General features: G+C 35.8%; 1 protein-coding gene and 2 long non-coding RNA genes across 3 annotated transcripts; all 3 read right to left on the reverse strand.

Annotated features, from left to right (window-relative positions):
- Nucleotides 1-6,647: 6,647 nt before the first annotated feature.
- On the reverse strand, nucleotides 6,648-36,518 carry LOC100861590 (thrombospondin type-1 domain-containing protein 4-like). The gene is given in 10 exon segments (NM_001256745.1): nucleotides 6,648-7,609; nucleotides 10,900-10,977; nucleotides 11,535-11,727; nucleotides 12,388-12,563; nucleotides 16,101-16,371; nucleotides 16,708-17,235; nucleotides 17,329-17,489; nucleotides 18,022-18,205; nucleotides 25,895-26,074; nucleotides 36,349-36,518. Coding segments are annotated over 9 exon segments (1,725 nt in total). The 5' UTR covers nucleotides 25,943-26,074; nucleotides 36,349-36,518; the 3' UTR covers nucleotides 6,648-7,523.
- On the reverse strand, nucleotides 22,706-25,857 carry LOC134200668 (uncharacterized). The gene is made up of 2 exons (XR_009975679.1): nucleotides 23,661-25,857; nucleotides 22,706-23,462 (listed from the first exon to the last, which is right to left on the reverse strand). It is a non-coding gene; the product is annotated as an uncharacterized LOC134200668 (long non-coding RNA).
- Nucleotides 36,519-48,265: 11,747 nt separating the features above from the next.
- Nucleotides 48,266-53,418, reverse strand: LOC134200673 (uncharacterized). The gene is made up of 2 exons (XR_009975685.1): nucleotides 53,295-53,418; nucleotides 48,266-48,495 (listed from the first exon to the last, which is right to left on the reverse strand). It is a non-coding gene; the product is annotated as an uncharacterized LOC134200673 (long non-coding RNA).
- Nucleotides 53,419-72,089: the final 18,671 nt, after the last annotated feature.

Consider the following 72,089-nt stretch of genomic DNA (forward strand, 5'->3'; position numbering starts at 1 on the left):
TACTCCGCTTACAGATCATGGGGTAGAGTCTACCGAGAATAAACGCGGCACGGTCACGGACTGATTTTATATGCGGGCGGAATGTCATCGATGCATCCAGGGTAACGCCCAGGTACTTGACCTTCCTGGCCCAGGGTATGGGTTGTCTAAAGAGAGTAATCGGGGGTGTGAGATTCCTCCTCCTAATCCGGGAGGAAATCCGTGTGGAGCTTCCCCTCTGAAATAGCACCGCAGTACTTTTCGCTGGGTTGATGTCTATGCGCCATTTTCGGAACCACTGTCCTAGGGCTAGGGCTGCGCTCTGAAGCTTCTTCGCGATTAGGGACTTATTTCTACTAGAATAGTAAACAGTCGTGTCGTCGGCGAATAAAGCTAAATGGGTCGGCGGCGACCGGGGAATATCGTTGACGAATAAGCTAAATAGGAGGGGTGAGAGGACAGAGCCTTGCGGGACTCCAGCTGTGAGAGGTCGTGGGGAGGAGCGGGTTCCCTCGACTCGATATCGAAAAGAGCGGTTCGACAAGAAGTCCCGTATGATGAGCACGAGACTATCCGGCACGCCCATGTTGAATAGTTTGAAAATCAAACCATTGTGCCAGACTTTGTCGAACGCTTTTGCGACGTCGAAGAAGAGAGCTCCCGTGTATAACGGTTTTGGTCGATTAAGCCCCACAAGAATGTGCTCCGTGAGGCGGTGCACCTGTTGAACGCATGAGTGATTTGTACGGAATCCGAATTGTTCATCGATAAGAATGCCCTTGGATGAGACGAAGTCTCTGAGGCGTTTGTAGAGCAGACGCTCATACAGTTTGCCTAGAGACATGAGGAGGCTAATCGGGCGGTAGCTCGTCGGATGATTTTTTGGTTTACCGGGTTTATGTATGCCGATAACGTCCGCTTCTTTCCACACCGCGGGAAAGATACAGTTCGCCATAGCGGCATTGAAAATAGATGCCAACATTACGATGAGTTGGACGGGTAGAAGTTTAATAACGCGGTTGGATATACCGTCGGAACCGGGAGCCTTGCGAGGACGTAGGTCTTTGATCAAGTCTTTAACTTCCATCGGGGTGACAGGTGGTAACGCATCAGAGGGTGGCAAGGAGGCTCTGCGTTCTACCTCACTGTCTACTAATTCTACATGAACAGGGTCCACGGATTGAGTGCTGGGCGTGCACTGGGTTTGCAATGTATCGGCCAGCAGCTCTGCTTTTTCGTCATCATCGAACGCCGCGAGTCGGCCTGAGGGGCCTACGAGGGGGGGCATAGTTACTACCGTATCCGATTTGAGAGTACGAGCTAAGCGGTAGTAAGACCTTTGAGAGGGCGCGAGTCCTTCTAAGAAATCAGACCATCTGGCATCTCGGATTTCGGTGATGCGAGACTTTACGTCGCGTTGTAGGGCACGCATTCGAATACGATTTTCCGCGGTAGGATACCTATCGTACGCACGGATCGAGGCGTTCTTAGCTCTAAGGAGTTCCCTAATATCGTCGGGCAATTTGAAGCGGTGAAGGAAGTCCTCCGCTACAACTTGCTTCGATGACCTATCTAATGTCGAGGTGATGTGTGACGTTACGATGTCTATGGCTTCAGCGGTATCCTGAGGAGACGGGATAGAGTCCGGACTAAACGGAAGCGATGGTGGATCAGATTCAGCCAGGCTGATGCCCAGCGTGTGCCAATCCACCACAGTCCTCGTGACGGGAACGGAATCGGGAGCGCGACCGAGCTTCATAACGACGGGACGGTGGTCTGAATCTAACTCTGAAACTACTTCGATCGAGTGTAAGCGCAGAGTTACGTTTTTTAATAACGCTATGTCGAGTATATCCGGGCGATGCGCGATATTTAGCGGGTAGTGAGTCGGGGTTAGCGGAGCGACGATATCGAAGGCGAGATCATCGACTAACGCGTCAAGCCGCCTGCCATTCGGGGTTGTGGTGTGTGAGTTCCACCTGATGTGTTTACAATTTAGGTCGCCCGCCAGAATGACAGAGCTCCCCATACCGAGCAGCGCCTCGATATCACTGCTTAGAACGATCTTATCCGGTGGAAGATAAACGGACGCGATAACGATCGGCGCGTGTCCCGTCAGTGAGATTCGGCACACTGATGCTTCGATATTAGCGAGCGCGGGAGGATCGAGCGGGACGCAATGCAGGGCTCTTCTATAGTAAATGACGGTACCACCACCACGGGCAGAGAGCCTGTCGTTCCTGACCATGTTATAATTCGCGATTTTAGGGTCACGGCGCGCGGGCTTAAGTAGGGTCTCCTGCACTAAAAAGATATCAATTTGGTGGTCACGCAAAAAGTCAGAAACCTGATCACGTTGATTTGCGAGACCGTAAGCGTTAAAAAATCCTATCGTTACGGATAGGGGCTTTATTCTACTTATATACGCCATTGATTACCGGCGGAGTGAGGGGAGGACGTACGTATTTAATGACGCGTATACGTCGGCGTATTCCTGCACAACGGCGATAAAGTGTTGTGCAGTGGAGGCAGCGCGAATGGCGTCGCCCAAAGCGTTAACGCGCTCAAAGTTGATCGACTGAAAGAAGTCGATCGCTAAAGCGAGATTGTCGGACGCGGTCGGAGGGCAAGTCGCGGGAGAGGGACGAGTCGCGGGGGCGGGACGAATCGCGGAGGAGGGAGTTGTAGCCGTGTTCGTGTACGGCAGCGGTTTTGCCCAGGCCGAGACACTGGGCACCGCCGCCGGAACGAACGCTGGCTTAGCCTGCGACGCAGAGGGTGCCGAGGCTTTGATGTCTGGGCCGGAAGCTCGGAGGCGGTTTTGGCGGGCGACGCGGCGATTTATTTTAGGGGCTCGGGGGCAACCACGGTAATTCGCGGGGTGACCCTGTGTTCGACACAGGACGCAGCTAGGCGGTTCCGTCGCGGTTTTTTGGTCGCGAGCGCAGAGGGCCGTGGCGTGATCGCCCAAACACTTAACACATCGGGGGCGCGCGTGACAGTTACGGGAAGAGTGCCCGTACAATTGACAGTTATGGCACTGGCTAGGAGTGCCTTTTTTATGGGGGGCTTCGACAGCGATACCAGAGAGCCTACAGACGGTCTGTGTGTTAAAGATTTTCTTACCCTCGGGGGTAGGCTGGAGAGCGACTAGAACCATATTATATGGCTCCCTACCGCGACCGGTGTGCATACGGTGCACAGAATTCACTGGTAGATCTTAGCTTGTATGCGTAAATCGCTAATATCCCGTTTAATAAGCCTATTAAACTGGCAATTAGCGCACATAAACCTGAAAATAAAACTGTACACGCGATTATATAAATGCTTCAGACAAAATTACATCGTAAAATAAAGTACTCATTTATGAGTAAATTTAACTTGACCCGATTCATAATAATACTTTATGTTCAGTATTTTTGAAAATTTATGCATTGTCGAGAAGTTTTATTTCGTTTTCACGTTTAAAACTCATTCTGTGTTACATATTATATACATACGTAACAAACTCAAATAAAAGAAATGGAAAATATAAAGGCGGTAAATCCTACGATCAAATTAGTTTTATCTGTGTTCGATTGCAAAAATAGCGTAAACAAGCGTTACAACAAATAAGACTTTGAAAGCCTGAATAATTAGAAAGGCCTGAATAGGAAGAAAAGAAAGAATCGTTTGGTCTATGGACTTTTTTGCCCAGTCGTCGCACACCGCGGGTACAAACAAACCCGAGGACTCTTCTTGCAATTTCATAGTATACACAATTTAGTTTCAAGGAATCATGAAATGCCCGTTATATACTGCTCGTATAACAGCAGATTTGTTTCATCTTCTGATCTTTTCAAGCAAAACATTTATAATTGCTTTAGAATTTAAGTAACACATAGCCCGTATCTCTACACTTATTAATGTAGATTTTTCAATAGTCATTCAGAATTTTTCATATTTTCCAAACACTCTCCTTGTCACATTCGCATTTTGATTATCTACGTGTAATAAAATCAAATCCGCAAAATTATAATTTGCGTAAATATTGCTGGTAGGACTTCTTGTGAGTCCGCACGGGTAGGTAACACCACCCTGCCTATTTTTGCCGTAAAGCAGTAATGCGTTTCGGTTTGAAGGGTGGGGCAGCCGTTGTAACCATACTGAGACCTTAGAACTTATATCTCAAGGTGGGTGGCGCATTTACGTTGTCGATGTCTATGGGCTCCAGTAACACCGGCTGTGAGGTCGTCCACCCACCTAAGCAATAAAAAAATTATAAAATGCGAGAGCATTTGCACTTATATACCGGTTACAATGAACATCTTTGTACTGTTCAAATTTTATCTAATGCTCCATGCAGACATTGAAATGAATAGTTTTTTCATTAATAATCAAAGCACTTCCAGATAGCACACAGACAAGACCCAAACATTGCATTATCCAGTGAATTTTAATTTTCTGCTGTCGTTGCAAATATATAAACCAGCGTTCCTTGATACATGAGAAATTGGTACTCGAATTCAATAGTTTTTGTTTCATAATTCACAAATGTACAGCCACCTTTTAAATGTTTTATTTATTGCTTAGATGTGTAGATGAGCTCACGGCCCACATGATGTTAAGTGGTCACCGGAGCCCATCATCAGATATCTACAACGTAAATGCCGTTACCCACCTTGACACATAAGTTGTAAGGTCTCACTTTAACTACAGCTGCTACTACTACTACTACAGCTGCTAACCCTTCAAACCGAAACGCATTACTGCTTCACGGCAGACGTAGGCAGGGTGGTGGTACCTACGCGTACGGACTCGCAAGATTTGTAGTTTTTTTTATTGTTTTTCGAATATGAAGTATATTTATGCAAAAAAAAAAATTTGATGCGAACATTTGTATAATATTACTACAACTGTAAACAACTTAACCCGATTACACAAAGTACAATATGTAACTGATAATACTTTATAATTATCAATTGAATGTGTATTACACGCGAACTGAATACAGACGAAAACAGAAAAACAAATCAAAACGGCCGTCTGGTGTAGTGGTAAGTGACATGGTCACTACACAAGGGGGTCGCGGGTTCGAATCCCGCCAAGGGAAGATATTTGTATGATAAATATAAATGTCTTTTCCAGGGTTATGGATGTATATTAAATATATGTATGTGTATAATAAAAATCTTACATTTATATCCGTTATCTGGTACCTGTAACACAAGTTCTTTACGAACTTATCACGGGACCAGTTAACGAGGCGTGATTGTTAGTAAAAAAAAAAAAAAACATTGATTATAAAAAAAAACATTGATTATAGCATTATTGGTTATTCTGAAAGTTTTATAAAAAATATCTTCGTTTGAATTAATTTTCCCGTTTACACGTTTGGGTTGAAAACTGCCTGTAACAGATTCAGACATTTCGAACCAATAATATAATAGTTGATTGGACGTGTGATTATTATGTGTTTATTTATATAGATTTCATCACGGAATAGATAAATAAGGTATTCCCTGGATTTCATAAACACTCGTGAAGATAGTAAGTACGTTTAGAACAAAGAGCTCTTCAGAATGTTAGTATGATAGAATGTTAGCTCAGTAATCTAGGCTTGTTTTAAAATTATGACTATTATTTTTTAAATATTAGTCGTTCTTAACGAATTTCCAACTAATTTAATAGTTTTATCTCCACTGTAGTTCTTAACGAATTTCTAACTAATTTAAAAGTTTCTCTGCTCTATTTACTGGATAATAACAGATTTTAAAATTGTAAAATGTTATTATTTTAAGCTAACGTAGTTTTGCTTCACATATTACTTTGTATGGGTCTAAATAGTGCAATAATTAATTACATTACTGGTCCATAAAAGATAAATAATAAAGCGATGGTACCCATGTACCCTACCCATGTTAGCAGGCTACTATTAGTAAATGCTCATTCGCGATTTAAGCTTGTATAATATATAGAAGTAACACCCACAGGGTACTCTAGGTCTGTAATAAGATTCCCGTTTCATTGCCGCATCAAAAATAGTCTATTTCTCTAACAAAAAAATCTTTGTTCTACGCTATGCATACGAGTTTTTTTTTACCTTCACATATTTCATATATGCTACAGTATTCTCTGACTAAAATTGTCATGCGGCCGGTACAGAAGGCCTTTTTGCCCAAGTGTATATTTTGTGTGCACGAATTCACAGCCCGTCTGGCATTCAATGGTTACCAGAGTGTGAAATCAAAACGGATGACTACTTCGCGACAAAAATAGAGAGGGCGATGGTACCCATGTACCCTACCCATGTTAGCAGGCTACTATTAGTAAATGCTCATTCGCGATTTAAGCTTGTATAATATATAGAAGTAACACCCACAGGGTACTCTAGGTCTGTAATAAGATTCCCGTTTCATTGCCGCATCAAAAAGAGTCTATTTCTCTAACAAAAAAATCTTTGTTCTACGCTATGCATACGAGTTTTTTTTTAGCTTAAGAGCTCTTTTAATTATTAGACCTAGAGATGAGATTAAAATACACTACTGAAAATAAATCGATTTTTTAAACTGAATACAAATTTATACATTTAATATCAAGCTTCATAACTCAGATATCGAAATAGGGATCTATTAAATCATAATAGGAACGCAAAGACGAGGTTTTGGATTAAATAAACGCAAACTATAGTGTTTAAAGCTTTTATTTTATTTTTGTACATTGTTATATGCATAATTAGTAATGTTTCTTTAATGATAATTTAAAAGGGTTTGATTACCCAAACCGATATTAATAAGTTACATATTGTGATGATATTTCACTTAAATACTCATTTAAATATTAAACAGCCGGTACGTAAATGCACTATACATGAAAAAAATAACTATTTACATATTTCAAAAGTTAATAATACAGAAAGGATCCGTGTTGGGATCGCCAAAATAAATTACGAAGAAAATATCTAAAATTATTAAAACTAAAATAGAAAACTCGAAAAAAGAATATTATAATTTCTCATACATTCATTAAAATACTATTTTGTTCTAGAACTAAATGCGTAGCCTAATTTTTAATTACGAACGATTACAACATACAATGTAGTTAGAATGTTGTTAATCTAAACACATAAGTTGTCATAATCATGAAAACATTGTTTTTTTTTTTGTCAACTTCAGGTAAGTTCCGACTATTCTACATTCCACAGATCAGCTCCAAACACAACTAAACCGGAGATCACGGTACTACATCTAATACTTAAAAGACAAGAATTTATATATAAAAATACACGCATTGAAGTCGATACGTTCCTTTAACATATTAGCAATTTTCTTTAAATATTTTAAAATTCAATAATTATTTATACGTAGTATGAAATATTCTCTATAAATCGAAAGATTGTGATCACACATATGAGTTATTTTGGCAAATAAACACATACACAATTGTCTGATAAACGCGTATACATTGGGACTGTGTTACGTGTCAATGTTATTTATTTCGTGCTGAAGCTACATGCAGTGTTTGTAAGAATTATAAATTTATGTAATTGTATCGCTTTTACATAATTATGTATTTATGTTACGTCTCACTATGCGTCCGTTTTGTATCGAAATACGTATCATAGCGCCTTTAGCAGTTCTCACGAGTTTTCCTGTAAAAAGAAAAGAAATGTTGATTAAATTTGGGTATTTTTTCGTTTTTTTCTTATATCCTGGACTAGCGAGAAGAATGAGAATAAATATGTATTCCGCCAAACACTTTGAGACATGAGGTCGATATCTCATTCCACGTGACGGGAATCTAACACTTTCAGGGTGTTTTAGGTGTACATGACGACCTTGGCAGCAATAGACGGCGTGGTACCTACTCGTGCGGGCCCACAATGTGATATTTCATATCTGGATCTATATTTGTTCTTGTCCGGCTTAGCGCATATATTTTCTTACTTATTCCTTATCTAAGGATTAACCGCAGGTGGCCCGTAAGCTCCACCATCTGGTTACCGGAGCCAATAACTATAACGTAAATGCCGCCACCTACTTTGAGACAAGACTTCTGAGTTCTCAGTTGTAACAGTACGACGGTTGCCCTACCTTTCAAGCCGAAACGCAATACTGCTTCACGGCAGAAATAGGCAGGCTGGTGGTACCTACCCGTGTGGACTCACAAGAGGCCCTACCACCGTTAAAAACAACTGATAAACAACAAGTAAACCATGCACGAATAGCACTGGAAATTACGCTCGTCAAAACGTGTAATAAAATAAAAGAAAACATGTCACCTTTCGAGATATCCATATTCAATTAAATTAAATATTATCGAAGCATAAAATGTATCGACCCGTATTTAATAGCTTTCGCTTGCGGTCTTTCATTTTTCGGGTGATTAGGTTTTAGAAGCTTCGTTGAAAATATTACTAAAATAACGTTGATAGCACTTTTCATACAAGAAACCTTGAACTCTAAAATTATTTTATAAGTAATATTTATTAGTAATAGCTGACCCGGGAGACTTCGTAGTGCCTCAATCAATTTTGTATAAAATAAACTTAAAAGAAACAAAAGGAATCCGTGCGACAGGGGACACATCAAAGAAAAAACAAAATTGTTTGTTTTTATATAATTCCAAGCATTTTCATATTTATTTACATTTTAAACCTTCTCTGACTTCCACGAATAAATCAAGACCAAAATTAGCCAAATCGGTCCAGCCGTTCTCGAGTTTTAGCGAGACTAACGAACAGCAATTCATTTATATATATATTGATATAGATAGATAGATCGATATAGATAGATATTGTATTTATATTTATGACAATCTGATAACAATATTTTTTTTTTGTTCATCTCAGTTAATCGTAAAATAATGTTACTGATGATACTTGGGTTCCCGCCAGTTCTATTTACGTCATCATCAGCAGATTATAATGTGCATTCGTAGTTATTGCTTTTTTTTATATTGCAATATTAACGAAACATGAATCATAACATTATTTTACAGATATTATATAGGTAATTAAATAAATAAAAATTCGTAGACAAATCACACTCGTTCATCTGGTCCCAAATTACGATATCTTGTAGTATGGAGACACATATATTTGTATTCATGTTATAAATGTAAATTATGCTATGTTATGTTAAATAATAAAACATAGGTATTAAATATCCTCACAAATATTCATTCCACGAATGTTCTATTATGCTACTACCGTACCTATTTTTGACTGTCGACTCAGTACTTACAATGTACTTTTTCGTTAAGTAAACTATGTCTGAATAAAAAGTAGTTTTTTTATTGCTTAGATGTGTGGACGAGCTCACAGCCCATCTGGTGTTACGTGGTTACTGGAGCCCATAGACATCTACAACGTAAATGCACCCCCACCTTGAGATGTAAGTTCTAAGGTCTCAGTATAGTTACAACGGCTGCCCCACCCTTCAAACCGAAACGCATTACTGCTTCACGGTAGAAATAGGCAGGGCGATGTTGCCTACTCGGGCGGACTCACAAGAGGTCCTACAGTAATTACGCAAATTACAATTTTGCGGATTTGATTTTTTTACTACACGAAATGATTTTATTACACGATGTTATTCCTTCACAGTGGAAGTTTATCGTGAGTATTTGTCAAGTACGTATTTTATTAGAAAAATTGGTACCCGCCTGCGGGATTCGAACACCGGTGCATCACTAGATACGAATGCACCGGACGTCTTATCTTTTAGACCACGACTACTTCAAATATCTATTTAATATATAAAAATGAATTGCTGTTTGTTAGTCTCGCTAATGGCTGGACCGATTTGGCTAATTTTGGTCTTGAATTATTTATGGAAATCCAGAGAAGGTTTAAAAGATAGATAAATATGAAAATGCTCGGAATAAAATAAAAATAACAATTTTGTTTTTCCTTTGATGTGTCCCCCGTCGGACGGATTCCTTTTGTTTGTTTTAAGTTTATTTTATACAAAAGTTTAGGTCTTTTGTTTGTCGATTGAGGCACTACGAAGTATGCCGTGTCAGCTAGTTCAAAATAATAGTAGTATACTGGTACTTGACCGAATAAGAAACAACATTATCTTACTATTAATACAGATATACTTAAAAACGTAAGCTTATCTAAATACAAAACAAGATTCCAAACAGCCAATTCTGAGATAAACGAAATAAATCGAATAATTACTCGTTTGAAAGAAAATATTAGATAGAATAGGTTAACGATAATGTTAATGATAAACGATAAGATAATGTTATTCTATTAATTATAGCACTTGTTTGGACAGATGAGTTTAGAGCCCATTTAGAGGTGACTTATTGTTATTATTGACTTGATACTGCCTTATTCACATGACTTTGAGAATATTACAGTTTTGGAATGTGAAAAATTTCAATAGCGTCGCTTAATTGTCAGTTTCTCGATAGATTCGTACATGCTCATCTCCGTACTGTACAGAGTTGTGTGTGAGTTTCAGTGACCTCTCGAGATTAGCTTGGGAGGAAGTTAATTTGTTTTCAGTCTGTTAGTTTTTAAACCGAATTAACATTTAAGAAAAAAAAACATTTTTACGGTTTAATCGCTAAAACTAAAGAAAGCATTACCATCTACATACAAATGAAAACCATTATGCAATAAAATTGAGAGGCCCATACACTTACCTGCTTATGTATAGTAAAAAAAACTGGGAATTTAATGGCAACTTACCGCATGACCTTTCTACCGTCCATGGCAAGAGTCGCAACAATTGTCTGCGTAGTAAGGGTAGTGGCACAGACGTGCCTGTACCGCTAATGCACATGTATTCAATTTGTCTACACATGCTCCTGTACGAAAACAATACAACAAAATCAATTGAGGGGATACGGAATAGTGAAACAAATAAAATAGTTGCAGAAAAAAATGCTAAGAAAAAAAAGCGTGATTTTTATAAAACAACTTACCGTCAGCATATGACCTATCCCTGATATGTGGAGGGGTATTGATTTGATGTCTCGTAACGCGCTGCTGAGGATCTGAAACTAAAAAAGGTAAATAGTATATTATGTAATTATATGTATTAATTACATACAGAAAATGAATTGAAAATAATTGGAAAATCTAAGATTTTACAGTTAGGTACATTTATATATAATTCTATATAAACATCGTGCCACATGGCGTCGCATCGCGAGAGCATCGGTATCGCAGGATCCGACTGATAGGAGGTTCGGCCCTCTACCCGAAAAAAAAAAAAAAAAAAACGAGGAATATATAATTCTAGCACAATAATGTTTGTTGTACTTGACAAAACTCGTGACCACGAAATACTTATTTTTCAATATAAATGTGATACAAAATCGTGAAGTGAAAGATCATGAAATAAATAAAAAACAGAATGATTAAAATGAAGCCCTTAACCCTTTTTTTTTTTTTTTTTTTTTTTTATTTTTTTTTTTTTTTTTTTTTAGCCCTTAACCCTTGTTGCCGGTTCTTTAGATTTCACTTCACTTTCTCAGATTACTTTATGTGTAAAGAATTAATTGTAACATGCATCAAAGAATTGTTGGAATATTGGATTGGATTATACTCTACCAACCTGCTGGAGGACTGATAACGTTTGGATTGATAACTGGTTTGCTGGTACATCGTGCTGGTACACACATTTTCTTTGCTGGAGGCCTCACTCCTGGACATTCTCCGTCTCGAGCGGCACCGTTTGCTCCTTCGATTCCGCCACGGGCACACCAGACAGTTCGGGACTGGACTCCAGCTTCACAGGGACCTTTGCACTATGAGAGAATGCATCTAAATTATTAACCAATTTAATAACATTAAAGAATCTAAAAAAAATGGCGTGGGACGTCGTGGGACACCGGATAGGAACGAATTTCCTTACTATAAAAATATTCATTTAAGGTTCTATTCGAGGTATAAAGAAAGTAAAACTGGAGGTTTCGCAACAACCCACGGTCATTCGGTAACGTGCGAACTTATTGTGGTACACTTCATTCACGGTTGTTTGCATAAGAGTTAGTGTATTGCGCAAACGAACGCTCTGAGATCGTGGTCAATAAATGATAAAAAAAATGTTATTTTTTGTACGTTATTACAAAGTTAAGTCGTACACTGTGTGCATTACTCAGAAAAATCTTACGTTACGGATGTTTTTTCCCGGTTAGGGCACCCCTCCGCATCGTCCCAAAAGGAAATTCGTTCCAAACACATTTCTTTAGGAAAGGTTTCTGATTAGTATCATGAAGGTGTTATTATTATTAATATATAAATAATTTTTATTTTATATCATATAATGTGTATTTAAGCAAGATAAAGTCGTAATTCGATTATTTGAAAAAAAAAATAATAATTTCGAAGCAATGTTCAAAACATATAAAAATGAGTAAACGCACCTATTACTAATGACCGAAAATGACGAAAGAATATAGACAAACCTCGCTCCAGTCACTCAAGTACCAAGAGGGAGAGCAGTCCCCACCACAGTCCCTTTCAGTTTCAGGTTTGGTTCCTCTACATGCCGAATCTCTTAATCTCCTGCCGTTCCCTCCAATACATATCACGCCTCGAACCTGTCGGCCACCGCATCCAGCGGAGCACTTTGACCATTCGCCTATTACCAAAAAAATGAAGCAGAACTGATAACACAGAATTGATAATCACAAAACGTTTTTTTTCTATTCTTACATGGGTGGACGAGCTCACAGCTCACCTGGTGTTAAGTGTTTACTGGAGCCTATAGACATCTACAATGTAAATGTGCCACCTAGATAAGAGATATAAGTTCTAAGGTCTCAAGTATAGTTACAACGACTGCCCCAGCCCTCAAACCGAAACGCATTACTGCTTCACGGCCGAATATAGGCAGAGTGGTGGTAACTACCCGTGCGGGCTCACAAGAGGTCCTACCACCAGTAAGTAAATTAAAATAATACTATTTTGGAGCGATTTGTGGTTTAGATAAATAAGCACTAATAGAATAATATCATTATAATTTAATGCCATCCGAAATGTGGTCCGTGGTGATAGTAAAATATAAGATAGCAATCTACTGTAAATATTATATTGTTTCTAAATATATAACAGCCGATGTATGTATGTATCGTGTAAAAATAAACGTTACTTTTTACGAGAAGCATAAAATTTATTGTCCTTGCTGAAGGGCCATGAAAAGCAGTGACGTATAAAATTAAGTTTCATTAATTAAAAGGTTTGTCTGCTTATCCGCCTTTGTAAGCCAGTTACGTGACGTAACTAACGTTTCTCTTTTTTTTTTTTTTATTGCTTAGATGGTCGGACGAGCTCACAGCTCACCTGGTGTTAAGTGGTTACTGGAGCCCATAGACATCTACGACGTAAATGCGCCACCCACCTTGAGATAAGTTCTAAGGTCTCAAGTATAGTTACAACGGCTGCCCCACCCTTCAAACCGAAACGCATTATTGCTTCACGGCAGAAATAGGTAGGGCGGTGGTACCCACCTGCGCGGACTCACAAGAGGTCCTACCACCAGTAAAAGTCTATTGTTTCTATATAATGGACCTACAGAATACAAATAAAGTATACAAGTATTGTTTTGTTTTTTTTATGGTAAGTAACGTTATTGGAATTGAGATTAGAAATCAAAAGTAAGCTTTTATTATATTTGGTTATGAATTAATTTGGAAAATGTTAGGGCCTGCCTATTTCTGCCGTGAAGTAGTTAATGCGTTTCGGTTTGAAGGGTTGGGCAGCCATTATGCTGTAAAAACTGTGAGACCTCAGAACTCATGTCTCAAGGTGGGTGGCGGCGTTTGCATCGCTTACCCATGTTTACGTCGCCTACCCATCTTTGCGATTAAAAAAAACGTATGACTATTCCGAATCTTTGAATTAACGTTGTGTTAACTTATTTTGTTTATTAAAATGTGGTGAAAATATTGAAACCGTCGTAGGAACCGAAATGGGAATAAACCAATCCAAATTATACAGACAACACTAATCATTTAGTAAATTAAGCATAAATATTCGTGTTTTAGTAAAATCCGTCAGCCACAAAACACGAAACAGTCTCCCTCCGATAATCCGAGACTATAGATTCCACACTACAATTAATTTATAGGTATTTAAAAATAACCATATAAATTTTAACATTCAATACGACCAGTTTGTTCTTAAACAAATACTCAAGACGACTTTAGGTTTTCTTGGCAAACCAACTTCTTTGAAGTGACAAGAAGACAATGTTTTTTGTTGGTTTTGTAGACTAGATAACAATGTTTACCAGATTCCGCGCATTCTATTCAAATTGCTCACAGTCTGTAGATAGCATAAAATTATATAACGCTTGAGACTATTTTTGATTAAATTTGTGTTGTCTTTTGATAATATCTAGATGTAGATGTTTTACTGGTGGTTGGACCTCTTGTGAGTCCGCACGGGTAGGTACCACCACCCTGCCTACTTCAGCCGTGAAGCAGTAATGCGTTTTGGTGTGAAGGGTGGGGCAGCCGTTATAACTATACTGAGACCTTAGAACTCATATCTCAAGGTGAGTGGCGGCCGTTGTAGATGTCGATGGCTTCGGTAACCACTAACACCAAGTGGGCTGTGAGCCCGTCCACCTATCTATGTAATAAAAAAATATAAAAAAGAAATGGTGTTCCACATCAATGATGATGAATGCTAGCAAGAAAAGTATACCCAGACGATTCTTAAATCAATTAAACTTTTGCACAGGTACTGTTGCGGCTCACGTTCGCGTTTGGTAAATTTTATTTATAATTTTAATTATATTTATAATTTAAGATACTTCATATATTGTAGTAGTTAGTATGTTACTTATCAAGATTTCAATCTTGCGCTTAGCCTGTAACATTACTTTTGAACATATCTACATACATATGTATGGGTTCGGAAATGATAATTTCTTTACCTTTTTGACCCTTTTGCTAGTTTGTTTTTGGTTTAAATATCTCTGTGCAACTGGTATTTCATCAGGATATAGAATTTTTACTTGTCTTACTTGTGAACCATTGAGAATCGCATTGGCTTCGCACGCTACAAGCTTGAGTAGGCAATGGTGCACGGTGCGATGAACATCCAGAAGGATCGGCGCATCTTACTCCTCTAGATTGTACACCGCCGCCCACACACCAACCAACACACTACAAAAATAACCAATTTGAACATTTTAAAAATCAAACTAAGTTAATTTTTTATTTATTTATTTACTTAATTATGTACACACAAAAAAGAAGACATAGTACAGAGTAATAGGAAAATTATGTACAAAGGCACTGCTTATTTCTTTAAGAAATCTCTTCCAGCAGACCCGCGAGGGGATTATGAGAATAATAATTAAAAGTGATAATTAAATGTTATATGTGTAATAGTTGGAACTGGGAAAGTAATAAGAATAATGTCTCATTACTATACTCTATTCCAATTACGAAGTCCCATGAGACAGATATTATTATTATGTGTGTGTGTAAATTAATTTGTATAATAATTTAGATTTATTGTGTATTTTTTAAATGACGTTTACGACCATGAGCAAAAATGATTATTATTTCAAATTATGCGAAACGTGAAGAGTTACGATCTAAGAAGTGTCAAAAGGGACTTTGTAATTGGAACAGAGTATAAGTTCCCTGATTTACTACTGAATTTTTCATATTCTCGAGAGTTTTATATCGAGGGGTGAAAGATTATTTGGTGACATTTATTTTTGCAATTTTACAGATGAACATTTAAAGGTATGCATTTAAAGTTTAATACCTGGAAAAAATATCATAACAAAAAACTTCTTCAGATATTTGAATGGGGTAAACTTAATTGAAGTTCAAACAAAAAACATCGAATTATTGATACGAATACTAAATAAAATGGACCTTTAAATACAAAGATAAATGTCGCGTATTAAGTGAAATCTGGCTTAAACGAAATAGCCTTTGTCTCCTCGTTATGCAGATTGCTAAACAATATTCACCAAATTTTCGTTTTAACGAGTACATTTTTGTTTTGACTCACACATGACGCCAGTTAGTGGGTAAATGATTGACGATGGAATTAGGAAAAGGAACTCCCCAAAAGTTAAAGCGTTATTTATTTGCTTAAAAATAAAATGTCTTTGCTTGTTCCTTAATTACAGACGGCTTTTTAATCATACTTGCCTCGGACCATTCCGTATATAACCAGCCTCCACCAGCACTGAAACTATACGAAGTGGGCGGAGTGGAAGTAATCTCATTGTCTGTTAAATTTGTTGCAAGAGTTATAACAGGGCCTTCTCGGAAATGATCCGTTCGATCTTTTGGTCGTACTTGGCGTCGTGAATCGAGACGTGGCAAAGCTGTGGTAGTTACTGAGCCATCGCAGTTTGGAACATTACAGCGCTCACTGCTTGGTGGCATTGGCAATGGGCACTTTTGATCGCTTATCTGAAATAAAGCAAAAATTTAGTATTCTTCGTTTGACAGCTCTGGACGTAATTGGAAATATTGTTATGAAATATATAGATAAAGTAGAACCTATATATTTAATAATGGGCATTAATTGTGTAGAAAAAGGGGCTGAATCTAAAAACAGTATTGTGACAACAACTTCGACAAAAACATTAGAGTCAGCAGCTTCTAACAGCGTCGAGAGTGGATCAGATTGTGGATCTATCAAGATTGCGGTGATTGTTGAAAGTTACTACTACAAGAGCTAGATGAAGAACATTTAGAAAATACAAGTTTTTATAAAGTTCTTTTTACGAAGGAATTTGTCCTTACCTTGATAATTCCTCGAGCATGATCCTGAACACATCCCACAATTCGAGTTCTGTGGGCTGGTCCGCAGACCGGACAAGGACCCCACGCTGCAGCCCTCCAACGGGGAGGACATGGAGCCCCAGAACACCTCCGTCGGCGGGAAGGTGGTGCCGCACCAGTACAATGCACTGGAGATACCTCTTTGTCTTCTTTTAAACCAACTTCTACACACTTGAACTTTCCGATTTGTAGTCCTCCGCCACAGGTACGAGAGCACGGGGTGAAAGACATAATTTTCCACATAAATTTCCTATCTCCGATCACGTTACTTTCCGCTTGTGATTGGCTTTCAAGGCTATAGAAATTTGATTCCTTCGATATAGAAGAATCTGTTCTGGGCAAGCTATGGGGTGGTGGGTGGTGACGGTGATGCCTCTGCATCTGGTGATGGGCGGGAGGCATTGAAGTCGGAATGTCGTTACTGGTTTCATCTTCCGTGTCAGTTAAATATTCGTACCTAATATTCGGGTTTGGTTGTGTGTATAATATCTGCAATTATACAATAGATTAGTATATCAAATGAAAAAATAGCATGGTTGCTTCTGTTTAATTAATTGTATTAAGTTGTTTTTTTTTAATTACCATTATGTCAATGGGTTTATGTATCGGACCCACAGCAAAAATGCCGTCAAGACTGGCCGTTCGGGTGTATAAAAATCGGGCTCCAGCAACATCGTAAGTTCCAGGCGCACTCACAGCAAACTCCCCATTTATAATGTACGTGCCATTGGATTCTTTTAATGCTGTAACAACAGTAAACGAAAGTTAAGGAAGCTTCAACGAATTGGTTCATCTAAATTGGTACAAGCTGCGTCATGCGAATAATTAACCACCAATTGTGCAGCCGGCTACCTCCATTTATCTCGCAATTTGTGGCGTAGGCGCCTCTATTGAAGAGCAATGCCGCGATTGGCGTGTGCAATTTCTATTAACCGATTCGACATCGATCTTTGCACCGACGAACACTTCATCTTTTAATTTAAGATCGTGTGTCCTAAATTTCATTCGTCATACCAATGTAAATCGATATTGACGCGGAGACAAATAGAAATGTGTTACAAGGCTGCCGAATAATGAAATTGGGTATTCGACGACAATTTCACGTTGTCCACATCAGGCAGTTGGGTGCTGTAATTATGTTTAACAGATATGAATAGTGGAAATATTTCTGACATTATTTTATCAGTTTCATGTTAATAAATGTTAAGTATTATATCTGGATAGCAATGACTAAACATTATAAAACAAATTTATTTCAACTATAATTGTACTAACCAATGTAGTTTTCGCTAGGAACTACTTCAGTTACATTGAGTCGGCATGCTCCACGAGGCACTGTCGTTACGTAAGAGTATCCGAGCGGGAGTCGTGGCTTCGAGAATAGTCCTGACACAAGACGACTTCCACATCTTAGTTCTCTCTCAGAAGACGAGGCTAGAACACCTTCGCGGCCAACTACCTGTGAACAATATGAAATGGTTTTGTTTCAGGATGCATAAAAAGAAAATCCAAGAATTATTTGAAAATTTTGCCAAATAGGTACATTTTTTATTTTTATTGCTTAGATGTGTAGACGAGCTCACAGCCCACCTGGTGTTAAGTGGTAACTGGAGCCCATCGACATCTACAAACGTAAATGCACCACACACCTTGAGAAATAAATTCTGAGGTCTCAGTGTAGTTATAACGGCTGCTCCACCCTTCAAGCCGAAACGCATTACTGCTTCACAGCAGAAATAGGCAGGACGGTGGTACCTACCCGTGCGGACTCACAAGACTTGTTTATCGTAAATACGATAACGCTTTTATTTAAACCAACAGGTGTAGACAAAGTTTTTATAAAACACGCCGCATTCCAAATAAATTTCATTTTAAAATTAAGAGCGAACTTTGCTCCATCAAAAATGAAAACGCGCGAGGAAACATCAACTTTTTTCATTTTAATTCCGCAGACGGATGTAACCCGACCGCTGATATTAATATAAAAACTCGCTTACTGCAATTTCACGGTATTTTATCCTGATTTCATATTTTCGAGATAAAATGAAACGCAAAATAAAATAAGATCTTCATTTAATAGTTGCCAGCCATATCGAAACGTGCAACTTAATCTGCCAGCCGAAGTAAGCCCAATGCTTATTCATTGGAGTTAAATCCAATTTAATACTCCCGTGTATCGGAACAGCCGTAAGTTAATCGTGTTAATGGATGATCTCTAGTTTAATCCCGGTGTTTCTAGTTCTAAAATTCAATAAGTTAGATAGCCGGCTATCTAACGGAAATCTTTGCTAGTAATTTCTAAGTGTAATCCCCGTTTACATTTTAGTTTTGCTATTCGAATGTTACTTGAGCGATTTAAAAACAAAATAAAAATAGCATTTGTAAAATTTTTAATATAATTTTTTTTTATTGCCCTTGTAGGCATACGAGCATACGGCCCACCTGATGGTGAATGGTTATCGTCGTTCATCGACGTCAGCAATGCCAGGGGCAGAGCCAAGCCGCTGCCTACCAATTAAAATCAGCATTGTAATTGTAATACGGTGTTGGTGATAAAATTAAATGCATACATGTCGTTAATTCATAGGTTGTATTCAGATGATTTTCAATTAGGCTGATTGTAGATTTACCGTAGACTATCTGTGTTGGAATGTGGAAATGATATTAATTTCATTCAATGGTGTGATCATGGCTTTGCACCGGGTCTTCCGGGGTCAAGCTAGGGCTAGATCATAATTCCATAAACTTTATATGGAGGCTCTAGTTGGAATATAAATGAAGTACAAACATCAACACATCCGTGACTAATCTTTTGTTGGTTCAATCACTGAACGATTCGATGTTTGAGAATGTAGTGCATTTGTTGAATGTTAGCTTCGTTTGGTTTTTTGGATGTATGCTTTTAATTCTGTTTATATTTATAGTCATTTGTGATTGTGGCTCATTTACGTGTATATAAGGAAAAAAAAAAAAAAAACACGGAATTTCATCATTTTTAAGTCGTTGTTTATTTGAAAATATCTTCGAATGTTATATTATAATAGACAGGCTTTGCTAATTAACTGGTTTTATTGAACATGTACAGCTCAAATGCGTATGTAGATACAAAAATCTATCCCATCAAACTATCAACTGACCTAGTAAACAATTATTGTTACGCTTGATTCTTCTTTTTTTTTTGTTATATTTTTAATAATGGCAATATTAAATTTAATTGATTCAGAGGTTTGATCGAAACTAAGCCTGTTTGATGCTTTCAATCTTCGCCATAAGTTTATAAATGCATGCTTTTTCTTGGGTCAGGAGAAAATTGTCGTACTTCCGCCTATGTTTTGGAGCGTCTTCGCTGCCAAGCTTGACAGTCACGTCAATTCAGTCCCGATTTGTGCGACGAGGTTAGAGCCGTGTGTGTCTAAGTCGCATCCATAAAGACGATACTCTACCGTCGCTTACCTCTGACCTAGTGCAGGTTCTTTCGGAAGTTATAAATCAGCACTTATAACAGTCAGAAAGCGAGGTGTCTTTCAGACACGATTCACTCAGTTCCCGAGAAACGAGCGGATTGCCTCTAGGGTTTTCAGGCCAACCGAAGGATCAGTCAGCACCCTAGATCATACCCTCAGTACAAATAAATAATTACGGAGAAATACAACAATGAAGGTAGTCAGTGAGTAAAGCAAATCCTTAAAGAACGAATTTGTGGGAAAATTATTTCAGTCCCACGCTAAGATAGCAGAAACAAGAATCAGTGTGAATGAACAAATGCAATGAAATTATCAAATGACATTTCTTAAGAGACAAAAATATTGAAACCGATTTATTAATTGTAAACGTTTTAATTAGACACATGTGATCTCTTCTATACCGTTTCGTAACATTAATGCATCACTAATGTGTTGAAGATATTAGCGGTTGTAATGTGCACTTTTATAGTTTATAAGTGCACATATATCTCAGATTGGGCGGATCGAAAAGTTTAATTTATTTGTATGATTCATTTCCATGTGATTCAGCCCTTTGTGTTATGTGGATTAATTTAGGTTGAGCATGTGTTCGTTATCGTCATAAATACGTTACATATTATGAAAATTTATTGCCTTTGAATTATAAGTTTATATAAATATCAGATACGAGTAAATTATTTATAACCGGAAAAGACCACTTAGATTCTTGATAAAGTGATTTCTCGAATTTTTGATACTATTAATGTTTTTCTTTTATATAGGTCGAAGTCTTTAACGCATTAAATAATTGCATTTGTCTCGGGTTATATTACCAGCATATTTTTTAATTAAAACATCGAGTTTTTAGTATTTTTATTTAGTGTAAATTTCAGTCTCCTTTTTTTGTACTATATACGTAATGTCTTTATCCAGTCCCTTAATGTGTAATCCTTATCCAGAACATCTTTAATGAAATGTTTCTGTGTCAATGGAAATTAATGTTTCGATAAGAATGAAATTTTGTACGCCACATCTTTACGTCGTATTCAATGTTCTATCTCTTCTGTCATTGTCAACTTTTATTAGTCTCTTTTTCTGTCGCCCCTTTTCTGGTAACTTCCAATTGTATTGCATTGCAGTGGTATCTCATGTTTCTACTACATTTTTAATAATTTTGCTCATTGTATTTGTCAATTGCGGCAAACGCATTTTAGTTTGACTTCTAAATATTATTAACACACTTATTTCATAGTATTACTTTGTTCATAGAAATTGGCATCACCTCTGAAGCGACTTCTATACAACTGACTAGGTACTCATTATCTTCTTATAAGGTATAAGACATAGTATGAGGCTTTTGAAAAAAACAATCGCATTTGATACCGATCCGTGTGTAGTTATTTCTTTTGGGCATTTCTTTTTGTCTCGATCTCTGACTTGTAGATCATTTGAGTATTTTATTAGTTAATAAATATATTATCTGAAATATTATTACAAAAATTGTCTCATAATAGCACAGATTTTTATAAAACAGAATTATTACATTATTATTTATTATAACATAAAGTATGTAATTTAAACAGTCGATTTCGTGTATTTCCGATCTTCGAAATGTTTTCAGTCAGTTGTTCTTGACGGCATGGTCATGATTATGGAGTGTTTATCGTTCCGGCCTGCTAGTCTCGCCAATTTCTTTCATAGCCGATTTAATGACACCACACTGTCACGGAGCATTATGCGAAGGTCTTAATTAGACCAAGACATTATATTAGACAAAACGTAAAAAAGGTTGCACTCAAGCAAGCTTTCGACTTACCACTTACCAGAAACTTACTCTTCTTCTTTTCTTTATCCCACTTGGGTGGCGTCGACGCTTACCACAAAATTGCCGCTAATAAAATATTCCGAACCCCAAAGAGAGTTATAACTTAGTACCAAGTATAGTATAGCTTAGTACCAAGCAAACAATAAATAAAACAAAAAAAACCAAAACTGAACAACATGTTCCGTATTCGAACGAACCAAAAACAAAGACATAAATTAATAAATACGTTTAAATTTACATAAATTTACGAGTTCAAAACTAATGTTTAAATCGATAAATCGCAACGCTCTGATTTATGTATTTATTTAAACCGACAAGTTTTTCTTTTCAACAAATCGTTATCGTTTAAGTGACACAGCAAGTCAGTATTTACGCCCCCATAAAAACCCACTCATTATTGTTTCGTCCGAATTGAAACCAGTAGTTAAATGTGTAAAATATGTCCCTTGTCAACTTCGATCAATAATAGTACTAGATTAAGGATCAGGAACAAAAATAAGACGCTCCAGTGGCCACGTTTGCAGACACGAAAACATCTTCATTTCTTAGAAAAAAGTTTAATAATGTTAACGACTTCAGTTTATTATAAACCTTAATACTTAAACATAAAGTTTAATTACCATTGCAAAATATATGTATTTAGGTCCTTTCGTCAGAAAAAGAAAATTATGGAATAAATTTAAAATGTCACTTGAACATAAAAAGTCATCAGTACAAAAATATTTATTCTAAAATGATACTTAAAGCCTAATTTATAAGGTTAAAAATATTTGTTTAAAATTTCGTGCTTATTGTATTGTGGAACTAGATGTAGTTCTTGGTATTACATTTCAATGCTCAGAACACAGTAAGTATTGAAAGACATAGAGTTGCAGAATATACATATTTGTTTTAGGTTTGTTTTGTATGGTCGCAACTATTTTTGACCGATTCAAAAAAGTAGTAGATAATATTTTACATTGCCGCTATTACAACAAATAGGTGATAAAAAATAAAATTGAATAAAGTAAAAATAATATGAAAGGAAACACGAAACATGTTTTCCACGTATTCTTTATACAGAAGTAATTAAAACAATAATGTAGGTTTAATTACCTTTAAACAGATTCAGTTTGTTATAAAGCTGTCTTTTAGAAGTCATTTTTATATGAGCGGTTTCTTTTTTACAAATATAATGTAATCTTATATCAATGAATTTTTCTATAATCAGTTTAATTTAGGCTTATTTGATGGCTGTGTTCGTTTCCCCCAGAAAACAAATCCTTTTCAGCATATACGCTTAAAATATTTACACATAAATATAAAGTTTTTTTAATACTTTTTTGCATTGATTTGCCACCACCATTGAACAATTCTAGAATTTTTATAAGGGTTCTATATTTCTTCTCCTCTTTCTTTCGCGACAATATATATCCATTGTGCACAGCGACAAGGGGCTACTAGGAAATCTACAAACAAAAATAACATTATAAAATAACAAAACTACTCTATGCATTCTCTGTCCAAGAATAGGTGATGTTTGTTACAATAGTTGGTGCCTTGTTGCAAACATTGGCCAAACAATTATAATATTCGTAAATTGTGTTTTATTCACAATATAATTGTGTTTATTATTTTATGAAAAACACTTAATAATATAAATTTACCAAAAAAAGATATTCCTTCCAAAACCTTGGTGTTACGGTGGTTTTTTACTCAGTTTTTGAACGCGCATTGCAGCGTTTTGACGTCTTAGTGTTGGCTATGATTGGACCATACTAATTTGAAATAAGACCACAAATTTATTTGTGGTCTTATTTTTCGGGCCGTTTTTGAAGCGCTAATCGCGAATCTAGTAGTATTATTGATCGAAGCTTGTCAACTATAAAGGGCTTTGCTTTGACCGCCATGTGGTGTGACCGCTATAAAAATTCTTCACATGAAATTCTATCGAGTGCTCCAAATAATAGTAGCTAGTTTTAATTTGATTATCGGTCGTTCAATAACTAATAACTGTCTTTGAAGTATCTTGAACCAAGTCTGCTGTAAATCTTTATTAGGTAATTTGCAGATGACGTCTTGTATTCTAAGAGTTCATAGATATACTGATATATTATGTTCTATAGGAACATGCTTCAAAAGCACAGTAGGTCAGAGCTTTTTTGAATAAAGCTACGACTAAAGCTAAAGAACACCATCATTGGCAGATAAATCACATTCTTTTTTCAATTAAGTGTTTTCGAGGGAAAAAAAATCTCTATGCTAATGTTAATAGACACTTTTTTTATATCGAATAATACAAGATTTTTTCATTATACATAGGCATATCTGAAAGTTAAAAATAATATTTGTAAAAAGAAAATGCGAATCAATTTACTACCATAATTCAGGTTGCCGACATCTCAAACTGTGTCTCGATGCAAATGGATATTTAATATAATAAGTAGACGTTCGTTTAGAATGAGGTCAGTCGCAGGCTATATTATAGACAGTATAAATTTCAATGTGCTATCAGTCGTCTGGATTCGACGCATCTGTTACTTTATTACTTTCAATTGTTTGTCGTTTGTAGCACGAGCCTCGAGAATGGACAAGGCCAAAACGTTTAGGCCGTATGTTTCAAGCCAGAAAAATGTAGCCAGTAGATAAACATGCCGAAATAAGGCAAAACGAATGGAATGTCGACAAAATAAACGACAACACCATAATTACAGTAGAAGGCGACGTGAATAACCGAGGTTGCGTTTATTGAACTAATTAGACAAGTCGTTGACTTTTCATTATTATCCACGACGAGGTTCGCTTATGAGAAATTATAAATTTAGATTATCCGTGTCTGTCCCTCGACACAGACTTAGTTAATATTTTGCACACCAATTTCACGTGGTCTCGTCGTACGTTTGGAACGTTCATTGGCTTGTTTAACTTTGATGGGTTATGTTACAGGACTTGAATCCTGAGAGGCCGGCTGTTTCGTGTCGAGTTAAATTTGGAATCGAAGCTGGTCGATCTCAATTTTGACAACTTTATGCTCACTACGATCGGAATCGATGCTGTGAGATTAATTTGATTTCAGTAAAGGATGAAATCACTTGAGCCTGTTACAAGACAATGGAATTCCAATGGCTATGACGTGAGTTTTAATTGGAGCAACGTTCGGATGAGCAACTAAATCAGATAAGGAGAATTCAGAATTAATCATTCAATAGTCGGCGTCTGAAACAAAGGTGGCTAGGGAGTGCGACGAAGCGCCTATGTAAGCACCCATATGCATCGCATGCCGGTTAAGTGGGTCGAATTTATCATTGCAATATGCACACTACATTATGCAATCCAAATGTTCAGATTGCATTAGATGAATCTCAAACAAAACCTACTTTGATTCCGAATTAGTATTTTAGTAATGGAACGTTTCATGTCGCTTAGAACTATGTATTTGTTTCAGCACGCATATTTGCTAATGGAGTTAAGCAAATGTAGAAACGCGTGACTACACAGCTTCAAGTTTGTCTGTAGTCTACGTAATATCCGTTGTCGAATCTAAACACAACTTATAAGTCGAATGGCGCCAACATTCTTAAGATGGATCGTAAGCGTTGTGATATACCTATTTCTCATTCGTATAATCAAAGTCCAATGTTCCATAACCGACTTGGAATTTGGTCGACATTGTTCATTTCCTGGCCATAAAAAATCAGCAAACCCATTCAATGTCAGATTTTATGAGCACATAATGAAAATGTGCGTAAATTATGAGAATGGAATTCGGTAGAGTTCAACAAACAACTGATTGATACGTTCGCAAGGTTTTGTGAACGTAAATGTCACGTTAATTATATTGGTTTTAAGCTGCAACACTTGTAAAAAAAATTAATGTAAAAAAACAAAAAAAGTCACTTACCATTGTTACGAAAATCACGAACAGCAGATATAAATCGGCTCCTGCCATTTTCGCGACGATATTAACGATTTACACTTCAATATTATTCACTTCTTAAACAGGACAAATTGAAAATCTTTTGTCAGCAAAGAATAATAATTGTTCGTAGTTATTATCTTATATTATGATAATATCATTTATCTTCATAAAAATCAGATAAGCGAGGCTTAGCGCACATGAATTAAATTAATTTTTTTGAATGATCGCATCTCTATCTTTAAGGTGTGTTTCTGATTGTGTATCTTAATAATACCGATAAACGAAGCTATTTATGTATGTAAAATAAATTCCAGATAACCTACATTTAGTTTTGAAAATTTTACAGCTCGTTAATAATAGAAAGGTTTTCATTTTGTTCAATGCAATATTTAAAAAGGCCATTGAGTGGATCGTGAGCTAAATCGCCCATCGTGTTAAATAATGTGCAACGTGTTTGTTGATGCAAATGTCATTGCACGATAAATGCAATATCAACAGAGTATCGGATTTTCATGCCCATCATAATAAATCGATACAATTTCATAATAACAAAATAAATATTGAATTTTCTTTTCGAATGTCTCCTTGACACGTATTGGCTATTAAAATATTATTTAAATATTGACTACACGCATTCACACTTTTGGAATTACCCGTGTAATATTATATTTCGGGGTGCAGTAAGTGTTTGCGCGATGTTAATATTGAGTTTCATGGAAGAACATTTACAAGGAGATTCAAGAGTAATAAAAACAACATTCTTTCGCAGTTTTCTCATACAATAGGCCGCGTGTTAATAAAACATTGAGCTTAACCAAACAAACGAACGCTTGATAACGTGATCGCCGTATCGCCGAAGTGACACTACGCACATTTTTTTTGTTGTACGTAATTTCACATATTTCCTTCGTGATATATCAACTTTTTTTCTTTTATTCCTTAGATGGGCAGACGAGCCACATCACCTTGTTTTAAGTGGTTACTGGAACCCATAGACATTTACAACGTAAATGCGCCACCCACCTTGAGATAGAAGTTCTAAGGTCTCAAGTATAGTTACAACGGCTGCCCCGCCCTTCAAACCGAAACGCATTACTGCTTTACGGCAGAAATAGGCAGGGTGGTGGTATCTAACCGCGCGGACTTACAAGAGGTCCTACCACCAGTAAATTGAATGTTTTTTTTATTTATTTTTTATTGCTTAGATGGGTGGACGAGCTCACAGCCCACCTGGTGTTAAATGGTTACTGGAGCCCATAGACATCCACAACGTAAATGCGCCACCCACCTTGAGATATAAGTTCTAAGGTCTCAAGTATAGTTACAACGGCTGCCCCACCCTTCAAACCGAAACGCATTACTGCTTTACGGCAGAAATAGGCAGCGTGGTGGTGCCTACCCGCGCTGACTCGCAATAGGTCCTACCACTAGTAAACTGAATTTAATTTACTAAACCATAATCTATTAAATCTGTGGTATACACGTTTTTCTTTTGTACTACAGAATGTGTACGAACGTAGTAATCTACACTTTAATTTTCATAATTTTGTAATTTATATTACTCATCCCGTTTAGGTGCGATTAATAATTCAATCACGAAACATGCTAAATTCAATTAATTTTCATAATCTTCTATATATATAAAAATGAATTGCTGTTCGTTAGTCTCGCTAAAACTCGAGAACGGCTGAACCGATTTGGTTAATTTTGGTCTTGAATTATTTGTGGAAGTCCAGAGAAAGTTTAAAAGGTGGATAAATAGGTATGAAAATGCATTTTGTTTTCCCTATGATGTGTCCCCCGTCGCACGGATTCCTTTTGTTTGTTTTAAGTTTACTTTATACAAAAGTTCAGGTCTTTTATTTATCGATTGAGGCACTACTAAGTCTGCCCTGACGGTCAACTAGTTCAATAATAAAAAATGGTTTGAGTTTGCATTTGACATTTTGGTTGATACATCGTTAAGTTTTCTAATATTTAAATACAAACATTATATCATCTTTTTTGTTTGCTTCTTCATGACGCCAGATGATTAAATTAGAAAACGCTAATTAGTCTTGATTTATGTAAATGCGATTACGTACGTAAATCGGCTGTTAAATGAAGCTAGTTATTATAGCAATAAAATTGTCCGACAATAATAATTATTTTACTAATCACAAGCTGCAAACGAAGCGGGTGAGTGTTAGTAATAGGAAATGATAGTGGTATTAAAATTTTTGTTAAAATCATACATTTATCACATATATTTTACGACAGGAAAAAAGACGTTCAGTATAAACCTTCTCAAGGGCGTTTCTCAGTTAAAGCAAACAGATTTTACAGCATCTATAAATAGTCCCTATTGATATCATCTGTAGGCTGGAGTTCATTTTGCGTCATAAAAAGATTTATTATAGATTATTTTAGTTTTAATTCACATGCTGGTGTCGAAGGTCGGAAAACATTTTTTAGGATAATTCGTGACACGTTGTTCCTAATCCACATTATTTTAGAATTAGAATTCGTTGATTCAAAGTAGTGAGTGAACGTTTGTTTCTGAAAATTGTCTTTGTCGCTGGATTATGGTTACAAAATAAAAGTATTTTAAATGGTGTTTTCTTTTATAGTAACTAGTTGCTTATTGCAGAACACAAATACAACCAAAGACTTAAAAAGTAGTACAGCTAAATTGTACAGATTTTTTTATTTTATTTTTTTATTGTATATGTGTGTGGACGAGCTCACAGCTCACCTGGTGTTAAGTGGTTACCAGAGCCCATAAACATCTAAAACGTAAATGCTGCCACCCACCTTGAGATATGAGTTCTAAGGTCTCAGTATAGTTACATTTAAGCTTTGTTTCTTTTTTTTAATGCAGAGCGGACAATTTTTATATAATTTTGTATACTCTAATTTATGTATTTATAAAAAGGTATGACGATAATAAAAATAAATTAGTAGTGGCCTGAAGGATAAGACGCCCGGTGTGTTTGAATCGAAAGAAGCGACTGTGATGAAATTCTGCAGTCATCTTTCTAATTAAATATCAATTTAAAAATACATTTTTACAAATGTCTTTCCCTATTGAGGAATTGAATTCGATAAATAAAGTAAAATTCTGAGGCAGATTTTCATTAATTATTATTTATTTGGGTTTCATTGTTCGTCAAGACTGTTAACAGTGGACAGTTAACAGATTAAACACGTAAGCCCATGGAGCCAAAGTTTGAAATTTGGAGGGAATATGCGTGGAAATAATATTTTTTTCTTAAAATGGTAATGATACACAATAAAATCCAATAAAAAAATCGTGTCTATTTAAGTAAATAGAAAAATTATACTCGATCTTTGAATAAAAATGCTTTAACTAATGTTTATAACATCCTTTTGTTTCGGTTATTATGAAAGATTTCCACTGAATGAATGGACAGGACCGCTCCGTATTGGCGTAATGCCAAAATGAGATAACTTTGTTCTACCATTTACAACGCAGCTAATCTTCGTATAGGATTATATTGTTAGTGTAACACGTAAATCAGAACTTCGTTGACGGGTTAAAATTCACTAAAATCCTTTTACCGTCTCAATGGGAACATAATCGTAAAAAATTTTTTTTTTTATGTGGTCACCCGTCGCACCTACTTTATTTCTAATATTGTTACTAAAACATCGCGGTTGTAATTTTTTTTTTAAGCTTTACGTCTTCGCTGTCACAGCTTTTGAGTTTTATTTGTTTCTTTGTTTCGAAATATCTGCTGTTTCTCATTTCATTTTGTTTCTCTTTTGTACATCCATAACAAATGTGAGCTCAAATAGAATGGGAATATAACGTTTGTACTAACAAAAGAACGTGGTTGCAAAATGACATGCATTGTAACTGCATATGTACATATAATATGTATATCGACGGGTGATATGCGACACCTTTACAACTTTATAGGAGAGCCATTTTGATATGCGACACCTTTGCAACTTTACAGGAGAGCCATTTAAAGTTTAAAATTTGGAAAAAAATATCATTATGGCATAAGCTTCTTCAGCTATTTGAATGTGGTAAACATAATTGAAGTTCAATTAAAACATCGAATTGTTGATACTAATACTAATATATAAATCTACAGTGGTTTTTACGGATGTTCCGTTATAACTACTGAACCGTGCATCCGATTGACTTGAAACTCGGTATCCATATAGAAAATACATGTACTTAATGGATAGGCTAATATTTATATGAGTGTTGGACTCCCTAAACCAGTTGCGAGGGCGTTAATGATGAGAATCTTTGTGGGGGTGAGAAATAATAATGTTAATTTTAAATGGCCAGCGAAGCGGACGGGAGCTAGTACCAAATAAAACTGCCCTTTAATTACAAAGATAAATGTTTGCGTATTAAGCGAAATGTCGCTTAAACTAAACAGCCTTTCAACCCTCTATATAGTTAATTTTTATTTTTGGTGTAAATGGTTAAGCGAATTCAGGGTGGACATCAAGGCGTGAATTCCGCCATTCACCTTAGGCATGAGGTCGAAGGGTTGATTGTATAACGGCTGTCTAACCTATCAAACCGGACCACTGCGTCGTAGCAGAAACAGGCTGGATGTGTTGTTGTGAGTATTCTCAATTTAATTTATTAAGATTTATGCTAAGTATGGCAACATTTATTTTAATGCTTGCCGGCTCGTTGATGATAATTTGTCGTTAGAAATATCTATTAATATCGATATTAATAATAATTATTCTCTTAATTTTTGGAACGAAGTTCCTTATGGGACGATGCGGATAGGTGCACTAACCGGGAAAAAACGTCCGTAACGTAAGATTTTTATTAGTAATGCACACAGTGTACAACTTAACTTTGCAATAACGTACAAAAATAACATATTTTTTATTATTCATTGACCACGATCTAAGAGCGTTCGTTTGCGCAATACACTAACTCTTATGCAAACAACCGTGAATGAAGTGTACCACAATAAGTTCGCACGTTACCGAATGACCGTGGGTTGTTGCGAAACCGCCAGTTTTATTGTCTTTATACCTCGAATAGAAATTAAAATTCATATTTTTATAAAAAGGAAATTCGTTCCTATCCGGTGTCCCACGACACCACACATCTTTTTTTTTCGTTTATTTATTAAGTGTTACGTAACAAATTGAAAGTGTTAAGTTTATTAAACATACATTTATTAAATGTGTAACGGTCGTAAAGTTACGGGCGTTTGTAATAACAACGTAATAACGTATTTATCACAGCTACGCGTCGACAGAAGCGTACTCTGATTGTTTTAGTGATTTCATTTAAGGTCAGGTTTCGTCACATTTCCAATAATTATAGCAGTGGTGATTTATTCGTAATTTAAAATCAGAAATTATTGACCGGACTTATGTAATAATCTATGTCTATAAATGTAATATGTAAATGCAATAACTACCGTTTTCTCCTTTGTTTGTCTAACGATTTTCTTCTGTTTATTTAGTGAAAACATCTAATAAATTCATAGATATTATAAATAAAAAAATATGGAAACAGATTTTTCACACTTCTATAATTTATATATTTATAACTTATAACTTGTGATTTGAACTGTGCCTTAACAAATTTTCGAGCCGCGTTAATTATTATAACCGTGTCGATGGTGCGATAGAAATTTGATGGTGGCAGATAGATACACACTTGATAGGTGTGGTCTGTAATTACGTGTAGATTTATATCTTCTAAAATAAACGATTGTAATTTTGGTAAACGAGTTTCGTTGTACAGAAATTAGTTAGTGTAGAAATAAGTAGATTATAAGGAAAAAATCAAATGAATTTTTATATGAATCTTAATTCGGCTTAACATATACTGTTGAGAATGAGGTAAGAGAAACTAACAGTTAGCTACAGTGAGCTAAACTAACAGTTAAACTAAAACTAAAACTATTTGAGACAAAACCAAATGAACAACAAAATAACATTGATTTATTATAGCTTATATTAGTATTAAAACCATAATTAAAAGGTTTTTAATTATTTGTTTACTGGTGGTAGGACGTCTTGTGAGTCCGCACGGGCAAGGTACCAACCACACCCAGCCAAATTCTGCGTTAAGCACTAATGCGTTTCGGTTTGTAGGTTAAAAGTGAGACCTTACAACTCATGTCTCTAAATGGGTGGCGGAATTTACGTCTATGTGCTCCGGTAACCACTTAACCGTCAGCTTGTCCACCAATCTAAGCAATAAAAAAAATCTGAATATTCAAATATTTTAGGTAAGCTGGAATCAATAGAAAGAAAAGAAACTACGTAGTTAGGTTACGCTACCCTTGTTTTTTTGTTTTTTTTTTTTTTATAACACATCACATTTTTTATCATCATAACAAACACGATTTTTTCGATATAATTGTGTTTTGTAAAAAAATTTTTTTGTGTAAATATCCTCCAATTTATCTAAACTGGAAATCGAACCAAAATACATAAAATCAGAGAGTAGGTAATAATTTATCTATGACATCTATAGGCATACGAACAACATATTATTATAGAATATATGTATATCAATAACTCGAAATCTTCATGTAAAACTACTTTTTTATCAAGATTAACCATTGTACAACGCATAATATTTATATTACAACATAAATTATTGAAATTTTATGTTGATTAGATTCTAATATCTACTAGAAATTTAGATTCTTTGAAGTTATAAATAAATAGCACGATGATTTTAACAATAACAATTTGATATTTTAAATCTCTTTTCAAAACTATTTTAATTACAAAAATATGTTCACAACGGAGATCTGATAATAATTTAAGTGGATTCTTTATTAATGATCTGACACCTTTGGTATCGCTTCTGGTGGTTATAACGTGTATTTAAGTTTTTTACGATTTAATTACTTACTTCGAATAGTTAATTAATAGTTTACGTTAAAAATCGGTAGGCAGTAGCTTGGTTGTGCCCCTGGCATAACTGACATGAAAAGGTGACGGTAACCATTCACCATCACGTGGGTATGCTCGGCTGCCTATAAAGACAAAAAATAATGGCTTCCATTCAACATGAATTACTTAAAATCATTATTTACGATTAGATTTAACTTTGTATTTTATTTTCTACCTTACGAAGCATGAAAATAAGTTGTAGGTAGGAATATAGATGTTACTGTGATTTTAGTGATGTCCATGGGCTTCCGAGGTACTTCCATTTGAAGGATTCAAACTAAGTAAATCGTATGATAGCTGAATTTCATTATTTTTTATTGCTTGAGTGGGTGGACGAGCTCAGAGCCCACCTGGTGTTAAGTGGTGACTGGAGCCCATAGACATCTACAACGTAAATGCGCCACCCACCTTTAGACATAAGTTCTAAGGTCACAATGTAGTTACAACGGCTGCCCCACCCTTCAAACCGAAACGCATTACTACTTCACGGCAGATATAGGCAGGGCGGTGGTACCTACCCGTGCGAACTCACAAGAGGTCCTACCACCAGTAAGATCATTTGATTCATTTGAATCGATAGTGAATTTTATATCTTAGGATGCGTTGCAGAATTTATTTATTTTGTGTTGTAAATAGACTCCGCTAACCGCTTTATATCGATCGGGTCGTGAACTCATTTTCTATTCACGCAAAAAAAAAAACTCCATCTAACGTTGAACGATAAAAAAAATCACCATCGTTATTTTTATCTCGTGCAAAATTGACTCAGTGCGATAACGTTTGGGCCCTTTTCGAGTCAATTTAGGGTAAGCAAACTGTTATGTTTTAGGGCGCCTACGAGGACACAGTACGCAAACTTTTACAATATTTAATATATTTTGTAATTGGCCTATTTTACAGAGTGTTTTTTTTTATCTAGCGCTGTCATAGATTAAATAATAAACGAGATGACGTTACGACACGGCCCGAGATGGAGTGGCAATTTGTGTTCTATCTCGATGCATATTCAAATTGGCGTTACGTTTTTGCCCACACACGTCGGCCTGCCATGGCCCGGTTCCACGTTTCTATTCCTTAACTAAAACGTTCAAAATAGAGTTGTCAGAAAGCTAATTCAGTTACGGATTGTTAGTTGTAATGATTGGATTCGTTTTGAACATATATGTTTTTACGGTTTTCTTCCCAAAGCGGTTTGAAGACTTTTTTGGTTTTTAAATTTCATTAGCGTTTCCATGATTATTATCTATGGTTATGGATGATTATCTATGGATTTATAATTTATACGAAAATATGAAGCTGGCACACATTACATTAGAATTAAATACGTTAAAATGTAATAAATACCTAATGTATTGAAAATATACATAATTAAACATTTAAAATTGACAAACGCAAATAGACAATAGCCAGTTGACTGAGTCCTGACGCTGCTAACGACTAAAATCGAGAGTAACTATTAGCGAAAATTTCCTAATTTCATTTTTCTAAGTAATGTATACAAAGATTTTTGGAACACCAATCTTTTTTCCCTATGTAGTTGTTGGGGATATTCCAAATACGCGCGGAGTGGTAGGTGAGCTCACGGGCTCAACCTAAAAGAACTTACTAACAGAGCAAGAGCAGTGCGTCGCTGAATCTACCAGCGGATCGGAATCGCGACCCACGGAGAAGTTCCGAAGAGAAACGCAGTGGTTTGTTTAAATGGTTTTTTTTTGTAATCAAACACGTTGCTATTTAGTTTACATTACGTATGTATGTAGGCATATAATCAATAATGCATTGCAAATGATAATAAATATCGTAAGACAGATAAAAATATTTTAATGTGCATTGTTGTCAATGCAAAATTTGATAAATTATTTAATCCACCTTGAAAATGAACTTGTATATTTGTTATTTTATTACACAGAAAACATATTTACAGATACATATATTATAATGTCGAATACGTATAATTTTTCTCTAATTTTTACTGCATATTTTAAAAGATGTTTTAATTTTCAAAATGTTAAATTAAAAATTTCTGGGACCGATTAATGCTTTTCACGAATTACAATGCAATGCAATGACAACAAAACATGAATTTATTTATAACAAAAAGAGTTCAAGATATTCAAATATTTTAAAATTTGTTCAATGTGGATTTTATTAGTTTGTTTCGAAAAAACAAGACTTCAAATTGGACTAATAGTATATAAAATTAATCCAATTTAGATTTAATTTGATAGACAATTATTAGAAACAGGATTTATTCAGCGACGTTATAAACATGGACGGGTTTACGAAAGGCCCTTGCTGATGCAAATACCGAGGCACGGCGACCTAGTTCGGGCCATCTCTGTTGATAAGAGAAATTAGACAGATAAGCGATAACGTTACATGACATTGGGGTCCGAACGGCCTTGCTGAACATATCAAATTCTCGGAAATTCAAGAATTTATAAATAGAAAATCGAGTAAAATGTTGTTTTCGTTGCAAAGGATTGGTATAAATTATACGAAAAAAACCAGCAGAGTATTGATTCTGAAGTTTTTTTTTAGGTTACTATATTTTTACTACACTCTATTTGACGTATAACTAAAAAAAGAGGTTTTCCTAAATAAAATTATTTTCAACGACAATAGAAAATAGGTTGTATTTCAAGCGTCATTTATTATTTAAAGGTTGGCAACATCGTTATTTTGGCGATTACCTGCCTGATGATCTAATTATATTATTAAACATAAAATACATATATAGGTTTTTTTATTTCAGCACAAATGTGTTCATTAAAACCATTGTGTTTAATTATCATAACAGACCAATGATAACTAGGAAAAGTAAATACGAGAAAGTCAAATATAACGCTTGGAATCAACGCACAATGTTTACAAAAAGCAATTAATATGCTTCCACAAAAACTTAGCCTTATCTAGAATGTTAAATTTCAACTATAATTCATTACGCTCCAATAAATATGTATTTCAATACAAACGCCATGCTTTTTTCAGGTAACATTTGTAAGTGTTTATTTTTCATTCGACATTAATGTGTTTTAAAATGTTTGCTCACCGAAATTCGGAGTAGGTCATATTTGAGGTGAGATAAAATGATTTATTTTAATGTTCAGTTCTCTCTTGAGTAATATTTTTGAGAATATTAATGATTGTTCGTCTGTTCGTCTTATTTACTCACGTGTCTGTTGCATGTAGATGTGGAAATTATTGTATTAATGGTCAAAATAGAATAAATCAACATTAAAATCGGGTCATTCAAAATATGATAAGGTACTGTGATTTCTTTTTTTGTATATTTGGCATTCAATGGCTTATTCGAGTTGTGAAAAAGAAAATATGTTGTGAAACAATAAAAAAAAATCTCATTTTAGTGGTGCAAAAATAACACAAGGGGCTAAAAGTATAAGTATCAGTTCCGGTTATTTAATAATTTGTTTTAATCATAGACACGTCCTTTACCGTTACATAATCAGAAACAACGAATAGAGACGAGATCGGTTAAGTAAAAAAAAAAAAAAACCACAATTCACATAAATGTCGGGGCCGTACAGAGTTCACGTCTTTTCCAATGCGACAACGAAAATTAAAACGCCAGTCAAGCGTTTTGACAGTTCCGCATTTTCGCGCCAATTTTCCGATAAGCGCGTCAAGGCGCTCGTTCGAGTTCTCACACGGTCGGTGGCGCGCCCGCGCGCTCTCTGCGAGGACTGTGTCGCCGTAGCTCGTAGCTGACCGACCCATCTACCACTACCTTACGATTTCATGAGCGTGACGCAAAAATCGACGAAAATGATACGCACTTCTCGAAGAGAAGCAGGATAAATCACGCTTTGTACTGCTCATATTCAGATTGGATGTAATATATAAGCGGTAAAGCGGTAAAATATAGCGGTAAAATATTATGTCCTACTATTGTTTAAATTACAGAACTTATTAGTACACACATTGACGTTAACTTACATTAGATATGTATATTACGTAATTATATAAGTTTCAAAAATCATTACCCCATAATTGAATAATTGAATTCGGTTTTGTTCATTTATATTTTTTTATTGCTGTGTGTTGAGGAGCTCACGGCCCACCTGATGTTAAGTGGTTACCGGAGGCCATAGACATCTACAAAGTAAATGCCACCTCAAATGAGCCAACAATAACTATCGAAATGTTGTTTTAACTTATTTTATTGTTTAGAGTGGTAAACGAGCTCATGGGCTTTCTGGTTTTAAATGGTTTCAAAGAAGCCCCAACCTGAATACCATCACTCTACTTGCGACATACAACCACGATAACTGATACAGTTAAGTCTTCGAACTTAGTACTTTAATAGTTATATATAACATCTGTCCTATCTTTCAAAACGAAACGCATCATTGCTTCGTGACAGAAATGGGCAGAATGATGATGCCTATCTAAGCGGGCTTACGACACGTCCTACCATCAGTGAATAAAATAAAAATAGCTTGAAAACGTAAACGAGATATTAGAAGTATAAAATAACTTTTTTGTTTTAATTTTTTATAGTCGACTAACTGTACCCGTCCGCTTTGCTTGGCATTTAAAATTAACATTATTATTTCTCACCCCCATAAAGATTCTCATCATTAACGCCCGCGCAGCTAGTGTAGGGAGTCCAACACTCATATAAATATTAGCCTGTCCAACATGTATTTTCTACATGGATACCAAGTTTCAAATCAATCGGATGCATGGTTCAGTAGTTATAACGGAACATCCGTAAAAATCAATGTAGATTTATATATTAGTAAAGATTAGTTGAAAATAATTTACTTCATCGAAGACCTAATAAACTAATTAAAAAAAAAAGGATATATCATTGCCAGCACCAAATGAGCTACCTGCTTGTCTGTTTTCGTTAAAATTCAATAAGTTCGAATGTACCAGAAATTTAGCGAACATCGGATTTCAACTTTTAAAAAGACGGCTTAAAGAGATAGATACATTAACGAAAGTGTAGTTCTAAAATAGCCAATCAGTAAATGAAATGGAATTTGTTAGTGCAAATATAATCCGCAGATCTCCCATACGTCTGCCATTTCTCACATTAGCATAGTTCTATTTAATACGAGACTAAACTACACTTGGCCTTAATATTATTCCTTGAACGTAGTAAACACTAAACACGAGCGTTTTATATGAGTTTGGACTACTTAAGCCGGCATAAATTGCTCATCGCTAGTTCTCTCTTACGTTTTTATAAACAGCTATTTAAAAAAAAAATACACCTACCTACGAAATGTAATTTTTGTTTACGTTCAATCGATGTTTGATTTACTCGTTCTATATCGTTTCAATTGGATTTTCGTGAATTGTATTTAAAGATTGTACTTAATGTTTTAGTGCGTGTTGTTTTATTATTGTAAACAATTAATCAGAAAACAGTATTAATAAAAAAAACCGTAGAGATAATCAGATGAAGTACAAACACATCCTGATTTTGAGAATAGTTCAATAACAACAAGCCTTTTTTTATGTATCTCTTTCTTCTCAGCATTTTTTTATATAGATGGCTTTAAATTATATTTTTTTATTATATTTATTTTTATTGCTTCGATAGGTGGATGCGCTCATGGCCGACCTGGTATTAAGTGGTTACCGAATCTCATAGACAACGTAAATGCCGCCACCCACCTTGAGTTGTAAGAACCCACTTTTAACAGTACAATGGCTTCATAGGCAGGGTGGCGGAACCTACCTAAGACTCTTAAGAAGTCTTACCACCATTAAATACGCAAATTATAATTTTGCGGGTCTAATTTTTATTACACGATGCTATTTCTTCATCGTGGAAGTCAATCTTGAACATTTGTCAAGTAAGTATTTCATGGGAAAAATTGGTACCTGCCGGTGGGATTCGAACACCAATGCATCGCTACATTCGAATGAACCGGACGTCTTATCCTTTAGGCCACGACAACTTCACGAATATGTATAGCATAATACTATATTTTGTATTTAAATAGTTATTTAATTTACGTTTAGTTATTCAGCTATATTTGGACAAGTACCTATAATTAGCCTTAAAAAACCGCAAAAACCACTTCAACTATGCAGCAGGCTTACATGGTGAGTCCGACATAACGCGGGACTGACCCCCCGTCGGCCGGGTATCCATAAAGTGAGATTCCTCAGCGGAAAAAAAGGCTTACATGGTAAAATGCATTTACCATTGGCCATGATATATTTGTGTTCTATCTCAATTGTCAATCTAATCTCATTTGTGTAAAACTTCTCATTGTGTCTCGCTCGTGCTATTTTCATTCATCGTTTTGGACCTACCACATACGTCGATAACACCGGCCGACATCATTTTCCTTGTTCAAGTTCTGATTACTTTTTTCCACTAATTTGGTAGTGCTGATCACGAAATTATACCTCATTTTATCGTATCACATCAGGTTTTAAAAAAAATTAAGACATTGGCTATTTTAAATTTTTTGATTAAAATAAATTAAATTTTAGATTTTGGCGCTCTTTTCTCGAATCGTGCGACCTCTCGTGAGGAAATATATTAGTTGCAACAACGACACACCCATTCGAAACAGGTTACATGCAAATAAACCTCTACAGTTACTTTGTTCATAAACTTTTTACTCAAATTAGTATGCTTATTTAAAAAAAATTCTTAGCTTACGTACTTATATATATTTTTTTAATTTTTTTTTACTTATATACAAAATTTCCATGCTTCTTGTGCGTGTGGGACAGTATAGCACGAGACAAGTACTACGTTCAAAAATAATGGAATCCTCGTAAAAATCTCAAAGTAGAAACAAAAAACGTTATACGAAAAAATTTAATTATCCTGAAAAAATTTTACTACCTCCGCTTCATATCAAACTCGGTATGATGAAACAGTTCGTTAAAGCATTGGATAAAAACAATGCTAGTTTTGAATACCTGTGTAAAAAAATTCCAAGATTATCTGATGCAAAAATTAAAGAAGGAGTGTTCGATGGACCGCAAATCAGATCTTTGATGGCTGATGAAAAATTTGATGCCACAATGAATAACACTGAATCAGATGCTTGGCTGGCGTTCAGAGATGTTGTCAACAATTTTCTAGGAAATAATAAACATCCCGACTATAAAAATAAGGTTGCAAACTTATTGGATAAGTATCAAAAATTGGGGTGTAATATGAGCATAAAACTCCACTTTCTAGATTCACATGTGGACTTTTTTCCTGATAATCTTGGTGATTACAGTAAAGAGCAGGGAGAAAGGTTTCATCAGGACATAAAAACTATGGAGACAAGGTACCAAGGTCGATGGAATGTGAATATGATGGCTGATTACTGCTGGTCACTGACACGTGATATTACTGAAGATACTCACAAAAAAACTCACAAAAAAACTACACCCAGACGTAATTTTGTCACGAAACGTAAAAGATGTCACTCTAAATAGTCCTGCAGCATTGTTTAGACTCAATGTTTTCTTTGTAAATGTTCAAATATATGTTTTTGTAATATGATTATTGATTTTTTTGTTAAATTTTGAAAAAAATGCTTTTTCCTTCTTTTAAAAAAATCTGATGTGATAGGGCAAATATGTAGGTGTTTTTGTGTTTAAAATAGTATAAATTGATGATATTTGTGGCTCAAATACAAACAACTTTCAAAAAATTTTCATTTGTCGGCCGGTGTAATTAGCACCGCAAAATTACGAATATCTTAAAAAGCATATTTCTTGTAAGTACATTTATTTTTCAAGGTGCGTAGATCAAATGACAACCTTCTTCATAAAATTAGCTCAGTGGCGCATACAGTTATTTTCCTTTTCATAAAGTTGTAGATATAGTAACATCGTTCCTGTATTTTTGGGTTTGTCTGTTTCTGGACAGTTCCATAACGACAGGACTACTTTAAAGGCGTTTTTAAAAATAAATTGACAAACGCTTGGTACTTTTCTGGTTGTATGATATCGATCTAGAATAGCAGTAATCTCTTGTTGTGGGTATCGTAAAAAGTGACTAAGGGATTGATTAGAGAATAGGTACCAGTGTTTTCTCAGCATTATACCAGCTTATTAAATTATAATTTGAGTAATTACTGGTTAGGACCTATTGTGAGTCCGCGCGGGTAGGTACCACCACCCTGCCTATTTATGCCGTGAAGCAGTTATGCGTTTCAGTTTGAAGGGTGAGGCAACCGTTTTAACTATACTTGAGACCTTAGAACTTATATCTCAAAGTGGATGGCGCATTTACGTTGTAGACGTCTATGGGCTCCAGTAACCACTTAACACCAGGTGGGCTGTGAGCTCGTCCACCCATATAAGCAATAAAAAAAAAGCTTAGTGTGCTTGCCAAGTGATTACCATTTACTGTTGGTCGGGTGTATTCTTATTATTAACCCGCAAGGATCTATAGATACCACTGCCCCGAAGAAGCCATGCTTTCTGGTTTGGAGTATGAGAGAGCCCGTTATACAATAAAATTGAAACTTCGGGCTCATGTGTGAGCATTGTGTTGCCTATGGGCTTAAGTAACTATTAAGCGGTAAGCACAATATCCGCTATGAGCTTGTTAATAAACAAAACAGAGTTCCCTTTGGGATTTAAGGTTGAGCAATTGCAATTGAAAATGAAATGAAAATTATATATCTATAATGATTGATTCATATTTTTTGGGGTAAGCGGCAGCATTATCTTGGTGAGAGTAATACTTAAGGGATAATAGTCTGTCTAGCTAACCACATTATATGTATGTACACAGGTGTAACATATTCCGATCTCTTCGATTTTTTTCAACTAATTGCTCATTATCCGTTCACCATCTGTCTATATAATGGAATATATAATAATAATAATACCTATATGTTCTGTCTATCTACATTAAATTTCATCCTAATTTTTACTAACTTCATAGCACCTGATTAACTGAAAATTCGTATCAAGGACAGACGGTTATATAATATTTTTTTAGTTTGACTTAAATTAACTGACCAAGACCAGAGTAAAAATAATTAATTTAATATTTAGTTGTAGTGTAGTATTGAAGCGTCTTTATAAACTAGAAATATATCTCGTACATCTATTTATATGAGTACCTATTTGCCCTACGAGGTTAACGCATTTCGATCTATAGGATAGCTATATTTAAGACAGTTGTGACTTCAGAGTTTTGGAACTAAGTTCCAAATCCAGATTCGACTCAAAGCCAAAGAAAAACAGACATAATATGGGCCGTGGCAAGACTGCCCTACTACACTGATAAAAATAACACGTTGGTCGAAAAATCACTTTGAACATGGTGCTTACTTTAGGTCGTCTGGACACTATAAGGTGGCGAGGGATTTTATCCACACTGCACCTTCAGATGCACGGTCGCTATCAAGCAATGTGAGACATTAATATATCAATTTTCTTAGTTATCTTGGGAGTCTCCATAATTTCATATTCGTTTGGAATATTTCTTAACGAGATTGAGATATGAAAAACGATAGACAAAGATGAAATCAAAACATCGGCATTCAATCTCTTTTAAGATTATCGCTAAACCTAAAAGCCGTCATAGACGAACCCGTCACATCGAACAAAACGCGACAGCCATCTTTGTAAACTCAAATTATAATGTACCGGAGCGTGGCGGGTAAATGTACGATAAAGCCTTTTAGATAGTGCGGCTTGACAGACAGGTGTAATTAGCGTACCTGCCGACTACCGGCAAATGGATGCGTGATGATAAGAGGCAGCCTGTGTAAACAACGATGCCCTTCATGATTATGTCCGGTGCTTAAGTGGTTAAGTGGGATTGCGAAATGCTGGGATGTGGATAATGCTTACGCATGTGCTCTTGGATTAATCGATTTTAATATTGTTAAGTCTTTTTTTTTGGTCACGGCTCTTTGATTCGGTTCGTAGCTGTCAGTTTGAAGCTCTCAAAGTTAATTTTATTGATGGATTCATAATGTAATGATCCACTGCCTGGCGCCTTTTAAAGAATCGACAAATGTATCGCGTATTTTTGTGTTGTCGTTATAAATACTTGGATAATGTAATAGAAGCTGTTTGAAATCAGATTATTACTGTAGGTATTACTTCTAGAAATGCAGTTGCACAAAAAAGTAGTGATGGCGGACAATACGTATTGTACTTACTCAAAACTAACATAATCGTGCTTAATAAATGTCTATTTGAGCTATTAATATGTGCGATTTCTAATGTAATTTAAATTATTTTTATGGAACCGAACACACATTAGTACAAATAACTTGTAAATTCGATTCCATTAGCGGTTCAATTATTCAATGTTTCCAATTAACTTCATTTGCGTACTTTATTTACTGATCTTTGTCAGAATCAGAACTTGATTTGTCTTTGAATGCCTACTCCATTATTTGCGCTTTAGCTTTTTTCAAGTATATAAACATCATTACTATGGCGATGCATTGGGCAGTTGGTACCGTCTTTTCTATTTTAGGCACAAAGCAAATATGGGTTCCAATTTGAAAAGATTTTAATGATAAATAATAGTTGCATCAAATCTATGCGCTTTTAGGTTCGAATCTCCAAGTGACATTTGTCAAGATCGTCGTATCGGTCATGTATGTATACTTATTTACACATGTATGTATTTATAAGTTACTTGCTCGCTTCGCTGGGCATTTAAAATTAGCATTATTATTTATTGTCATTAAGTACATGTATTTTTAACATGGATACCAAGTTTCAAGTCAATCGGGTGCATGGTTCAGTAGTTATAACGGAACATCCGTAAAAACCACTGTAGATTTATATATTAGTACAGATTTACATAAGTTACATTTTTTTCTAATACGTGTTAATACGTGTTAAAAAATAATATACACTGATTATTTTTGTTTAACTGCATGGAATATTTAATGAAACATTTAAGAAAATGAATATATTTTTTTGCGATTAATCCATAAATTGCCTTCAAAGTCGTGAGTCAACTTTCCTTGTTTTATTTTCCAATCCCATATTTCATTCACATACATCAGTGCCTATGAAATGTCGTGGGAGGGAAGTGAACGAAGCTTAGCGACTCGGTCGGTATCAAAAATATTTTCGTTACGCACAAAAGCAATTTGTGTAAAAAAATAAACAGACATCCATCACCATCAATCACGCAGGTGTTTTCAATGAAAATGTTGCAATATTTTAACGTTATTTGAAAATAACAAAAGCCGTTATTGGCTATTTGTCATTGCTGATATTACCGATCTCCATTACATGTTTTCGATACACGTGTAATTAATTTTATCATATGCGGCAATTATTGTAGCTACGAAAAAAAAGAGGTGGAAATTAAGATAATATGATCTATCTTACTTTTTACCACCGAGGTAGGAGCAGAGGCAGAGCAAAATTTGTCATCTCCCAAAGTGTTTTTGGGCTTTAAGTTGGCTTGGAGATCAGTAGGGGCACTACAAGAAATGCATGCTAATACACTGCGTGTTTAATAGAAGATTAGCCGATATCATAGAAGATCTTTATCTCATTCTCAAAATTTTTTACTGGTGGTAGAACCTCTTGGGAGTCCGCACAGGTAGGTGCCACCACCCTTCCCATTTCTGCCGTCAAGCAATAATGTGTTTCGGTTTGAAGGGTGGGGCAGCCGTTGTAACTATACTTGAGACCTAAGAACTTATATCTCATGGTGGGCGGCAAAAAAAAAATATTCTCAAAATCAGTGAGCCATTCCCCTGGTACTTTCTCTAACATATTTCTTATTTTTTTGCTACATTTATTATCGACGAATTTTTGCTCGCTCAAATAAAAAAAGATACATACCACCGGAAAAAGTATGACACCCCAACCGGCATAGGGCTGTCCACTTCCTTTTTCATCGATCTTAATATAAAATTACTGATTATTTCCTATTTTTGGACTTTTTTTAATGTTACCTTTTTTATTACGTTAGTCTAACTATCAATCCAGCACAGCTCTGTCGATAAGCGTATTTATGGATGTCAGTTGATCGTGCTAATAAATAAATAAAATAGTTATGATTATCGTCTAGACCCTAGATAATGCTTCTTCAGACTCGTTAAACACGACTTATATTACGAGTCAACTAGTAATTTCTTAAATTTTTATTTAAAAACAAAAGATGTTCTCATTTAACATAATATTATAAAAGGCTTTCCGTTTAGCGAAACATTATATTGTGCAATCATTTAGCAAACTGATAGCATTGTTTGGTAGCTGCATTCCTGTGTGACGTCACAGTTTACCAGCGGCAAACTGAAAAATAACGCGTGTCCGAAAACGTTTATACAATGTTGTTTGTAATACACTACTAACAACTTTATTATAAGAAAACAAGGTCAAAATTAACGGATGTGTATTGTTTTTGAACATTCCTTTGTGTCAGAACTGTATTGTAATAATGATCTGGGTTTTTTTAGGATGTGAAGGAAACTGTTTTTATTTGCCGCCAATGAAAATATGTTTTTGATACAGCAATTAGAATGCTTTATCGAAATATAAATAATAATAGGTTGGGGAAAAAGTTTTTTCGCATTTTTCACAGAAAATTCACAACATTTTTTAATAAACTTTATTTACATTTAACTAAAGTATCTAGGTACTATTTTCTTCGATAACTTTTTGCCATCTTGTAGGTAGGGACATGATCCCATTGCTATAGAAATTTTGGGGCTTCTGATCAAAATACCGCGACAATTAGTTTTGACAGTTCTCTCGTGATGTTAACCTGACACTGCCTAAAGAATTCTGACGATACCGAAACAGGTGGAAATCTGAAGGTCTAGTCCAGGAAGGAAGGTATAGTCAGGACTATACGGCGGATGCATTAACACCTCCCGGCCAAGCTCTCTTAATTTTTGCTGAGTAGCTAAAGTTTCTTTCAGTGAGCTCGTGAGGTACCCAAATGTCGAGCTTTTTTGTGTAGGTACGCAGTTTTTTTTTCAATTGGGCCAAAACTGTTTTATGTTCAATTCCCAGTTCTTCAGCTACGTCGTAACTACTGATATGCCGATCTTGCTCCACTTTTTCTACTTTTTTTTACTTTTTTGTAGTAAACTTTTAAAATGTATCGAATTTCTTCATTAGGTTCACTCATCTTGACAGTACGAAAAATAAATAAAAATGACACATTTTCCTAGTTTGAATTCTGCGCCATTTTGAGAAGGCGGCACGACATGAGAACCCTCTCATCGTAGCCGCTGGAAATTACATACCCGACCCAGTAAACCGAATGGTAAACCGTCGACGTCGCCCAAAGCACGTCATTACGGATCCTCCTAATCCATTAACGGTGCTTTTAGGCACCACAAGCACCGGTCACCGTCCTCGTCGAACCCGTCGCTTGCGACGAAGGGCTCGACGAGCGAACTAACCCATAGACACAGCCCACTGAGTTTCTCGCCGGATCTTCTCAGTGGGTCGCGTTTCCGATCCGGTGGTAGATTCTGCGAAGCACTGCTCTTGCTAGGGTCAGTGTTAGCAACTCTCCGGTTGAGCCCCGCGAGCTCACCTACAAACGTTAGGGTGAAGCTGAAATAGTCTCTTAAGGCTATCAGCATAGGTAGGGAAAAAAAAAGAAAAAAAAATTATTTGAATTCGGAATTATCTTCTTTAAAATTTAAACTTTTAATGATACCAAAACCAGCCAGATACAACTAGTATAGCCAAAGAGATTTTATTACAAGTTTATACAATCTATAATGCAAAAAGACTTTTCCCCCAACCTATTACATCAAAATGAAAAAATGGTATTTAACTTAATAATATAAAACATATGCCATCCAATTTCACTTTTGATGTGTGGAAAAAAACTACAACGTGAATTGTGTTTTATGGACAACACGATAAATGCCAATATTAAAAACAACTACTGTTATTTCCTACAGTAAGAGTAGGCTTTCGGTACTCTACACCCTTTACCCTTGCCGGTGTGATTAAATATTCGTTCGTATTAGTTTCAGAAATATACTTAATCATTTCATAGTTTCTGATTTATTAGATGAGATTTAGTATGTATTTGATGCATAAATATTAAGTTATGAATAATCATAACTTAATAATAATAAGTAGAAGGAAAACGTCCTAGAGGTCGGAGCCCCAAACGTTGGTCCGACCAGATCTCCGAGCAAACCAGCGGACCACTTAGCGCTGCACTACACCAGGCAACTGACCGGAACCGATGGAGGCTGACAGTCGACAAGCTAAAACGGAGTCACGATCCTCAGCAATGAGGGAGCGATGGAGAAGAAGAAGAAGAATCATAAAGTACCAACCAGATCAATGACTTCTTAGTGTCGTTAGAAATATCAAGGTATTACTGGCAATGAAGGTTAGTCCGATATTTTTCAAATAGCGCCTTGCCCATTGCGACATGAGGTGAGTGACATTTTTGCTATTATTTTAAAACAAATTCGCCCCCTTTTGATGCTTCAGGTGGTCTGTAAGCTAGCGACATAAACTGTAAGTGGATTCATGTATCGTTGTTAATATCTTTGCAGAAACATATTAATTGCCAAGGAGAAAATGACCGGAAATCATTAAATTTAACCATTTGCTTTCATATTTTCTTCAAGGTTCATTGTGAAAGTTTACGAAATAAAACATCCGCTAAATTGTTATTGTTATCATAATGTTTTTTTTTTTTATATCTTTATCAATGTAAATGATTTGAGCAATATCTTTTTTCCGTGTATTTTATAAAAAAAAAAATTTTTTTTCTCGCCCATGTAGGCAGACGAGCATACGGCCCACCTGATGGTGAGTGATTACCATCGCCCATAGACGTCAGCAATGCCAGGGGCAGAGCCAAACCGCTGCCAACCGTAAAATATTGTTTTGATACTCGTCAAAGGGGTAGTACACACCTCGTATCTCAAAAACAAATTAATGCTATGAATTTAATTCATTAGTTTCATCATCAATAATAATTCGTCTATAAATTTCGAAATTTTGAACGTAGCCAAGGATTAATATTTTAAAACAGGTTTCGTCCTTGACCTAGAACACTGTAATGTTTTTGAAACGTCAATAATATAATTTGTGGTCATTAAAAAAAAAACGCTACTTTTATTGTGTCTACATCTTGCAAAAACCGTAGAAAATATGTTTTTTTTTTATTTCATAGATGGGTGGACGAGCTCACGGCCCACCTGGTGTTAAGTGGTAACTGGAGCCCATAGACATCTACAACGTAAATGCGCCACCCACCTCGAGATAAGTTCTAAGGTCTCAAGTATAGATACAACGGTTGCCCTACCCTTCAAACCGAAACGCATAACTGCTTCACGGCAGAAACAGGCGGGGTGGTGGCACCCACCCGCGCGGACTCACAAGAGGTCCTACCACGAGTAATTACGTAAATTGGTACCCGCCTGCGGGATTCGAACACCGGTGCATCGCTAGATACGAATGCACCGGACGTCTTAAACGTCAAAAATGATTTGTGGTCATTAAAAAAAACGCTACGTCTTGCGAAAATCGTAGAAAATATATACAATAAAACAATTTCATTTCCCGTTAAAGTGCTATTGTTGTCCATATTTCATTTATATAGAATCGAACATACTACCGCGGTGTCCGTAAAGGTTGGATTTCCCATAAATGGTACCTACAGATGTCGGCTCAGTTCTCCTCATAAATCATCGCGGACTGTAACTTAATACGATCGCTTTACACGGTCCTCTATAGATGATAGTTTACTAGAACAGAACAATTATTATGTTTATTTGGACTTGAAAATAAATCTAAGCGTAAGGATTGGTTGTGTCGTTTGAACCTTGGCTTTAGAGCAATATTTTTGTTTGAGTTTATTAACGCATTTTGATTTGGTTATTCGAAGTTGGTCACTGAGAGCGTAAATTAAATAATGAAATAAGAAAAAACATAAAAATGAAGTGATTTTCAGTAGCAAAATGAGATTGAGAAGCAATCACAAAATGCTATCTATTTTATTGGTTAGAGAAAATTCTAGAGCATTTTTTTATATTGTCTATATATTAATATGTGAAGCAAAAACTTTGTACCCCTTTTTACGAAAATTGCGCGGAAAGAGGAGTATGAAATTTTCCACACTTATAGAGAATATAGAGAAGAAGTGCACAATGCTAATATTTTTTTTAAATAATGCATAAAAGATACATTAAATCAATAAAGAAAACATTACACACACTACATACCATGTATTTGACGCACACACGCATGCATACTATTTATTGTCAAACTTTTGTTCTTGACGTCTGTTGTCAAATTGAGAATAGATTAAATATTTTTTGTCTTTGTTAATATTTTTTATAGTGTAGTCTTAGAGAAATTTGTGATTATAGAAGTATAAAATACAATCATAATAGTGTACAAACTTACAATTCCAATTAATTATAGTACAATTTCGACTACTGCGGGACCTCTAGTTTTAATAATTATCTATAGTCACTATAATGTCAAACCATATTTAACAGTTTATTTGAGTGCGAACATGAAAATAAAAAATATTTCACATAAAAAAAAAAAAACAAAAATATTTTTGTCAATTTCTTTGGTGAAAATTAAATTATATTTGGAATGACGATTACAACAGCATCGTTTTGATGAGTGTTGTAAATTCGTCATTGAACCGAATGGAAAAATAAATTCCACAATCAGCGCCTGTCACATACGCCATGCGTTCATGCAAACAACAAAACTGAAATCACACATGTGATAATTAAATTCATTTCCTACATTTATTTGCTTAAGTTAAATTGGGACGCGTGTGACAGAAAGGTAAATTGTGATGTGTATACAGAGTTTACTTATTCTAGATTACCGCGGTATAAGTTCGTGTTGTTTAAATCATTTGTAATTAATTTAATTAGTCACAAATGTTACTCACGCATGCGTAATTTTATCCTTAAAATAAATAGTTGAAAATTGTGAGTTCTATTCTATTATTCATTGTGGTTATGACTGTTTTATAAATAAATAAGCGCCCATAGGGGCCTCTCAATTCATGCCCCAAAAAAAAAAAAAAAAGCTTATTGTCAGAATAGCCACTTTTAAACCGTTGGCGAAGCGTAAGCTCTTTATTGTTTCAAGCGCTCTAATTACATAATTAAACTAATTTACAATATTTAATAGCAAAAAGAAAACTTTTTCAATGCATTTCTTATGCACTATCTAGCAATGATAGATCAATTCAGCCCTATACGGCAGTTCGTTGACCCTGGGGCCTTGAACAAAAATAGCCTAACGAATTTAAACAAAATCTACACAATGATGTACACAAGTTTGTTTACCGATGATCTAGTGTACACAAGATCGCATTCTTCAGACAAAATTTGTTAAAAACATTCCCTAATTTAGTATGGATTTTATGTGTACACTTATATTTTTTTATCAGTCACTTTCAAGAGTCACCCAGGGCGATGATTATATCAATATATTAGTTATTTAGCTCACGTTATGGTACAAAATATGTTTTAACTAATACTAGAGATCCCGTAGTAGTCGAAATTCGACTATGATTAATTGGAATTGTAAGTTTGTACACTATTATGGTGGTATTTTATACTTCTATAATCACAAATTTCGCTAAGGCTACACTATTATTGCGTCGTAAATGTATTTAAACGTAAAAAAAGGAGAAAAAAGACAACCAATAATTGCATTTATAAATTAACTAGCGACCCGCCCTCGCTTCGCTTCGAAAACATTAAAACACACATGAAACCAAAAAAAATGATTAAAAATTAAAAAAAGTAGCCTATGTTCATCAGGGACAATGTCGGCTTCTAATGGAAAAAGAATTTTTGAAATCGGTCCAGTAGTTTCGGAGCCTATTCGAAACAAACAAACAAACAAATCTTTCCTCTTTATAATATTAGTATAGATGTTTATCTGTCAATTGTAGATCGTCAATTTTTAATTGAAATATAAAGGTCGTTAATGTTTTGAAAATGTCATGGCTTGACGATTAAGCCGCCACCTGTACTCGAATTAGTATTGTCGATGCCGAGGTTTAAATCCTAGAGACACACAGCCAGACATACCCCTTTTTTTATTTAATTAAATAGGTATATATATATATATATATATATATATATATATAGACGATCCACGCTATAGAAACAACAACAAGTAATAAAATGTAACCCTCAAATTTTTATATAATCATTAAATTTATTAAAATCATATTTTATTTAATATATTATTTATAAAATCATATTCTTATCTTACAGAATTACCTACGTCCAGGATTTGCGGAAGCCAAAGAAAAATACTATTTAAACAGTAGAGTATGTAACGATATCTATAATTAAAAATGTCCGAATATTGACGGATACGAATAGATTGACCGATATTCGTGAATATCCTAAAATATCCATCGCGTCTTTTTCAGTGATGCCTAATCCTCACAAATAGATATGTACGTAAGATGATTTATTCGCGTAATACACGTACTATTGCCGGTAGGAATGTTAAGTAATGCGTACGCGTGATTCAGACGGTCGGTTTGATGAATGCACTGATGTTTTGGCGGCGAATCCAGATGTGTTTTTGTGTCTTTAGAATTTTAAACTCTAAAAGAAAATGTAGAAGGCCAATGTGTCTTAGTCATACAGCCAAAAGTTTGATTTAGTGTATTCTTCTTGACACCAAACGTCCAGACGACGTTAAATAAAATGAAAATGTTCAAGCCTGGTCATAAATTTTGTCACAATTTAAATTTCAAATACTCACCAGTGTATCAGTGCTTGGATTCATTTCGCATAAAGAATTTTCATGCCAGGTTAAAACGACAAAGTTTTTTTTTTACTGCTTAGATGGGTGGAAGAGCTCACAGCTCATCTGGAGTACTGGTTACTGGAGCCCATAGACATTTATGACGTAAATGTGCCACCCACCTTGAGATAGAAGTTCTAAGGTGTCAAGTATAGTTACAACGGTTGCTCCACCCTTCAAACCGAAACGCATTACTGCTTTACGGTAGAAATAGGCAAGGTGGTGGTACCTACCCGCGCGGATTCACAAGAGGTCCTACCACCAGTATAACACAGTACAGTGTTTCATTTGAACAAATGAACTGGAATTAAAAGGAAGAAATGTAATTGTTTTTTTTTTTTTTTTTATGATTGAAGGATTACTGGTGGCCCGGAGGCCTTTCCAGTTTCACCAGGACAGGTGGGCGAGCAAAGGCTCAGCCAGGAGGGGTGGGATTTGCTAACAGCTGCCCGAGCGCCTCCGAAGGAGACCTAACAACTCAAGAGTAGCTGCTTCGCGAATGAATCTACTACCGGATCGGAATCGCGACCCGCTGAGAAGATCCGGCGAGAAACTCAGCGAGCTGATTCATGGGTTAGGTTGCACGGCGAACTCTTTGTCGAGTTCGACGAGTACGGTTACCGAGGTCCCTAAGCCTGCTCCTAGAGCTGAAGGCGTCTAGTGCAAAGGTTATTGGATCTGATGGATCCGTAAGGACGTGTCTAGGGCGTCGACGGTGACTGGCTCCTGCATGATCAGGATTCGGGGAGTAGTCAGCGGCGGCTACGATAAGGCGATTATCATGACGCATAGCCTTATCGAAGTACCGTTCCGACGCTGACTTCATGTATTTCTGTATAGATTCGAGGCCCAGATCGTCGTGTAGGTCAACGTTCCTCACGAACCACGGAGCTCCGACGGCTAACCTGCAAAAGCGGGATTGTAGAGATTGAAGGGTGTCTATGTGCGTGCGGGCCGCGTGAGCGAACACCACACTCGCGTAAGTCATGACGGGCCTTATGCAAGTTTTGTAAAGTGTCACCTTGTTCCGAAGGGACATTTTACTCCGCTTACAGATCATGAGGTAGAGTCTACCGAGAATAAACGCGGCACGGTCACGGACTGATTTTATATGCGGGCGGAATGTCATCGATGCATCTAGGGTAACGCCCACGTACTTGACCTTCCTGGCCTAGGGTATGGATTGACTAAAGAGAGTAATCGGGGGTGAAATGAAATTGTGACAGTGTCATGATATTATGAAGGCGCGCCAAGCGATATTTTAACATTTGACGGTAGGCAGCGGCTCGGCTCTGCCCCTGGCATTGCTGAAGTCTATGGGCGACGATAACCACTCACCATCAGGTGGGCCGTATGCTCATCTGCTTACAAGGGAAATAAAAAATTTAAAGCCAGAGAAACCCTGGACTTAGTTTACACAAAATACTAGCAATTAAGGAAAAAAAACGTTGAGAGTAAAAACAAACAGAATAACAAGTTCTACATCGACTACAGTAAAGAATCAACCGGATCCCCAATCCCAGGAACATCCACTTACAATTCAAATATAAATAGCTATTTTCCCGGGTAAAATGTATAAAATCGATTGCTGTTGTGTGTCAAAATATTTACGAACATTGGGAAACACTTACTCCATTAACGTTCGAAAACCGAAATCGGATATTCAGATAAGATTCAGTGTAAAAATGTGTATCCAAAATTCACTATATACATAGTTCAACGATTATAATGAAAATTTTACCTTGAAAAATAAACTTCAGAAATATACATAAGTATACGTGGGATGGTATGGCGAAATCTAATGAATATATTTTGTTTAACAACGAAACTTTTATTTTTTCAAAAAATACTATTCGTAGCATCGTTATTTCAATTTGATGACTGTCATTTACATTTTATTATTTTAAAATAAAATTAGTGTGCCAGTGTGAATTAACCAAAAAGTACCGATCTTCCCACTTATATAATATGTAACCTCTTTACGATTTATGTCATAAATAAGGTTATAATAAGTTGTACAGGTGACACATAAATGGTATTTTGAATATTGAAACATAAGAACTGATGAAGCAATAGCTTAAATATTGTTTCTCTAAACAGAGCAACTCAGTTTGTGCTAAAGTTTTACTGGGCTAAACTTTCTTTTATGGTCATAAATTAATACATCATATATATAATTAATTATTCTAATTCCGAAAACATAGAATGTATATATTTTACACACCGGAGATACTCAAGTTACCGTTGACACTCATTTATTACGTCAACGCTGACAGCTGTCAAGTAATTAGCTTATGCCCAGTGAAGTGTTTTAATGTTTACTTTCATTAGTTGACACTGAAGAGTAGGTAAAGTGCAACTGTACATGACACGGACATTCTAAAAACGTGTATGAACTGGTGACAGTATCTCACGCATGTCGATTACGGTTTTGATGTTTGAATTGATCTCTTGGTCGATTTAATGATTGGTGATTTTGACCATAGGTTCCGGATTCAGTATTCACAGCCAGAACTCTGCCCACCGTATTACTGTATATATACATTGCTCCCTTTGTCTGTACAACTTAACAACGTAACTTTAAAACATTCGGCAGTTATGCCATCAACTCGCAAAAACGTTTTTTTTTTTTCATTGCTTAAATGGGTGGACGAGCTCACAGCCCACCTGGTGTTAAGTAGTTACTGGAGCCCATAGACTTCTAAAACGCAAATGCACCACCCATCTTTTTTTTTTTTTTTATTGCCCTTGTAGGCAGACGAGCATACGGCTCACCTGATGGTGAGTGGTTACCGTCGCCCATGGACTTCAGCAATGCCAGGAGCAGAGCCAAGCCGCTGCCTACCGTTTAATACTCTCCACAAGCCTCGTTTGAAGAAGGACATAGCGCTCGGGAAACACCGTGGAGGGGAGCTCATTCCATATCCGGATAGTACGTGGCAAAAAAGACCTCTGGAAATGCACTGTGTAAGTTGTGTAAGTTCTAAGGTCTCAAGCTCTCTCACTACAGGGTCCCACCTCCAGTAATTACGCAAATTATAATTTTGCGGGTTGGATTTTTATTACACGATGTTATTCCTTCACCGTGGAAGTCAATCGTGAACATTTGTTGAGTACGTATTTTATTAGAAAAATTGGTACCCGCCTGAGATTCGAACACCGGTGCATCGCTCAACACGACACACATGCACCGGACGTCTTATCCTTTAGGCCACGACGACTTCAACCTTCGCAAGTGTTAATAGATTTTTAATTTTCTATTAAAAAAAGAACAAGTGAAACGTTAATAAATAAACGAGAAATGGGTCTCTTGATATTGAATATTATCCGTCAAATTCCACGACGCTTAGTACAAATAATAACATAGTCGGTGAAGGAAACTAGTACAATAATTGTTGTGTACCGCAAAATAAACGCAGCCTATTTCAGCGGTGTCGAAACATACAAGCGAACGTTAAATAACAATCTAGTTTTCAATCGTAGTTAAGTTGTATTTACTAGACGTAGAGCTTGTTGGGACCTCTGCTGCTGCGAAACATAGAGTAGGAGCGGACAGAAAAGCTATTATTACCCAAAGATTATTTTGTTTGATTTTGTGATAGTTGGTTTATGATCGCTTAAGCTATGAAAAGTTTTTAAAATTAAAAAAATTGATTCTTTGCAGCAGAAGTAGACAGAATGGCGGTACTTTACACAAATTTATGAATTGAATGTCATCTTCCTTCATCGAGATTTTTTTTCGTAAACACTTTTAAGGTACGTATTACCATAGAAAAATCTATGTTTGGAATTTAATAGCGATAGACGCATCAATTCAAACAAATACACCGGACGTCTCATCCTTTAGGTAACGATGACTTACATCTTATTTATTTAAGCATTTTCACTAACTTTGCATAATAAAACGTTCAAAACGTGAAACTAATTTTCGTAATTAAAATTTTCATGTATTTGTTACTTACGTGATATTTAAATAGCAGATGTTAGCAAAGATTCTTATGCTGAATTAAGCCAGAATACGAGCTGAAATGTAGACCAAAAAATGCAAAAAAAATCATAATATGCTTGCCTGTCCTGCCCTGCCCTGCCCTGCCTATTTCTGTCGTGAAGCAGTAATGCGTTTCGGTCTGAAGGGTGGGGCAGCCGTTGTAACTATATTTGAGACCTTAGAACTTATATCTCAAGGTGGATGGCGCATTTACGTTGTAGATGTCTATGGGCTCCAGTAAACACTTAACACCAGGTGGGCTGTGAGCTCGTCCACCCATCTAGGCAATAACAAATAAAAATAATAATAATAATAAAACATAGCGAGGCCTCTTCTACTCCATTATTAGTCTATTTGCCTGATTAGACCCGGCAAGAGGTACATACGCGCAAACCCCGAGGCTGCTTGCAAATTACATGGGAAACATCGTGCCGCTCGTAGCATCGAGAATGTGTTGCCAGTCGATTAATGCTATCGGAATTGAAACCTTTTGACGCCAAAGCGTTTACGTATTATTTTTAATCTATATTAAATATTAAAGTTAAGGGATTCTTAGCATCTTGAAGACATATTGGGCATCCGTCAAATTATGGGTAAGACGTTTGGTTTACTCGTATATTGCATGTTATTGAGCGACTTCCAAAACGTAGCAATGTGTTGTGTATTGAAAGATTCTGTCGACAATTTTTAATGCGTTATTGACGTCAGAAGAAAATCGTCGGACTTCCGCTTACGCATTGAGGGCGGTAGGGGTATGTCGAAGTAGAACGGACTAAAGCTCGTCTATATTTTTCTCAATAGCCTTGCGTTCAAGCTTTGCATTAGGCAGAACTCATCCAGGGCTAAATGGCGCGTTTGGCACCCGCATTGGACGCCGACGTCAATCGTCGCCCGGTTTCACTTTCGCAAGACGGGACCCGAAATATTTAAGGGGCCAGGATTTGATTGGACCGGCTCGGATCACATGATCACTAATTTGACATGCTATGTATATTCGTCTCATTTTTTTTTGTGTAAAATTTACGTACCAAGTAGAATGCAAAACATGATGCGGGAGTCCAGATGTGGGCGGTTTGCGGCTATTACATTGTGACGAACATGACTTTGGTTGTCTTCGAGTTGTTTTCTATTGTTAGCAAGCGAACTGTTTCACCTCACTGTAGGACATAGTGTGAGCTTGTAAAGATCGTTACGAACTATTGTTGCTGTGAAGCAATCACGCATACCGGCTTGAAGGGTGGAACTGTCGTTAAGGTTTGGCGCCATTCATGCTACAACGTCACGCCATACAGTAAGTGAAAGAAAACAGCTACACTAAAACGCCTTTTTGTAGCTACGCGAACGTATCGAATACATTACAGCTTTTCCTTCGATGCGTTAATATTTAGATTTATTTCTTAAATACATCACATACAGTTTTATCTTTAACGCGAATATTTCATTTTGATGCACAATACACGCCACCTGGAATAACATTTTTGGAACATTATTGAAAGTAGAAAAATGTAGGCGTAATTTACGTAGGACCCTGTGTATGACGCAGAGACTAGAATCCTAAACAAGAAAACGATCAATAATTCAAAGCTTTTAAAGAACACCCACAAAAAAGAAATATTTAGGTTTCCAAAAAACTAACAATGCTTTTAAAGATTCTGTTTGCAATTTATTTATTTGTTGCTTATAGTAATCGACTAGTCAACCAAGGGCGGTGCAATAACTTGATGTGTTGAAAGAGTGACATTTCATGGTTTTTTAATATTTCGTTCCTAATGAATTCAGATATCGTTTATTTTTCGAAAATCTGATGGTTTACATGTTTTTTATTTTTTTATTACTTTTTTTATTACTTAGCTGGGTGGACGAGCTCACGGCCCACCTGGTGTGAAGTGGTTACCGGAGCCCATAGACATCTACAACGCAAATGCCGCCACCTTGAGATATAGTTCTAAGGTCTCCGTTTTTACAGTATAACGGCTGCCCCACCCTTCAAACCAAAACGCATTACTGCTTCACTGCAGAAATAAGCAGGGCGGTGGTACCTACCCGCGCGGACTAACAAGAGGTCCTACCAATAGTAATTACGCAAATTATAATTTTGCGGGTTTGGTTTTTATTACACGATGTTATTCCTTCATCGTGGAAGTCAATCATGAACATTTGTTAAGTACATATTTCATTAGAAAAATTGGTACCCGCCTGCGAGATTCGAACACTGGTGCAACGCTCAACACGAATGCACCGGACGTCTTATCCTTTAGATCGTTTATTTTTCGAAAATCTGATGGTATTTACATGTCAATGAAATACAAATTTGAAATCAACAAACGACTTTGAAAATCGACAAAAACAAACCGTGAAAACTACCACCACACGAAAATCATCGAAAATTTAAACGACACGTCACTTTCATAATAAAGACACACGTCAAAACGTCGTCTTCGTAAAATAAAAATATACACGAGGCTTGTTTTTGATTGAATTCGAATACAAAATTTTTCGAATTCCTATCGAAATTTACGATCGTTCTTTTATCATCGTCAACCGTTTTTGTCCTTAGTATTTTCAGCGGTTGTTTATAATTATAAAGTCGACCTAAATGTAGGTTCAGAACGACTTGAGTCCGCAGGCAGGTGTACAGATTTACGGCTCATACAATAATAAGCAGTGCCCAGCTATTCTTTGGTGGTACACGCCGCTAATGTTCGCCCGTTCTCTGTACTGCATTTATGGCCGACATTGAACTAAAAAGCTAATTTTAAGATACTCTTTTATGTACGGTGTTTTTAATAGGTCGTCGTTTTTTTTTACTAGGTTTATAGGACATGCTTTCGATAGTTTGCTCGCATTTTTTTTAATGTAAAGCGTGTCGTTAAAATAGATTTTCAGGTGTGATTCAGATACCACGTACTTTAAAATCTACGTAAAACTGGTTCAGTTTGGTACGCATCGACGAAAACATTATCAAATGAATATTATTAAATAAATTTCTCGCTACTATAGGACTTCATGTTTATGTCTTTTTATTGGAGTTTTGACTATACTAGGCTTTATAGATTATTTTTATTTATGTATATATTTTTAAAAAAAACCTACTTATCGTGCCAAATTTATACTAAATTAGAAACTGTATTAATTTGAAAAGTTAAATAAAAGACTACACGATCCTTTACGTCTCTGATGTCGAAATTTCGAATATGGAGTTCATAGATTTTTTAGTTTTCCGATCCAGTAGTAGATTCATTCGCGAAGCAGCTACTCTTGAGTTGTTAGGTCTCCTTTGGAGGCGCTCGGGTAGCTGTTAGCAAATCCCACTCCTCCTGACTGAGCCCTTGCTCGTCCTGGGAAAACTGGAAAGTCCTATAGGCCAACAGTAATCTCTCAAATATAAAAAAAAAATCGGTTGTCTGTAAAGTCGGTTTACTGACGATAGTTGAACGTGACAACGTCATAAGAAAATACGCCTCAGAGCGAGGTAACGCCGCACGAGTCATGTTTTTTCGTGCGTGCAGCCGGCTCCATCGAATTATAAGACGTTGTCACGTCAAAAGATTTTGTTCGTGAAAGTCTACTAAGGAATTCATAATAAAATAATACAACACAAGTATCAGACATTGGAAATCTGTCTCGTTAGAGCGTACCGTAACGCTCGAGGCTGTGGTTAGTTTGATATTCCTTTCAAAATCGGCGCCGCTGTAATTTGCCACTCACGCAAACCACGTATACTGTGTGCAGAAACCAAATGATTATCTATCTCGCTCGTATACCGTTATTCTAATATGGGTGAGCGAGACGAATTTAAAGTGGCTTCTAGTTAACGTCTCCCAAGTCTCACCCTTTCCATCAATGTCTGCTTAATTCTACTAAATAATTCTTAATTTGTTTCGTAAATAGCTCGTACGTGAACATGTGCTAGAGAATATGTACATATTTTTTTACTTTAAAATCAACTATGACGCGATAGTTAAAAAAATTTGCTGATTACACTTTATTGAAAGTTATTTTTGTTTGGTTGTAGAAATCGTGAATAAGTAATAATATATAAATTACCTATTGAATTAGAAAATTTGATACTGGCCAGCAGCAGGTTTTGGACCACGGCACAGCTCGGATGAAGCAATACGAGTATACCCGTCATCTTATCCAATTTTTTTTTAATTGCTTAGCTGGGTGAACGAGCTCACAGCCCACCTGGTGTTAAGTGGTTACTGGAGCCCATAGACATCCACAACGTAAATGCGCCATCCACCTCGAGATATAAGTTCTAAGGTCTCAAGTATAGTTACAGCAGCTGCCCCACCCTTCAAACCGAAACGCATTACTGCTTCACGGCAGAAATAGGCAGGGTGGTGGAAATTAGAAGATGATCTCGCCAAAGATTTTATAATAAGTTTTAGTAGTCTTTCTTTTTATATAAAATTCTTTATTCTTGATAAAACGAGACAAATTTTACCACTTCCGAATGCGAAATATTATTATTAAATTTATTAATTTAATTTGTAACTTAATCTTATTATTAAATTATTTCTTTAATCGAGTACCGGCTACGATGTAGAATACATTGAAACTTGTGTTTGGTTTTTTTTCATTCATCTACATTCCAATATACATACAATTCTTTCAATTGTAAATCCATTTTATATTTTAATAAAAATTGATCTATATTATTTAATATTTAAACGTCCCTCTACGATTTTAGTCGCCTCAAGTTTTCTTCTTCTTCACAATAGCTTAATTTATGTGCTCTTTTCACTTATAGTGATATCACGTATTTCAGTTCCCGTAATACGTGCAATATTTTATAATTCAAATGAAATATGGTGTTGAAAATAAGAATCTACTGAGAAAGGAAAGTTTCGGGGAACTATTTAATTTGATTTACGAGTAAATATATTAATCAAGCAATATTGCAGAGTGAAGTTGCAACAATATTTCATATGATGATGAGAGATAGCAAAACTGAAGAATAAAGTAGGCACTAGTGACTTTTGAATACTTTTGATTACCATAATCACGATCCACATCAATCATATTTTAATAAACTGTTTTGCACTGGGCTAATTAATTAATTAATTAAAATCGACCAAAATATCAGTTGACGAACCAGTGACGATTCTCTTAGATGTTATATAAAAAAGTTGTTTAATATATGTATGCACTATAGTTTGTTTTTAAGATATTGGCTGTTTTTTTCTCAGGAGAACGCGTATGCTGCTACCTACACATTATGATGCATGAGATCGTATTCCATCTTCCAAATTTTATCTTCCAAACTAAAACGCTTCATTAGTCTAACCAATACAGATACGGTGGATGTAACCGACTCATAAAATATTTCGAGCTCATTGCTCGCCCTATTTACAACAAAAATACCATTATGTACTTTAAATTGAAATTCAGGAATTAGTAACGCAGTGACATATCCCTTCTGGTATGTGAATCTGTTCGCCAAATTCCATGGTGATATGAATCATGCAAACACGCCTAATGACATCATCACTAATACACTGAATGCTATTAAGGAGCAATGATTAAAAAGATGATAATTGAGTTTAAGTCTGGTCCTCTTATACACAGCACACTCACTAACAATATCAATAAAGGTGCAGCTACATTGTAGATACTCTTTGTATGAAAAAAAATTTAGTGGAAGCTATTGACATTTAGAAGTGGACAGCCCGAGATGGACAGTGGACACCGTTCCATCAGATGAATATGACAATCCAACCTCTCAAATAAAAACACAACTTCGCTTTGTAGCACATCTGAAGCGACGGTATTAATCCTATCTTAGATCATGGGTAAGAGTAGAGGATCTCAGTTATCCTATAAAAAGCGCTTATCTAGAAGAGAGTACTAGCATTAATATTGATGGTAATGATAATGCTACCAAATCATATTTTAAAAGTCTTTAATCTATTGAGGAGACTGGCAAAGCCCTTGTGTGCTCTTGTGTACGATGCAAAAATTATACACTAGATGAAAGCGAAATAGGAAAATGAAAAGTTCCCCTGCGTAACTGCAGAACTGGATTTCTAAAATTATTGTAAAAAATTCGTAAGTTTCGTGAATTTCACTAATTCAGTAGATCAACTAAGTATGACACGGTTTTGTGCAGTTGACATAGTCAATTTTAAAAAAATGATTTAGGTATACACAAATTTCTCTAACAAGCTTTGAGCGGACTCTTGGTACCTATAATACGAGATTAATAATTCGAGAAAAACTCAGTTCTTCGGAGAAATTCTGATTCTTCTCTCAGATTTATGAACCGATGTGAACATTAATGACATGAATTTTTCAAAATCATTATGCCATATTAATGCCATAGTTCTGTATAAATAAAAGTAAAAATGTTAAAATCTAAAAATAAAACTTAGACAAAATCACAAAAATTTAAAATAAACACTATGTCTTATTAGCGATAATTGAGTTAATTTAAAGCAACGAGTTTTAGTATTTCAATTACACAGAGAACCACTTTTATGTTGGTGGCCGGTGATCAGACAAATTGCATTGCAATCGATGTTAGCACAATTTTCTAAGTTTCCCCGCGGACATAGCAAGTTTACTTTCACAGAATATTCTAGAATTCTTACTAAAGACATTTGTTTTTAAAGAATCGATTGTAATATTTAAATTTTAAAAAAGTGACCGGAGAATATATTTTCTATGAAATCTACACATTCAAATGTGAGTACATGTGATTGACAAAAAAAAAATTAATTTTAAAATAATCAAAATTGAACCTAATCCATTTATTTTTAAAGCATTCAATATAATTAAAAAGTGCGCCTAAATGTATAATATACATGAAATGAAAAACAAGCCGTTAAGAAATCGACCTAGAAATAACCTAATAATTTCTTAAAACGTAATGAATCATCGTGTATTCGTTTGCAACAATTGTGCAAAGTTAGGTCGCAGACGTTTAAATACGTATGCAAACAGTTCTTAAAAAAAATTGAATTCATTTTAATGCTTTTAAATAAAATAATAAGAAAGGAAGCGGAATAAACAAAATACCATATGCAAACTATCAAACACAGAGTTATAGTAGCATTTTGAAGGATAAACGAATTTACTACATATGCACAAATGCGGAATGATTTGTGCGTTCATTGAAAAAGAAAAAAAAAACTCCCCGCAATCAAGACGCATGACGCTTAAACCACATTCATATTATGCCATGGAAATTAAACAGGTCTCTGTAGGGCTGTGATTAGTTGCTCTGTGGTCTCAGCGCCATGCCAGCGCCGGCTTGTCATTATTGTAGAATTAATTTGTCATTCAATGTTTCCGTATGGAGATGCAGGCTACTTGCTCTTTCTTCTGCGGGAATTTAAAAATTTGTCTCGACTATTATTACTAGCTTTTTTATGAATGACCAAAAATCTATAATACCAAATCAAACCTGCAAAATTATATTTAATTACTGGTGGTAGGACCTCTTGTGATTCCGCACGGGTAGGTACCACCGCCCTGCCTATTTCTGCCGAGAAGCAGTAATGCGTTTCGGTTGGAAGGGTGGGGCAGCCGCTTTAAATATACTGAGACCTGAGAACTCATATCTTTTTTTTTTTTATTGCCTTTGTAGGCAGACGAGCATACGGCCCACCTGATGGTAAGTGGTCACCGTCGCTCATGGATGTCAGCAATGCCAGGGGCAGAGCCAAGCCGCTGCCTACCATAAAGTACTCTCCGCAAGCCTCGTTTGAAGAAGGACATGTCATAGCGCTCAGAAAACACCGTGGAGGGGAGTTCATTCCAAAGCCGGATGCTACGTGGCAAAAAAGATCTTTGGAAACGCACTGTCGATGAACGCAGCGGTTTTATCTCAAGGTGGGTGGTGGCATTTACGTTGTAGATGTCTATGGGTTCTAGTAACCACTTAACACCAGGTGGGCTGTAAGTTCGTCCACCTATCTAAGCAAAAAAAAATGTATAAGGCTTAATTTCGAATTTATCTTTTTATTTGCAGCCTCCTACTGGTTGCCGAAGATAAAATGGAAATGCTCTAAAATAAAAAAATAAAAAAGTGTGTGTGTCCGCTCCGACGCACGACTGGAGTTTACTGGATATAAAAAATTAAACGAAACAATACGAGAAATAGTTCTATATTACGACAACACGATACACTACAGATTATTAACAAATTAACGAGACACAAAACAAACGACTAACAAATATATGAAAATACAATAATGAGAGAAACGCGCGATCAGTACGAGGCTTTGTGGCGGACTGCCGGCGCAGCAGCCCGGCGTCACCTGCGATAACGCGGCCGCGCGTTGGCTCCTGATTGGCGCGCGCACGCATCACGCAATCAGGAGCCAATCAGGCGCATAACGCATTTCGTGTGACATGCTAGTACGATTTTGGTCCCCATAATTTTCATACCCCGGGCCTATATATGTAAATCGATTCTTAAGGAGTAAACTCCAAAATTAAAAATAAACAAGTAATGTAATTTTTAAAGTTATATTAATCTGATAAGTACTCAGAAGTCTTACAATTTATCTGGTTTAAAAATAAATTAAAATTTTCATTATCTCAAGCGCAGTGGGAATCTCAAATCAATGAAATCGTAAAGTTTCGCTTGTCTGTTCGACTGTACCATCAACTGGCACATCTGCAGCGTTTCTTTGTTTTTACTGTAGTGATGCTACATTATGTTGTCACCCTTTCGTCTGCCAGCTTGCGTCTGATTTTGTTTTACTTTTTCTGTGAATTGAATGTAATCGTCGATGTTTATTACAGCATCGAGTTTTATTATGTACGTAATTGTACAAAAAGCGATTGATTATTTTTTTAAATTGTACTTGTTACATTGATTGCTGTGTTACAATTTGTGTACTGCTTGAGAATCGATTTGATTTAGAGCCGGCACGTAAATTTCATCAAAATGATGGTGGTCAAATCATTTTTAATTAACGCAACGGCTTATGCTTTTCTGTACATTTATTTTTCTCTACTTAAACTGATAGCCTTGATAGGCTATATCAACGTTACCCTAGCGTGTAGGTGAGCTCTTGGGACTCAAGCCGGAGGTGTAGCTAACACTGGTCCTAGCAAGAGCAGTGCTTCGCAGAATCTACCGGATCGGAAACGCGACCCATTGATAAGATCTCTCAAGAAACTCATGGGGTTTCTATAAATTGGGATAAGGAAGTTTATAACTATTGCAGTTGAAGATGAAACCCCGTGTCAAACAACGTTACTGACTCGGTGATGCATTAGTTGGCGCCCCTGACAGTCGCGCCGAAGGTCGGTCGGTGATTTATTCCTAGCTATTTAGATATCAATTGCTAATTACTAAACAAGTACAAGCCTCAATACTAATTACAAATGATGTTTGTAAAAAAACAGAAGTAAGTACTTTATTTTTTTTCTTTCTTTCTGTGAGAAGTCCGTATTTAGTACAATACAGGTCAGTGCCTCATTGGTCCGTGACCACGAAAACTGTGTGGTATTTGAAATGTTGAAAAACATAAAAAGAAAACCATCAACAGTAAAAATAGGCTAAATTAATCAACTGATTCCAACGTAGATTGAAACTAAAGTGTAAACGAACTGAAATGAGGTTAGAGCGTAGTGTAAGTAATCCTATTTCTAAGATCATTTTGTACGTTAAATATCGTTCATCTGTAGATCATTAGGTACGTAATGTAGTGAGATTTCAATGAGAGCTTTGTACAAATCTAAATTATCGGAAATATATTTAATAGGTTCGGCGATTTATATGAAACGTTTTTCGTAGTCCATGGACATCACAACGAATCGATATATAAATAAACATCAGCTGTAAGGAAGTGACGAATATCAAGATTACAAAACGATCTAAAGTTAACATTGGTTCACAAGCAAGTGACAAGAATTTTGATTTATTATCAAAGGATAATATTTCAAAATTAAATGGTCACAATTATTGAGAATTGTTGGATTCGTATTGACTATTGACTGTCCAATTGTCTGAAACCAAGTCACGAGGGGACAATTTTATGATATACAGCCTGCTTTCGATATCCATTTCATGCAAATTACCTTCAGATATTATCAGAGACCAATTCAGGACAAAATTTCACATTTTGTCTAAAAATGTTTTATTATTAAAATCCAACTAAAAATAGCAAACAAAATTATTGTAAAAAAAGTGTGCTTGATGTCAATTAGTTATAAATATTTTATTGACAGATATACCTATGAGTAGAAGGAATATAATTTTGATATCTTTTCACTCATAATATCTCTAACATCACTAATAATATTATTATCTTTGCACCTCACGCTTTTTTACGATTCATTTCTTTTTTCTATTTTTAGTTGGACTTTCTATAAAAGCGGTTTTTTTTTAAGCTCTTATATATTAAATATATGTTAGAATCAAAGATCAAAATGTCAACAGTACTAAGCTACTAATTTGTACAGCGGTTCTAATTCAACCGCTTTTGTTAATGTTGTGGAAAAGCTGTTATATTTTGGAGCTAGTGCCAACAAAAAATCGTCAATCCTTTTTTTTTTATTGCTTAGATGGGTGGACGAACTCACAGCCCACCTGGTGTTAAATGGTTACTGGAGCCCATAGCATCTACAACGTAAACGCGCCACCCACCTCGAGATATAAGTTCTAAGGTCTCAGTATAGTTACAACGGCTACCCCACCCTTCGAACCGAAACGCATTACTGCTTCACGGCGGAAATAGGCGGGGTGGTGGTACCTACCCGTGCGGACTCCCAAGAGGTCCTACCAACAGTGATTACGCAAATTATAGTTTTGTGTTCTATTTATTTAAAATATTGAATTGTCATCGGTTCTTGATAAGCAAGCCAAATTTCGAGTAAATCCGACGTTTTGAAGTAATCATCTCAAAAATTACATTACTACTGAAGTGAGCCACGAATTTTAAACTTTCACGACTAGTTTAAAAGTAAGAAAACATGTCTAATCCGGTTCAAATAAAATATATGGATAAATTCTGAATACGATTCTATAATTGAGGTCGGCAGAAACTGGTCTCAAATGTATGGAAAATCGACAACAATTACTATCAAGACAATAGCCATTGGTCCCGTTCATAGCCCCTAGTAGTCAAATAATTCATTGCATTGTGAAACTTTGCATATTATTTTCTAAATTCATAGCATTTGTTTGCTGGAAATTTTCATTTTACGTAGATTCTATTCTCAGTGTAACTGTATTGACGGTAACAAATCTTTTACGCTCTTGCAAGAGGGCGGTTCGGTAGATACCGCATATCTTGCCTTAAAAATATACCTTACTGGTATTTTTGGTATTTTCTTCGGCTTGCAGTGATAAAAATTTATATTTTTTAATTGTAGCCAAATAACGATCGTTGAGAAAATATACTCATCTAATTTCGAATTCATAAAGCACTGTATAATAGGCATGTCTCGAATGACCACGAAACAACTAGTTGTTAATAAACTTCTAAGACTTAGTAGTACAGAAAAACTATCTCGAATACCACCTAGTGAGAGAAAAAAAACAGTTTTATTTATGTATTATTTTTAAAATATGTGGAGACTCACTGGCCTTATTTTGAGTAGTTACTAGTTTCTATTATTCTTTGTATATCAAACTAACAACTAACTAGAGACATGCACGTAGGTATTATATTTCTTAAATAACCATATTTCAATGAATATCAGACATGACCCCATTGAGAGGGCTTATGAGGCGCGTAACTTGGGCCTACTGATGGACGTAGACCTCCGGTTTATGAAGCACGTTCCTGAGATAGTCCGCCATAGCTTCTATCGCTTGAAGATCTTATACCATGTCCGCGATTATCTTAGTGAAAAACTTCGGATTCAAATAGTTGAGACGCTGATCCTCTCGAAATTAAATTATGCGGACGTAGTATACGGACCCAGAATACCTACATCAACTAGGCGCAGATTCCTTTTTTTTCCAACCTTTTCTAGTAACCTGAAAGGGGTTATACTAGATTCAGAGAACTAGTCGGTTAGCTCACGGGGCTCTAACCTGACGACGTTGCTAACACTGTCCCTAGCAAGAGCAGTGCTTAGCAGAATCTACCAGCGGATGGGAAACGTGACCCACTGGGAAGATCCAGCGGCAAATTCAGTGGGCATCGCATATTCAGAGAGTACAGAATGCATGTATGAGGTTCCGCTTTAGCATACCACCACGATCTCATGTTACGCCGATAATAAATCAAAACAAAATGTTGAATCTTAGGTTGAGAATGAAGTTGTTTGTTATTTAGTTTAGACTTGATTGTTATTTGGAGTTGTATAATTGCAAACGCCAAATTATTTGCATCTTATGATGACTTATTTAGTAGATGGCGGTAGGCAATCGCGTCAACGCTTCCAAGTGTTAGAGACTCCTAGACACTGCTTTGCTGCTTTAAGAGGTAGCTTCCGTTACTTGGCCTCTAAATGTTGGAACAATATTCCTCCACCCATCCGGAACCAGAGGATAATAAGTTCTTATAAAACAAATTTAAAGAAGATATACTATTTTCTGAATACACAATTAAAATTCGAAAATATTAATTGTAATCATTCGGTCCTATAATTGTGCATTGCTGTAATTTTTATTTTATTAATTATTAATTTAATATATTTCATTTTGTTGTCCCTTTTCAGTAGCTTTTTTTTTTTTTTATAATTCACATTGCTGTGGACTTATTTCTGAACAAACTATAACATGTTTCAAATAAATCAATAAAAAAAGGATTTGCTGAACTCAAATACATAATAATTGGTCAGTTTGATGCTGGTGTTCCCCTCACTCCACAGGTACTGGCGGAAGATCAGTGCCGCAATACCCTAGCCCAGTGACGCTGATATGGTCTCTCAAGACCATCAGCTAGGTAGGAAAAATAAAAAATAAAAAAGCCGTAGTTTGAGTAATAGTATTGAGTCGTTAAGTTAGGCATTGGTGAGCTGGTAACCCTTTCCAAGCCTTCTTATTTTTGTTTTTTTTTTTTGTAATTTATGTTTGGAATAAATGTTTAATATCATTTATAAGCTCGTTGGCAAATATTGAAAAGTAGCGTCCAATACCCAATATAAAGTCAATCACGTATCTCCAATGCGAATATAAAATCATGTACAAAGCTCTGTACTGTAAAGAAAACCACACAAAGTAAAGCTTAGGATAGATAACGGACGATCGTATTATGTGGCAAACCGGATGATAGATTAGTACGGTGCTTGAGCACACCAGAGCCGAACTTAGTGGGGGACATGAGTAAATATAATTATAATTTTATACCAGTGAAATTTAATCGAGTCTTCTGCAATAAAACCATTGAAATGTAATGCTTTAAATGTAGTCAAGGAGTCAGATTTTTGCATTTGCATTCATGTGCCGACGAGTTTAAGAATCATCTAGTGTTAAGTGGTTATATTGGACATACTTATATGTATTTGAGAGACATAATAGTGTCGAGTTAAATACCGCATATCCAACCAGCTTTTTTTTTTTTTCCTACCTAAGCTGAGAGCCTTGAGAGGCTATTTCAGCGTAACCCTAACGTTTGTAGGTGAGCTCACGGGGCTCAAACCTGATGACGTTGCTAACACGAACCCTAGCAAGAGCCGTGCTTCGCAGAATCTACCACCGGATCGGAAACGCGACCCACTGAGAAGATCCGGAGAGAAACTCAGTGGGCTGTGTCTCCAGATCGGAATGCTGACCCACTGAGACGATTCGGCGAGAATGGGCTGGATGATAGACGAGAATGGTTGTCTATTGGATTTTAAATAATATGAATGTGGTAATCTGTTCACCTCATACTTCCCACCCTTTTTCATATACAGTCAAAATCTGTTATAACGACATCGAAGGGACTGCTCATATTCAGTCGTAAAAACCGATAGTCGTAACAACCGGTGATGTTTAATGTGTATCGTGCAAGTACAAACAAATCGATAGGGAATTATTGGAAAAATATATTTACATAATACGCGATTTTTCTTCAATATTAATTTGTTTTCTTTTTCTTTGCGAGATTTTGAAAGTTTCACGAATAACTCCACAAAGTTTTGGTGCGTCTTGTGTATAGATAAGTAACACAACTAACTGAAGAGATATAAAGAAGTGGGCTTTGACTACCGCATGCACGTGTTTTGTTTCTAAGAATTAGAAAAGACCCTACACTAAACTAAATCCTATTGTTTTCTTTCCCGATTTTAAAAGCCATTTAAGACAAATGTGGATACCTATTCAAATTGTTTACAATACGGCTTAGCCGGTCGTTCTAACAGATCTAATTCTCCGAAATATTAGTTAAATGTGGTCGTTTTATGAGGTATGTCGTTATTACCAATGTCGTAGAAAGCAATATTTTTAATAAGGCGGTCATATGGCATTCAGCCGGGACCTTTGTACTTGGTTATTATAACCGGCATGTTGTATTAAACGATGTCGCAGTAAACGGTTTTGACTGTATTTCAATGATAACTATTAATGTTCAATCTATGTTCATATTTTTAAATTAATTTTAATCATATAAGGCATATTATATTATATGACTTATTGTAACTTATATTTGAAGTGACGTCACTTATTATATGTATGTTTGATCTACCTAATAATACAATGTCAGTCGAAAGTAGATCAGGTAGCTATGTCAGGCAGCTTGTTTTAGGTACATACACATTATTGACGATATAATCTATACTAATCTATACTAATATTATAAAGAGGAAAGATTTGTTTGTTTGTTTGTTTCGAATAGGCTCCGAAACTACTAGACCGATTTGAAAAATTCTTTTTCCATTAGAAGCCGACATTGTCCCTGATGAACATAGGCTACTTTTTTTTTATTTTATTTTTTTGGTTTCATGTGTGTTTTAATGTTTCCGAAGCGAAGCGAGGGCGGGTCACTAGTAATTATATAATACAGTTGTGCTAACCGTGAAATCGAATGCATCGCGACATTAATAGTTAGAATTGTATTAGTCGGGCGGGCATACAACATGTCCTACCGCCAAAAATTACGTTGACTAGATGAATTATAAATTTAATAAAAAAATATGTTTTTAAATAAATGATTGAAGTCTGATTACGCGCTCAAACCAAACCACAGCATATCTTATATCGGCTGCCCAAGGGAGGAATCCTTCACTTTGCTGATATAAGTATAAACCGCCGATATATTTTAGAAACGTCTGCGACGAACGAAATACACAGTTGATAGTTTTGCAAACAGAATTTTTACTGAAGAGGAATACGGGCGGATATTCCAGATTTGAGCGATTTTGAATTTAGTACTTTATCCGGTTTTTGCGACCTAATTAAAACTCCTTTTGTGTGAAGTTGTTGTACTGGCAACACACTTCTAGACCTCAAGATATAGTTAATTAAAAAAATAAAAAATAAAAACCTATTAGTTAATCTATGTGAAATTAAGCGTGAAAGTCAAGAAATAATTTTATATTGAAATTACGACCCCTAATCGTCCGTGACGGAAAGTATTCGACAAGTTAACAGACATTAAGAATCGCGGTATTCAATTTGTAAAATAGTTTTAATTGTAACTTGAATTTTAATTATTGTATTACAAATGCGACTATTTATAGGATAGGTATCAATTTACCTATTGCTGCTCTAAATAGAGACAAAAACGTTATTGGATATTTATTGTCTTGCTATAAATATTTACAATACTACATGCAATACAATATAACAATAGAAATATTATATTTCGAATTGGGACCAGTTATTTCCTTTGTCATTGTGGTTAGCCATTTTCGGGCCTATTTTTGTTTAATGTTTTTGTATTATTAATAATATGGAAGGGGGTAATGAAGTGATTCAAACAAATGTTGCTTTCAAACTACAGTCAAAACCGTTTACTGCGACATCGCTTAATACAACATGCCGGTTATAATAACCAAGAACAAAGGTCCCGGCTGAATGCCATATGACCGCCTTATTAAAAATATTGCTTTCTACGACATTGGTAATAACGACATACCTCATAAAACGACCACATTTAACTAATATTTCGGAGAATTAGATCTGTTAGAACGACCGGCTAAGCTGTATTGTAAACAATTTGAATAGGTATCCACATTTGTCTTCAATGGCTTTTAAAATCAGGAAAGAAAACAATAGGATTTAGTTTAGTGTAGGGTCTTTTCTAATTCTTAGAAACAAAACACGTGCATGCGGTAGTCAAAGCCCGCTTCTTCATATCTCTGTTACTTATCTATACACAAGACGCACCAAAACTTTGTGGAGTTATTCGTGAAAATTTCAAAATGTCGCGAAGAAAAATAAAACAAATTAATATTGAAGAAAAATCGCGTATTAAATAAATATATTTTTCCAATAATTCCCTATCGATTTGTTTGTACTTGCACGATACACATTGAACATCACCGGTTGTTACGACTATCGGTTTTTACGACTGAATATGAGCAGTCCCTTCGATGTCGTTATAACAGATTTTGACTGTACTTGTTAGACGGTGCGCAAATAACGGTCATCGAAACGTAACTTTGAAAAAAAAAACCTCAATTTATAAGAGACAACGAATGTTATGCAGT

Source organism: Bombyx mori, chromosome 19 (assembly GCF_030269925.1).
Source record: "Bombyx mori chromosome 19, ASM3026992v2".
Classification (NCBI taxonomy): domain Eukaryota; kingdom Metazoa; phylum Arthropoda; class Insecta; order Lepidoptera; family Bombycidae; genus Bombyx; species Bombyx mori.